This window comes from Carex rostrata, chromosome 7 (assembly GCF_964058835.1).
Source record: "Carex rostrata chromosome 7, lpCarRost1.2, whole genome shotgun sequence".
Lineage (NCBI taxonomy): Eukaryota > Viridiplantae > Streptophyta > Magnoliopsida > Poales > Cyperaceae > Carex > Carex rostrata.
In genome coordinates this window covers 9371310-9443398 of record NC_135924.1, presented here as the reverse complement: position 1 = coordinate 9443398, position 72089 = coordinate 9371310, and the positions used below count along the sequence as shown (strand labels likewise).

General features: G+C 33.7%; 5 protein-coding genes and 1 long non-coding RNA gene across 7 annotated transcripts; 5 read left to right on the top strand and 1 right to left on the bottom strand.

Annotated features, from left to right (window-relative positions):
- The first annotated feature begins 3309 nt into the window (after positions 1 to 3309).
- Positions 3310 to 10524, top strand: LOC144557276 (SPX domain-containing membrane protein OsI_21475-like). Its single transcript, XM_078305829.1, has 11 exons — positions 3310 to 3496; positions 4794 to 4862; positions 5079 to 5199; positions 5869 to 6180; positions 6432 to 6536; positions 6877 to 7334; positions 7874 to 8172; positions 8644 to 8831; positions 9598 to 9788; positions 9890 to 10023; positions 10111 to 10524. Exons 2-11 carry the CDS (start codon positions 4810 to 4812, stop codon positions 10347 to 10349), a joined length of 2100 nt encoding a protein of 699 aa, XP_078161955.1. The 5' UTR covers positions 3310 to 3496; positions 4794 to 4809; the 3' UTR covers positions 10350 to 10524.
- A 1254-nt stretch (positions 10525 to 11778) lies between these two features.
- Positions 11779 to 15313, bottom strand: NUDX14 (nudix hydrolase homolog 14). The gene is made up of 7 exons (XM_078305802.1): positions 14997 to 15313; positions 13743 to 13848; positions 13392 to 13469; positions 12891 to 12983; positions 12719 to 12811; positions 12301 to 12399; positions 11779 to 12127 (listed from the first exon to the last, which is right to left on the bottom strand). The coding sequence occupies exons 1-7, from the start codon at positions 15236 to 15238 to the stop codon at positions 11903 to 11905; spliced, it is 936 nt and encodes a 311-aa protein (XP_078161928.1). The 5' UTR covers positions 15239 to 15313; the 3' UTR covers positions 11779 to 11902.
- Positions 15314 to 16503: 1190 nt separating this feature from the next.
- On the top strand, positions 16504 to 19061 carry LOC144557417 (coiled-coil protein). Its single transcript, XM_078305984.1, has 5 exons — positions 16504 to 16722; positions 16840 to 16910; positions 17365 to 17567; positions 17880 to 18009; positions 18731 to 19061. Exons 1-5 carry the CDS (start codon positions 16560 to 16562, stop codon positions 18860 to 18862), a joined length of 699 nt encoding a protein of 232 aa, XP_078162110.1. The 5' UTR covers positions 16504 to 16559; the 3' UTR covers positions 18863 to 19061.
- Positions 19062 to 21641: 2580 nt separating this feature from the next.
- On the top strand, positions 21642 to 26245 carry LOC144557274 (AAA-type ATPase family protein). 2 transcript variants are annotated; one of them, XM_078305827.1, is made up of 13 exons: positions 21642 to 22086; positions 22398 to 22477; positions 22580 to 22596; positions 23126 to 23378; positions 23646 to 23741; positions 23859 to 23974; positions 24055 to 24135; positions 24376 to 24499; positions 24713 to 24762; positions 25034 to 25124; positions 25235 to 25270; positions 25701 to 25801; positions 26042 to 26245. In XM_078305827.1, exons 1-13 carry the CDS (start codon positions 21779 to 21781, stop codon positions 26156 to 26158), a joined length of 1470 nt encoding a protein of 489 aa, XP_078161953.1. In that variant the 5' UTR covers positions 21642 to 21778; the 3' UTR covers positions 26159 to 26245. The 2 variants fall into 2 exon arrangements, with proteins under 2 accessions (XP_078161953.1, XP_078161952.1); XM_078305826.1 differs by having other exon boundaries at positions 22398 to 22489.
- A 5972-nt stretch (positions 26246 to 32217) lies between these two features.
- On the top strand, positions 32218 to 33598 carry LOC144557275 (Nucleotide-sugar transporter family protein). Its single transcript, XM_078305828.1, has one exon. The coding sequence runs from the start codon at positions 32356 to 32358 to the stop codon at positions 33412 to 33414; it is 1059 nt and encodes a 352-aa protein (XP_078161954.1). The 5' UTR covers positions 32218 to 32355; the 3' UTR covers positions 33415 to 33598.
- Positions 33599 to 44835: 11237 nt separating this feature from the next.
- Positions 44836 to 46021, top strand: LOC144557334 (uncharacterized). Its single transcript, XR_013512612.1, has 2 exons — positions 44836 to 44966; positions 45521 to 46021. It is a non-coding gene; the product is annotated as an uncharacterized LOC144557334 (long non-coding RNA).
- The last annotated feature ends 26068 nt before the right edge of the window (positions 46022 to 72089 follow it).

Here is a 72089-nt window from a genome sequence, read left to right as displayed (position 1 = left end):
TAATTATTTTATTTTCAGATCTTGAAATACTTTTACTCATAAATTAAGAGTTATTTATTCATAATTAAAACAGTCAACAATGAGCTTCTTATTTTATAAATTAAACTTTAATTCACATGTTAATACAGAACATCCACAAAATAATTACTTTTGTAAGAACTACAAGACGTTATAATTTTTGAACGCTTGTTCATCGCTTTGAAGTCTTTTATTTTTCAAGTCAACTTTCATATATCTAGAGTTGCGTATAAACAATAACAAAATTTCAGAGAATTTTTCATAGAGCAAGAGGTGTTTATATCGATTCTCATCTATGCTTTCTGTAATATTTTTGGATTTTGGAATGAAAAATTTGAAAATGAAACACACTGAATTAACGTATTAAAATCATAGAAAAATATGAACATTCGACTTTGCAAACTCCAGACAATATTTTTGAGAAATCGAATGTAGATTCTAAATTATGGTACAACTATTGAACTATAGTTTAGTGTTGTAAATAATGGTATGCGGTTGTCGAACGGACTGAGTACCAGCAAGCAAATAATCGGTATGTGACTGATGAATTGAAATTATATGAACGATTAATTGTTTTCATTAAAATTGTGTATATATTCATAATTTATTAAAAATGATTTATTTAACTAATCAAACTTATCAAATAAACTTATTTTAACTTAATTCTATTATTATAACATGATATGACTCTTATTTCTTATTAATAACACATACACACTTTGCATGTGTAAGTACACATTTATTTAATGCAAAAATAAATTTGAGAATTAAGTTTTTTTAAATACTAATAAAATATTATTTGAAATAAATGAAGTATTCCAATATAAAATTACTAAATTAATTTATGATAACAACTTAATTTCACATATGAACACGGTGTACTAATTGAAAAAATTACATCGGTAAGTAAGAAAAATAAATGTTATATAATAATAGAAGAATTAATCAATTTCAAAATAAGTAAAATGAAAAAAAAAATATTGGATGCATATCTAAGCACAAATAAAACTATAGTATAGAATTTATAAAACTTACTGTCATACACAGTCACAGAAAAAAAAGGAACGATTAAACGGGAATAAACGGAATTATCGAGACTAATCGGCCAATTAATCGGAAAAATCCGTAAACAGATCTCCAATTAGTGTATTTGTAACGGCCAATTAAACGGGAATAAACGGAATAAACGGAAAAATCCGTTAACAATCAAACGGACGTTTAATCAGCCGTTATGACTATTTTTTACAACATTGCTATAGTCATTGTGATTCTTCAATTTTTTTTCTTTTCGGTTCTCAAATGTAAATTTCCATCGAGCGAGTTTTTAAGTTTTTATTTCCAAACACAGATATTTTTTAAGGTTTTTATGCTATACCATCTCACTCATGTTTTCCTGTTCAATTTTTTTTGTTGCTAAAATAAAGATAAACCGGCAAATTATTGCCTTTTCTTCAAAAAAAATAAAAAAATAAAGATAAAAGATCAACCTTTTAAACTTCAATATTCATAATAATTTCTATCCGTAATTTGAAAAATGTGAAGACGATATTAATTTTTTACCGTTAAATCCAAGGTTAGTAGTCCCAAAACTTTTGAAAGAAAAAAAGAAAGAAAACGGAAAGTTTCTACTTCAAGTCAAGCATTTATTGCTATAGGAGTTTTGAGCGATTTGACTTAGCTGAAAACTGCCGTTCAAAACTACAAGTTAACCATTTATTATTGTGCACGGAACTCTTGGCTTGTCAGTCTTAAATGCTCCTCTTAGTATCCTCAAAAAAAAAAATGCTCCTCTTAGGAATTTCAATCCTCCGAGATATCTCAACTTTTGCGTGTTTTTTAGGAAAATCTTAACCGTTTAAATACGTTCTGCACGAATCACAGAGCACAATAATATGCCCCCCACGCGCTATCCCCGAATAGGCACCGTACACGTTGGTCACGTAAAGGTTAAGATATCTCAGAGGATAGTAGATACGCACTCGGAATTTAGTTTCTGGTACCGCCAATCCGCCATACATTGGACTGTCCGACCACTGGCCCTGTCTTCCTCTCCAGTTAATAATAATGGATGCATCCCTTCCTTTCCTTTGGTCGCCATAATTTGTGTATTCCTTAAAAAACCACTAATTCATTGTATATTGTAAAATAGCACGTGTAATTTCGAACTTTTTTAGTTAATATTTAAAAAAAATACAAAATTGTCATATTTTTTTGAAAAACTTTATTCTTATTCAGTACACAACTATTATTCACACACCGTTAAGAGATGTCATAAAAATATTATATGCACATATCAAATAGTATAACGAATTGTACCAAGTTTTTATCAATTGATTGCACAGATAATACTTGCGTACTAGATAAAAATAAATTTTTTAAAAAGATATGATAATTCGGCATATACTTTTGGAAAAAAATCTTAAAAATAGTATTAATAGATAATTTCCACATCTCGAAAAGAGTGAATCTGTTAGAAAATATATATTTTTTCGTTTTTTTACAAAGGAAGAATCTGATGATATAGCTTCCAGTAGTATTAGATATCATTAAATCTCAATTATCTGCTCAAAATTGGATTCATAGTTAGATTTACTTGCCATCTATTTTCCTTCCTCTCTTATCAAATATTTTATCTGTGATCAAGACTAAAGTTTTCGGTATCTCACGAAACATTGGATGTGTCCTTCCAATCATTAGATTTTATTATTAACTATTTTATTGTTCTCGAGTCTCGACATTATTTTTTAATTGTTAGCACTCTTAAGTTTTAACCAAACAATCAAATTTTTTTTCTTAATATTTATAAATAATTTATATGAAAAACAGATACACTTTAATAGGAAGCTCTTAAAATATATTTCAAAGGGTTATAACTTAAGGTCCCCACGAAATATAATTCAAAGGGTTGTAACTTGTAACTTAAAAAGTGCATTTCAAACAGATACACTTAAATAAGGTCCACACGAAATGCTGACGTGGCTGTTCTGGTAAAAGGGATAAATCCAGTGAATTCGTATCCCCTCAGGTTACCTGACTGAGTATAATTGAATCGGACGGTCCGAAAATGGGTTGGCACGCATCTCAAAGCAAAAATAATCCTACCCCTCTGTCATCTCGAATCCCGACCGGCTGAGAGTAAATCTAAGCCGCCCGTTTCAATTGTGTTGAGTGAGGTACCTGGGAGGATGCGGATCCAAATCCAGTCATAGACTGGAGAGGATAGAAATAACAGGCTGGCATTGCTCTGCCACAAAAGCTTGCTTATAAATAGAGTAGCCTCGAGACTACCGCTACTTCTTTGGCTCCATGTTTCTCTCGCGGTTGCTCGAATTGCGTCTCATTCCCTAATCCCCAGCCGCCTTTTGTCATTTTTCTCTTTGAATTCAGAGCATCACTTCTCAGATTCTCTGGTCAGATAAATAAATCCGTACTGGTACTGCCAGGTCCAGGTCCCTTTTCAGCTCAAAGGAATTTGCTGGTAATCTCTCTCCTTCTAGATTAGGAATACAACTAAGATTTAATTTCGATTGCTATTTATAGTTTCTTGAATTTTTCGCGAATTGCGCATTTGCATAATACTCTTAACGAAAGCCTGATCATAAGTTTTTACGAAACTAGTCTTGCAATTTGTTCTCTCTTTACTTCGGTTTATTATTCGGTAAATCTCATGGGATGTCTCTGAATTGTAATGCCGCTTTAGTTCCTCATTGAAAACCTTATAAACTTCAATTTTGCCAATTTTACTCACTGTATGTCATTTCAATAAAAGTGTATAATTAATATATAAAATAGTAATTCGTTAGATTTTTCTTCTCAATTTCTCCATTTCATCCCTCCTCTTTCTCCTGCATTTCCATTCCCAACTCACAAATTTCAGAAACCTTAGACTTGTCGAACCTTTCTTTTTCAGAAGCTAAGTATTCTTAGTTTTTAAGATTTGGCAAAACTATTCTTGTGTCACTGATTGCATGTGGCGAGAACTGTGCATGACTACATGCGAGTTGATCTTCCTGGTCTCTGCTGATACAAAGGTTGGTTGCATGCAGCCAAGACAAACTGTGGCTGCATTCAATCAGAGATCCGTGCAGTTTTACCAGCTCTTAAGGACTGGAGATATTGATGTATTTTTTTTTTCCCAATAAGGAGTGGCATGCATATTAGAATTTCCTATTATCAGTTGATTGGGGGGGGGGGGGGGGGGGGGGTGTTGAATTGAGAAACAGAGAAAATTTGAAAAGTTAAGGATAGCAAAATAAACTGGGCTTGATCAGAACAAGATGGAAGTGTGGTGGTTCCGAAAAGACAATTTTTAGTGATTAATTGGTGGCACGAATTTAGTAACCCCCCATGGGAATTACCATTAATTTTTTAAAACAATATATGCAAAGATAGATGAGAATAGAAAATGCTGCTTGAGTTTGTTATATGGCATTATTGAAAGCTCTTAAAGCTGAAGTTCGATCACTGATACTGTAGTGGAAAGTGGAAACTGATGATAAAAGAATGAACCTTTTGACAGACTTTTACCTCTTCAAAATAAAAAAAAGAACAGCCTAGTTACCAATTACCTGTACCTGTTTTCAATATAAAGGGGCAGAATAGTTTTTTGTCCAGAAGGGTGAAAAAAATAAGAAATTTTTCTTTTTTCACCCTCCACAACTAGCAATTATGACAAGTTTCCACAGCAATTCAGAACCAGGCTTTACTCAATCTGACAAAATGATTGCCGTAAAGTTCAAAGTTGTCTGAACTTTTTAACTTATTTCATATTTCAGATATCAGCAAGTCAAGATGGTTAACTTTGGGAAGAAATTGATGGCCGACCAAGTTGAAGAGTGGGAAAGGTATGCTTTTCTTCAAGTTTTTACTTCTTATTCCATGCTTTATTTGAAATTTTATATAATTTACTTTGATACATGTCGCATTTAAGAACTCAGATCTTCTCTTCATTTGCTACTTTCTAAAAAGAATGAGAAATAGATGGATCTTGATATACTTTTTGGAGTTAGAGAATAGCTTGAATGTGGTTCATGTATTCTTTTATTATTTCTTATTTCCAGCTATTACATTAACTACAAGTTAATGAAAAAAAAAGTGAACCAATATGTGCATCAACTTCATCAAGGGGGTAAAGATCGTCGCCAGATTGTCAAAGATTTCTCTAAGATGCTCGATGATCAGGTAACTACTTGAGGCATTGTAGAGTAGCGCACATGACCACTCATTATGCATTCACTAACACTGAATTCTCTGACACATTGCAAAATTTATTGGCTATCTAATATTTTTGTTACTTCTTCAATCTTCATTTTTTTAAAATAAAATATTTCTTGAATCTCCTCTCTTTTCGGAGCAGTCATACCCATAATCCCTGCTGATCATTAGATAATTACACACAGTAATGAAATTATGCATTTGCTAGGGTAGCTGTACTTTGATAATACCTGCTATGTGGTCTTAATGGGACTAATCTTTCATAATAAAAAATTAGTACCTTAGTCAGTTCTTAAGGAATGCCTATTAACTTGAATTTTTGTTAACATACCTGAAACCTTACTTTCACATGCCACTGGTGTGGGTACTTCCCTGTTTATATTGAACCAAACTTTTTGTTTGAATTGCTAAAGCATAATAAATAGCCCTTAATTTGAAGTTTCGCAGAAATAGATTGCGCTCCTACATAGGAAGCCTTAACTGCTCATGTTGGTTTAATAATATAATAAGGAAGGTTGTTAATTATGTTATGTGTTTTGTTTAACCCCAATGCATCTATTAGTTGCAAAAGGTGTCTTGCTTTCTACATATTTATTTCTTTTGCAAAATTGACCTTTGGTTTGTAAATAACCTCAGATTGAAAAAATTGTTCTTTTCGTACTGGAGAAACAAGGCGAACTAGCAGGCAGAATAGAAAAATTAGGCAAACAGCGTGCCATTCTCTTAGAACAACCTGACATTTCTCGAGTAGCAGAGCTTCAGGATGCCTATAGGCAGGTGGGGTTGGATCTGATAAAGCTTCTCAAATTTGTTGATCTGAATGCCACTGGGATTCGAAAGATCTTGAAGAAGTTTGATAAGCGGTTCGGGTATAGGTTCACTGATTACTATCTGACGAGTAGGTCGGACCATCCTTACTCCCAGATCAAACAAGTCTTCAAGCATGTGGTACTAATTGAATATTTTATTTTTATATTATTTTATATTCATAGTTTCATCATGTCTTGTTTTTGTGGCTTTTCTCTGATTGATTTTGGATTATGTTTGCTCCTATTTATCTTATTGATTCCTTATCTCAGGGCATATTGCCTGGATCCACCAACAAGCAACTATAAGTTTACTTCTTATTTGATGCTTATAGTTTGACACAATATTCATAAGTCTAAATGGTAGACGTTTTTTCTTTCCTTCCCAAACAGGGAATTAAGGCTGTTGTGGGTGCACTAACTCGCAATTTTGCTGATCTCCAAGAGCGCCATGGTAGTTATTTATCAATCTATGACCATCCTTCAGCCATCCCCAAGGTTCTCTCGATACTAATATTTCTAATCTCTTGATAGTAAAAATTGCTTCTTATTATGTCATATAAAATAAACACCTCACACAAAACAGGTCCTAATGCATGCCACAAAGAAACTTTAATACTGCGTTAAAAGATGAAAAATGTCATCTTGTTCCCTTTGCTTCTCCATTTTCTATTTGGAACCAAGAGAAGAGGCATTTTGGATTTTCTTTTGGAAAAATAAAGTAGGACAGTTGGGAATATGTGATATTTTGCTGTTCTGTAAGGCGCTTGAAATGCATCTTATAATTTGTTTTTGTCTTTGTTTTTCTATTTAACCTTGTACTTTTGTGGTATGCCAGGACCCTATTATTGATCAAATAAATGCAACAGTCGATAAGCTGACTCACTCGGCAAACTTTCTTCAATTTTTGGGCCAACGTGCTCTTATAATTGAAGAGGAAGGGCCAAGCGAGGCAGTTGAAGAAAAAATTGAAGAAGAGAGATACCATTTCATATCCCTTGTCCTAAATCTGGTCAACACATTTCTCTACATGGTCAACACCTACATAGTTGTGCCGACAGCTGACAACTACTCAGTGAGCCTTGGCGCAGCTGCCACAGTATGTGGCATCGTTATTGGTTCCATGGCCATTGCACAAATTTTCTCGTCAGTTTATCTAAGTCGATGGTCCAACAAATCATACTTCAGGCCACTTGTATTTAGCAGTTTGGTGCTTTGCCTGGGAAATTTAATGTATGCAGCAGCTTATGACATGAACTCCCTGTGGCTCTTACTCCTCGGTCGTCTAATGTGTGGGTACGCTTTTATGCATTTACTTCTTAACAGAAAATTAAAATAAAATTTATTGGTTACAAAGTAGTAATCAAATAATGTTAAAGCCAACATTTCTTCTTTTTGTGGTAAATACCAGTCACACCATAGAGTTATCGGGATGCTTCTCATACTATACCCAACATGTAGAACGATGTGATAAATGAAACCATATTCTTTGAATGTTGGTTATTTTGCCCCCAATTTCCCCAATTCTAATGAGCACTGTTGTCATGAACTACTTCTGGAAATGTTTTCTTGTGCCATTGAAGAATTTTAGCAACAGGAATATTATTTTCTTGGAGCAAGCAAGAGTTTAATGGTTGGTTTTACATGCAAACACTAAAATATGGCGGGCATTGCAAAAAGTAAAAAAGACAGATCTTGTTTCAAAATAGGATTGTATATTACATAACATGTAAGTTACTTGTATATGGGCATTTCTTCGTGGAAAGCATGAAATCAGACCTTGTTCATTTCACTAACTTTTCATATTCTCATCCACTGAAAACTCTTTAATGCAGGATGGGATCAGCAAGAGCAGTAAACCGACGGTACATCAGTGACTGTGTCCCATCTAAGATTAGAATGAAAGCCTCTGCAGCTTTTGTCAGTGCAAGTGCTCTAGGCATGGCATGTGGGCCCGCTTTGGCAGGGTTGCTCCAGTGGAACTTCAAGCTTTCTTACGTGACCTTTAATGAAGATACTTTGCCTGGTTGGGTCATGGCATTTGCTTGGCTTGTTTATCTAGCCTGGCTTTGGATTGCCTTTAAAGAGCCTTTTTTTAGTGTTGACCCTGCGCCTGCACAAGATTCTTCTTCAGGTTTTCATCTGACAATTATTATAGTTATTATATTGAAATTCGTTTCTATATTATTTTCTCCATTGGTTAAAATTGTTTAAGATATAGGTAACATGCTGCAGACATGGATGTGCGTGCACACATAGGCACGCATTAACAGTAAATAGTAACAGGCATTATATTAGCCTATGCTTGTCTTTAATGACATTCTATTATGTATGAATTGTATAATTGGAATATTTAAACATGCTGCATAAGGCATGAAATAATGAGATTTTTATTCAAACGAAACATATCATATTACCTTTGTTCTATGATCAGTAAAGTAACAGACCGAGATTAAAGCTGTTTGTTTGAACTTTGATAGTTAAAATAAGCATCCTAGATACAATTTATTCAAAGATCTACTTAAAATTGTATTAGCCACTAACAAAAATCAACACAAATAAAATACAACTTTACCTTATTTAATCAATTACTTTCTGGGAACAGGGCATCAAACAGCTGTTGACCAATTGGAAAGTGGGCTTGCACAGCCTTTGCTATTGCATGAAGAAAATAAGGAAATTTCAGAAGAGGGGGAAGATGGGGATGACAGTGAAGATGCCACCTCTGAGGATTCACACAAGCCTGCTAATAGCTTCGGATCAGCCTATAGATTGCTTACACCGTCAGTTAAGGTTTGTTACTTATTCTGCTTTATAGTCCTTTTTTCCTTTTGTGTTTGTGGGAGGGATTTTATGCATACCCTGCAAAAATGTCGAACATCCTAATGCAGCCATATCATGTGATTTCTCATTATAGTGTCTCTTGTTTTCTTTTGGTCTGTATACTGGTATTTAAACTACAAGCCAAGTAGTACAATGCTACTGTGTATTTACATTTTTATTCCAAAAAACAAAAAACAATGCTATATTAGTTTTGATTCCTTCAGTTTCAGTTCAATATTTTGGCGAGCACGTCATTATTCAGGATATCATATATTGCTTCTAACTGTCTACAAATCATAAGAAATATCATATCAACCTCTACAAAGAACATAAAATTATCTCTGTACTCGTGATCTTCCTCATTTCTTTAAAAGAGAACTGGGCATATTCCTTCTTTGCATACTATCTCTGCATAAATGAGTTTGAAAGGGGACTAATCCCAGTTTCAAAATAAACTGGGTACACTCCTTCGCATACTACTGCATAAATGAGTTTGAAAGGGGGACTAATTCCATTACAGGTGTATTTTACCTATATTTCTTATTTTTCAAAATATTTTCAAAATGAAGTATCTATTCCTTTTCCAATGTGGTAATTATATTTGACATTCTATAATGGCACTCTTGATAATATTCCTTCTTTGTATAATTTTGTTTCACTTGTATGGAAGTGCAAGTAAATTATAATCTTGTCTTGACTGACTGTTACACTGTTCTCCGGGAAAAAAAAAATACAGGTGCAACTATTAATATACTTCATGCTCAAATACGCCATGGAGATATTACTAGCCGAGTCAAGTGTCGTTACCACCTACTATTTCAATTGGGATACAAGTATAGTGGCAATATTCCTTGCTATTCTTGGCATTACGGTGCTTCCGGTTAATGCTGCTATTGGTTCCTATATCAGCAATATGTTTGAAGACAGGTATGTAAAGTTTCTGTTATCCTGTGTTAAAAAAAAAAAAGGTTTTCTCATGTCAGCAATTTCAATTGTGTACATATATACATTTTTTTTTAATTATGCAGGCAAATATTGCTAGGTTCAGAGATTATGGTCCTCATAGGAATTATATTGAGCTTTCATGTGACCAGCACATACACAGTACCGCAATATGTCACATCAGCTCTAATAACATTTGTATCTGCTGAAGTACTTGAAGGTAATATATATCTAAAAAAGGAAAAAAAAAAACTCTTATATATAAAAAAAAAGATTGCGAAAATGAACTGCTATTTTGTAATTGCAGGCGTCAACCTCGCTCTCTTATCTAATGTGATGTCATCGAGACTGGCACGTGGAACCTACAATGGAGGTTTGCTTTCAACTGAGGCTGGAACCATAGCTCGTGTGGTGGCAGATGGCACAATCACATTGGCTGGTTACTTGGGAGAAGATAAACTCCTGAATGTGACATTGATCCCTTCTCTTGTTACATGCATTGCTTCAATTGTGGGAACTGTTATGACATACAATTCGCTTTTCTAAAGTTCTTCCTTTTCAGTATCAAGTCCATATAGATCATTTTTGTTTTCCAGTTTTGATGTTCTGATTAAGAGTGGGTAATCCTATGCAATTGGCAGGATTAGCTTGTTTAAATATTGAGTTGTTGGGAAAATACTGCAATCATTATCCGCTCAAAAGAAATTTTCTGAACTTGCAATTCCAATTTTCTATCTTGTGATTATTATATTGGCAATAATAGCCTGTTTAAATATTTTAGTTGTTGGAAAACGCTGCATTATATGTTGAACTTAAATTCTCTTCCTAAGAAAATTTTCATCTGTGTTGGTTCCATGACATACTCGATGAAAATAAGAATTGGAACGCAATAGTAAACGTGCATTTTGCAAGCTGCTATTGTTTAGGCGACTGAAGAGCCAACTGTAAGATCAACGTCACGGTCATGCTTGGGGAATATGAATATCATACAAAGGTGGTATGCTGCTATTGTTTAGGCGACTGAAGAGCCAACTGTAAGACCAACGTCAAGGTCATGCTTGGGGAATATGAATATCATACAAAGGTGGTATGCTTTTTAGATAAGGGTTTGTTTATGATTTAGGGTGTGCTCCAGAAGTTTAAGTAGAGGGGTGGGGGAGGGGAGGGAAAGTGAAATTTTTAGAGGACTTACTTGCTCCAGAATGATACACTAAGAAAGGGGAGAGGCTGGGTCCATTTTTCAATTCAATTTTTATTTTATCTAAAATGACTAATATACCCTCATATTTTATTTGAGAGAAGAAGGCAGGAAAAAGGATAAAATTAGTCAATTTCGTTGGTGGGTCCATTTTTCCCTTGGCTACCCTCCGAATTGGGGGTGACAATTTTGGATTCCGTAGGGTGAACCATCCACCTGCTCAGCCTTCCCTTCCCTTCCGAAATATACTTGTGGAGCAGGTGAAGTTTAAATATCTCCTCACCCTACCCTGGCTCCCCTCCGTTAACCCTTATTGGAGCACACCCTTAGGAAGCTACGACTAGAAACATAGAGAAGTATATCCAATGGTACATCCCATTCTCGGAAGTGGCATAAATGGCTTATGCCATTTACCAATTTTGGTTTATTCTGATTCTGGCTCAAAAGGTGGCGCTATAAAATGCTGCTACTTGTGAGAAGTGAGCATCCGGTTTTAGTTAAGCAAAACAGTCTTACGGTTTCTCTCCCTTGGCAGGTGAATGCACAGAACTATGGAAAAAGGGGTAGGGTGATCACAGTGACCTGCCAAAGGAGAGTTGCCTTGTGACTGTTTTCTGCTTTCGAGGTTATTTGGATTGTAGTGAGCTTACAGTAGAGTGTATAGTCATTCTTATATGAAATACATTGATGCCTCAGAATTATTATCTACAAAATGAAGTTAGCAGTTCGATGCTTCTGGTAAGCATATTAAGCTCTTGTGGAAATGAGCATTTAAGCTGTTGGATCCATGCTGATTGAGCCAAAATCATAGTTGTACATATCTAGATATACATTCCAATCAACAGAAAACTTTTCTATGCAAATAAATATACTGTACGCCGTGTACCTGTAGGTTTAGGTACTACAATAGTAGGCCATCCTTCTTTGCCATCTCATACAAAGCAATGGCACATAGCACTTTTGCATCGGAGGTGGTATGCCAAAGTTTATCGTAAGGTACGACATGTACTTTTATCAACTCACCATGGTCCCTCAGTCCAGTTTCCTTTCCCTGAAGCATTTTGAGTGTCTCTTCATCTACTTTCCCTTTATACAAGAAAAATCTCAAATCTTCATCACAGCCGCCCTAACAAGCACCAGAAATAATTAAAAAATTGTAGAGCGATGAGAACAAATTAAAGGATTAATTGAAAGTATTAACCTGGTGAAGTCTTCTTCCAGTTTATAATTTGGTAGCAGTAAGATATCTATTCACTAGCTTTAATTGCAAAAATAAGAAAGAGAAATAGGTAAATTTACCGGTGATGGGAAAACTCCCTGCCCTGTTGTAGGGTCGAGGAATGATGTAAGATTAATCATATCCTCTAACTTCAACTTCAGACCTGTTTCCTCTTCTACCTGTGAAGTTAATTAGACCACTCAGTACAAACATACAAAGAGGAGGTACAATTACTCTTAAAGCAAATTTAATTGGCAATGCTCTGGTACATGCAGTTGATTCATTAAAATGGAGGTGGTGTTGTATTTTTGTACAAAATTGCTAATTGGCATTTTGCAGCTTCTTTGGCAACTTACCGATGTTATATTTTTCAATAGGAAAGGTAGAGGATACAAATTTCAAGATAACGATCATCCCACAACAAATAGCATTGCATGCAGTCAACAGACCCTGCAGATGAATTAGAATTTCTCCCAATCTTAATTTGACAACAAATACCTCACGAACTGCAGTGCCAACAAAATCACCTTGGTCATCATCTAACATGCCAGCTGGCAGCTCCAATATGAACTTCCCAACTGGTACTCTTACCTTGCATATATTCAACATAACTCAAAATCAAGATGCTACCATTACCTATTGTAGTTTTATCTCATATAGAGAAATTTACCTGTTCAGTAAGAACTGCATAAGTTTGGCTTCCTGACTCAAGAAGAATTAGCATAGCAACAGCCGGTCCCCTTGAAAATACAATTCCTGGAATCTATCAAATGTACTAAATGAGCATGTTGTTATAACAATGCTGTTCAATAACCAGAATGCTCATAATATATATATTCATATTTTAAGTGAAGACTAATAGCCTGGCTTTCATTTGATGTGCAATTTTAAGTTCATGAGGGGTGAACCTAGTGAAAATGGAGATTCAGAGAAAATTTAATGAATAATAAAAAAAAAATCCACAGGCCCATCCTTTAAAAACTAAAAATATTAGTTGCAAGCATACTTTGGTCATTGAAGGATATATTTTTGTAGGTTTTAGAGTGAAGAAAGAATGTGATATTTTTTGTATTAAGGTTGATTCCCACAATATTTCCCATATGAAATTATAAATCCTTCAAAAATTGGTAAAACTAAAAATAATCAGCACATATATGGATAGATTTATCACCCTGGCTCCTGTTTCTTCGTCAATTATGTCAGCCTTGAACTTTAGAAACCCAACTCGACTTCCAAACATATCAACACCCTGTTTATATACATATCTGTCACATTCCATAACTTGAATTCATGCATAGGGAAAAACACAAAAAAAGAACTCTATAGCATGAAAAATCCATGCCATCTTAGTTTATCTTTATTGATAAAACTAAACTGCCAGTTTGAATTCTCGTTCACCAGTACTGATTATCAACAAAACCAACTTCAATTGAAAGTATCAGAACCAACCTGAATTTGAAAATATGCACCTCAATCTGGTCTTACAAAGGAGAAAAGTATACGGGCTAAGAAAAGAGGCTACCTGAATTTGCACTTGTCTCAAGCTGATCCTTTCATGGGCTAATATGCCCTTTTCACCTTGCATGTTTTTCAGCCATTGCTTGAACAGAGAGCAATCAATAGCATTACTGCAATAAAAAAAGTATAATTGTTAAAAATCTCTTTATTTAAGATTAAACCTAGAGAAAAAGGCCCGTTAGAAATGTAAATATCAAAATATTTTTCACCTAAATTTATCTATTTATGTCAGAATTCTATGGATTATAATATCAAATTTACATCAAAATGCAATATTGAAAAACCATGACAAATTCAGCATAGTGGAATCAGTTTATTGTAAACAGTTAAAAAATCTCAGCTTCCCATGATCACCAAGAGACAAAACTACAGAAGGCCCTAAAATAATTGCATAAAATTGAGATCCTTAGACAATGAAAATCCCCTCTTCCCAAGTTCCAACACAATCTGATAAATCGTACCCAACCATCCCTATAATTTCTCCATTTCTATCTCGTCACTGCACAAAACTTGAAGGAACTAAATTCTAGGTTTCTAGTAATGGGTCATTGTCACATGATCCACCTGACTGGACTTGCCTCTTTCTTTTTCAAGTCTCAACTATCAATAAACTGAACTGCTTTCTTTTCCCCTTTATCAAATGGAATAAAGGAGCGCTCACTGGGTATTTAAGAAGTGAGAATGAAATCACCAATCTGACAATTAGTATTCCTTAATCTCCTTTGTCCTTAAAAAAGAAGAAACTATAAACACAGAACTATGAAAAATTCGAAAAAGAAAAATTAGAGGTGCTGTTTGTGTGTCAAGTCTGAGTCCTCAATTGTATTTACTTCAAGGTGTTCCCATGTGGCAATTGTATTTAAATTCAAGGAATGCTTGTTTTCAGTGTTTAGATTTAGGCCCCTCAGTTTAGTGAGATAACAATACACATTCTACTCCAATGCATAGGATAATATGATAGGACAAATGGCTGCTTTATAGTTCTTGACAGTATGTCCCTCTTGCAATCTTCTTAATTAATATCAATATGAAACAAATGACAGTCATCAACTAATTTGCATCAATGCTATCAGAATTACTTGAAAAAAATAGTAATTCAATTCTGCATTCAATTTGGTCCACTATAAAGCTGCCTCTACATGATACATTGGCATTTTGTTAACTGCAGAAAACAAGAAATCTTCACATATTGCAAGAGTACTTACAAAATAACCCTTAAAATAATGGTATATACAGATCACGATTGCAAAATGTTGACCTGAAATCCGGCTCAGAGAGGCCCGGACCCGCCACAATCTGAACTGGCGCGAAACCAGTTAGAGCAACACTACGAGTCAGCGTAGGAGTGGCAGACTGGCTCGACGCCATTCTTACAGAGAAAATCTTACACCCGCGAGGAGTGGTGATAGCTGAGTAGTTTGTGGTTGCTCTGTTCAGGCGGGTCGATAAGCGGGTACTGAGAGCAGGGAAGAAGACGAGCGAGCGTGCACCAGCTGCCATTTCTAGACCAAAGTCAGAGCTCTAGATACGGGCTCTTGAAGTTCTTCTACTGGACATTTTGGGCCTTATATGGGCCATGATACAAGACTCTACATCTGGCTGCGATTTAAGTGATCCCTTCTTGGGTCACAATGTACCTAACCCGTCTGATGAAAATTGGACCTTCAGATTAAATACTGTTCCAATAGGCCTACTGCAATGGAAAGAGGTCCGATGCCATTGATCAAAAACTGCACCCATACATGGACCTTGTGCAAATCACACAGCTGTTGCTATCACACCGGTGCTGTTCGACAAGGGCTTCTTAGGACGTGCTCCACAAAACCTCCGCGTAGAGGGAAGAAACAGGAGGAGAAGGAAGGGATCAGCCGTCATTTATTCTGTCTACATTCCGATTCGGAGGTGACAAATTTCGGAGCTTTTTTACAACGAGTTCTCCCTTTCTTCCCTCCACTTCGTCTCTGATTTTTCTCTTCTTGAGCAAGGTAATGACTTCGGTCAAATTCGGTCTGCTGGTCTTTCCCCTCCTCTCCCGTTTCTCCTCTTTAATGAGCCATATTTCCCTTCAACTGAAGCACAACCTTAAGTTAAAGGAATCTTATTTAGCTTCCTTAGTCTTTTAATTCTACTGACACCGGTTCTTTAGCGCAGATTAAGACAATCTCTTTTAACCTCCTTTTACCTGGATCTTAATCATCTGCCTCCTTCTTTAAGGCATCTCTCCTCCTTCTTTAGTTTTCTTTAACTATCTTAATCACCTGCATTTTTCTTTAGCTTACTGAACAGTCTCTCCTTAGCGCGAATTAATATATTTAATATCTCATATGTTGCCGAACAGTCCCACCCTGATTACAGGCCCATGAATTGGCTAATATAGCTCGAATAATCCACTTCAGTTACACTGGCTAGTGGATTTACCCTATGATAAGAATAATATTTTGACGAGAATTCACTCGCATAGAGTTCAATGAAATAGCTTTTAATTCACTCGAATAGACGAGCATAGTCGGATCCTAGTTCAATATCCTCCCAGGTACCTGACTCAACACAATTGAAATGGACGGATCAGATTTAATTTCAACCGGTGGGTGATTGGAATGGCAGTACGGGCAGTATTATTTGTGCTTTAAGATGCGTGCCAAGTTAAAAATTCTATTTTTGGACCGTCCGATTCAATTATACTCAGGTAACCTGAGGGGATACGAATTCCAGATATCTTCGATCGGTAAGACACCGAATTCGTTAATTTTCATCCTGTCGGTCCATACTCCATAATTCATTTCCAGGCGCGTGCGCTTAGAGCTTATTAACTCTTTAACACATGGGAGGGAAGGGAAGGCGGCGGAGGGAGAAGAACTACGTTGCGTCGCATGGAGGCCAAGCGCGCCTACCTCCGCCTCCGAAAGTTAGAGAACTGGAGGCGCTCCCCTCCAAGCTCCGCCTCCTTATGAAATTCAAAAACGCCTCTTCCGATAAAATACCAGGTCGATTTTCCTTCTTTTTATTGTTATTTATTATGTGCAATTTTCGCTGAGTTTCATCTAAATTTGGGGGTTTTCGTTTTATCCTGGTTCTTGCTCTCCGGTGTTTTGTGTAATCAGGCGGTCAAGAGAGGGAGAGAGATGAGAGAAGCGAGAAGAAGAAACAGAAAGCTGCAGTTGGTAATGTGAAGGTAAAATCACCGACGCATTGATTTTTTTCCTTTTTACTATAGTTTGTTTTCTTTGTTTATGAAATATTAGCAATGGGTTGTCCACTTCATTACCTTAGCTTTTGCAATCTACTTTTATGTCAAAATATTCATACATATTCTCTAGTACATAACTACAAATTTTCAAATAGTAAACAACTAAAAATACAGTGTAATAATCAGCTTGTACTGAGAGAGCTCATCTTCTTGTAACATGATAAACCATAATTTTAAACTCAAAAAACGTATAAACCATAATTGATGCTAAAAGTTCCGGTGTTTATGTTACATTTTCTCTATGCATGTATGCCAGCTTTTGTTTTGTCAATTGACTCAATTCGATCCTCTTCGTAGTATGTTATTCCTTGAGATTTTCCAGATTCTGTGCAACGGAAACAAGAATCTATTTGAGTTTTTAAGTTGATTTAAAATGTAGGAAAATAATCCCAAGAAAACGGGACTGAAGACAGGTGCAATTGAAAAATCCAAATTAAGTAAAGAAGAAATTTCGGATGCAAACATAAATTCAGATTCAGATGATGTTAGAGAAAAGAAAAAGAAGCGCAAGGCTCCTAAGGACCTCCGATTTGAGAATTTAGCTGCTGCAGCTACCAACACTAGAAAGAAAAAGCGGAAGGAGTAAGTTTTTTGGTAACTTCTGATTGTAATTGTTTTATGATTTTAGAAGCAATTCTTCTTTTATATGTAGAATAAAACATAAAATGTTCTGTGCTTCCCACTATCTTTTAGTTTAAAGAATGAATGTAAGCATATCATCTCTCATATGGCAGTGGAGTTTGATTGTGAATTATGACCGGTTATAAAGAGTTAGTCGGGAATTAAATGCTGGGTTTGGATTACATGAACCTAGTCTCTTGTTGTGTGTTTTTCTTCTGTAACTAGCTTTTGTTGCCAAAGGATTAAAAGCTTTATCTGTGACTTTGGTTTAAGGTATCTTGATGCAAAAAAGAAGAAACACAAAAAAGAAGAAGATGAGGAGGATATTCTAAATTTCCCTGGCCGTGAACAAATTAAATTTGGTGATGTTGTTCAGGCTCCACCTAAGCTAACGGTACCAAAGGTATCTCTCTCTCTCTCTTAATTAGATTTTTATGAAATCATGTGCCAATTTGCAATAATTGTGAAATATTCTTATACTCTAAAGCCCTTATCGGAAGATACAAGTGCTTCCAGTGTATATAATGTGCTGCACTATTCCTGTACTTTAAAGACATTTGTTTGGGCCAACTCAAGCTCAGGAAAATAAACTTACATTGATTATACATCAACAAATCTGTTCCTAACTAGATTAAGGTTCTTTTTTCCTGAGCTCGAGTTGAACCATAATCAAAGTAAGTTACAGAGAGATTTTGTTTTAGTTAAGGATTAATGTCAGGATCAATTCAGTAACTTTTACTTAGCATAAGCTTGGTCTGACTGTTGAATTTTATCTGTGAATATACCCAAATAATTATTTATTTATGGAAAACACAAGAACTTTGGTCATTATTTGCAGGGGCGGACCCACTAATAGAGTATGGGGGTCAATTGAGCCCAATTTATTTTCAATTTTTTTGTTTTTTATACATAGTTTTCTATATAGTTGAGCAAAATGCTACAAGTACCGTAAAATTGACCCCCATTCGGAGCATGAAAATTTTATATGATTGACCCCCCCATTCAAATTTGACCCCCAAATATTATTTGCAAATACAGTAAATTGTGGGAGTTCACACAATAGAAGCCACTCTTTTGATTTAATGTCAATTAACATTGCTATTTTTTGTGTTTGGTTTCTGAAGATGCCAAAGAGTTGGATGGATGCATCAAAAGAGAGACTCAGATTACAAGCGATAGACGAATACAGAAACCGCAAGAGTTGGGCCTCCAGGCCTGGAATCCAGCTGCCTACCCCAGATGCCCCTACTCTATAACAATACACAAAGCATTGTGGTACCAGCTGGTATGGTATTGGTACAGTTCAGTGCCACTTGGATTTTGATACCATCAAATTATTATACCATGTTGGTTAGTGTACTAGGATCGTGGAATGTTAGTTTTGGTCTTCTGTATTCTTGTTTATCGGATTCATGTTATGTTGTTTTTAGTCAAGTAGCAATTTTGACCAGTTTACTGTATTAATTTGTATCTTATTTGCTTTTATTATGAACACATATTTATAACAGTTCCATGCTCGTCCTAAAACCTTAACTGATACGACGCCGTTTCAATCATGCGTGTATGACATTTTCTCATGTTTCGAAGTGGTATTCTTTTTTTCTAAGAATTTCTATATCAGTTATTCGACATATAAAAATAGGTAACATTAATTATTGTTATTTTTATGAATGACCATTTATTTATAATAATAGTATATTCTAAAGTAAAATTTAAATTAAAAATAGTTTTGAAAATTGTTAGAACTTCCAAGTTAACTAATAATGAATTCCTGTTTCTTAACAATATACTTGTCCTGATGCAAAAATTAAGAAATTCAACCGGATTTCGTTATAACATTCTATAGTGAATAAGATAAATGAATGCCTCCTGCATCTCAAATGCTCTGTTTCTTGCAAAGCATCAAATTTAAAATAAGCAAAATTCAACAGAGAAGAGCGGCACAAGCTGCATAAACCGCCCACTGATAATTTGAACCAATATGCATGTTAATTAAACAAAAATATAATAATTTATTAAATCAGCATGTAAATAAAAAAAAAAACAATTTTATTGAATTCACATTAAATCTTATATAGCTCCGAATTCAAAATTTGTTAAAAAATTGAAATAGTAATTTTACTGTAATATGCTAAATATGTTCGAGATTTTTCAAAGCTATATATATCAAGTATAGTCAAATAAATTAAAATAAAATTACTCATATAAATTAATTTTGTAAAACAAAATATATTTCGATGTAGGGCAATGCTAAGGAGTTTGCTAATCATCTCCTTTTCTAATTTGCTAATAAGAGTATCCAATTTGCTAAATTTGAAGAGTAATGCGGAGAGAGGAGGGAAAAAAATAAAATTCGCATCCTCGGAGATATTTCACATTTTGCGGGATTTTTTGAACAATCATAACCGTTCAAAGATATTATGTACGAATCTCAAAGCTCAACTAATACAATAATACTGGCCCTTGCGCTATCCCCGAATAGGCACCGGACACGTCGGCCATGCAAAATATGAGATATTCCAGAGGATTGGCACTCAAGAAAATATTTTGTCAAACTTTTTGAAAAAAAAAAGTATTTTGTTTAGTTTTTTCACAAGGTAGGGTTAGCTTGTAAAATTTCCCGACCAGTTCCGTACTTTGGACTCCAAGAGCCTGAATTCGAGCCGCATCCGTATCCTCCCAGGTACCTGACTCAACACAATTCAAACGCACGGTTCAGATTTACTATCAGAAGGTCGGGATTCGGGATAACAGGGGGCGGGATTATTTGTGCTTTGAGATGCGTGTAAATCCATTTTTGGACCGTCCGATTCAATTCTGTTCAGTCTGGTAACCTGAGGGGATACGAATTCGAGCCTGTTTAGGCCCAATCAGACATGCATGAGCCCTCCATCCTTCGGTGATTGGAGAGGATCGTCATTTGTTAAGACCAAGTTCGAACCGGAGCATCTTTCTTCGCCTACACTTTTCTTTGGGGGAATTTCATGTATACCCCTCAAAAACTTCAATATTACGTATTTCCCTCTCTAAATTTTAAAATTACGTATTTCCCCCTCTAAACTTCAAAAACTCACATATTTACCCATTTTACTGTCTTTTATATTAAAACTAAGGCAAATGCTTCTGTGCATACAAGGACCTATTTGTAAAATGAACATATTTTTATTTTCAAAGTTCAAACAGTCGATCCGAACCGTTCATCTTGTTCTCCATATTAATATGTGCTTGGAGACCAAATTTTACATTTTTCTGAATTTTTTTACTATTTATTAAGATGGGTACAAAATTCAATGGTCTGAATTTGATATTTTTTGTACTCATCTTAATAAATAGTAAAAAATTTCAGAAAAATGTAAAATTTGGTCTCCAAGCACATATTAATATGGAGAACAAGATGAACGGTTCGGATCGACTGTTTGAACTTTGAAAATAAAAATATGTTCATTTTACAAATAGGTCCTTGTATGCACAGAAGCATCACTCTAAAACTAATTCTAAATTTATAAAATACCTACTTTACCCTTCATTAAAAATATCAAATGCCCCATTAAACTCAAATTTGAATATGAAGGATTCCTATACTGTCCGATCCGAGCGCATCGCAATAAGATTATTGCGTGTTCGCTTCAAGATTCGTGCTAATCTAGTTTGCACGGATCTCAAAGCAATTTTGATCCGCATGCAACACATTAAAATCTATGAACATTGCTTCAATTTCCGTGTGTGTTCGCTTCAAGATTCGTGTTGATGTAGCGCACACAGATCTTAAAGCAATTCAGACGGTAGAGGAACCTTCAGATTCAAATTGGAGTCAGATGGGCGTATTATGTTTTTTTAATAAAAGGGTAAAATAGATATTTTATAAATTTAGAATGTGTTTTAATATAAAATACAATAAAATGGGTAAATATGTTAGTTTTTGGAGTTTAGAGGGGGAAATATGTAATTTTAAAATTTAGAGGGGGAAATACGTAATATTGAAGTTTTTGAGGGGTATACGTGAAATTCCCCCCTTTTCTTTCTCCCGTTTTCCGATCCAATTGAAGTCTCAACTCTCAAGACCCCTTTCTTAATTAAGCCATCAAAACAACTCTCTGGAAAATCAATATACCGTGTGTTGATTAATTCCATGAATCCAACTCAGTCCCTTTCATTTTATCCCATTCCAATTGATGAGCTACTTTAAAACCTTCTTTGATTCATTGTCATCCATCTTCTCCAGTTCTCCTTCCGCTTCCTATCCAGTTCCTCCTCTTTCCAATAGGTCTATGGATGTCCCTCCAGCGGCATCGGCGGTGGTGAGCGAGAGAGTTGCGCTAAAACTAAAAGGATACTTCGAATTGGCGAAGGAGCAGATCAACAAAGCTGTGAGGTGCGAGGAGTGGGGCATACCCGACGATGCAATCACGTACTATCAGAATGCTCAGAAAATTCTGCTAGAGGCCAAGGCAGCTCGGGTCCCTGATGTGATTTCGTCTGGGTTAGCGTTTGATTGTATCTTTTGTTAGTTTAGTTAAATTTTGTTTGATTGGAGTTGGGCTGAGCTTATTCTTCAATCAGATATTAGTACATTTGATTAGTCTACACGGCATCAATATTTGGTTCCATTATTCCATGAATTCATCAAAGTGGGGCTTATCACAAGAGCTACTAATAAAGAGTAGTATAGGCAGTTGGTAGTTTTGGATTTCTAAATTACAATTTTAGAGTCATCAATTTCTCATGACATGATAAGGTGTATTTGTTGAATAGGTTTTATTTATTTGATGCTAATTGGAGATCAAATTACAGTGATAGGGATCAAGTCAAGACATATCAGCAAAAAATATCAAAATGGCAAGCTCATGTTGAAGAGAGGTTGAAGGTTCTAGGTCAGAGAACTGGTACTTCTTTCTTAATTTTATAAGTAGTAAGGAGAACTTCTGAAAATTTGAGCTGGCTTTGTTAATCGACTGTTTATTTTTTTTTTGCAGCAAGTTCAACACAGAATGTGAGTTTTTTTTATGTTATATGCATTTTACTTTTTGTCTTTAATTTCTGATATTAAATTTATTCATGTGTGAGATTATAGGAGCAGAGTTAAGTTATTATTATTTTTTTTGTAATAATAGAATCAATAGACTTGTCATATGTTTATAATTTCTTCAGCGCACGATGAAGAAAATGAAACCTTAGTTCAATTATAGGCTCGGAGGTAATAATCTTAGCAAATTCTTTTTAAGGATTTTCATAAATAAAGTAAGTTAAAATAGTAAAAATGATAGTAACAGAAATTTGGAGGCAAATTTCTTGTCGTGGTACCAGAATGGATTTTTCCTATGTCAGATTTCTTACCTTATTATGAAATGAGAATAAAAGCTGATTTGTCTTCATCGATTTACATACCCATTAATTCATCTAAACAAAATAATCTCGAAAGGAGACTAATAAAAAAAAAAAAACAATAGAAGCAAGTCCATGAGTTACAATTGAAGCCAATATCAGATCTCTAGTATAATATCTATGTTCTTGTCTTACAGCCCTCTACAGGCCATCCATCAGTTGCTAGAACAGAAGTACCAACCACATCTGGGTCACGAAAACCGAAAACTCAGACATTGCCTTCTCCAAGAGTACGTGCAAACAATCGCATAAATCACAATGGAGGTATCTCAACTCCATCCCCTCCAATTAGGACGGTCCCCAAATCCAGTTCGGGTGAAGACCCGCTAATTGAAATGATCAATACAACAATTGTTGACAGAAGCCCTGGTGTCAATTGGGATGACGTTGGTAAGAATTTTTGTAGCTCAAATTATTCTGATTTAGAAATAGTAATTTTGCAACTCAACTAAATGAAAGATTTCTTAATTCTTACAGTAGTGAGATTTTTTTAGAATTTATATTTAATTATTGGGAGCTGCATTCTCAGGCATTAGTGTAAATCCCACTTATTTAGTTTGGTCTGCCAAGTGTAGACATAGAAAAATTGCCCCTACAATTTATTCCAAATCAACGTACCTTAATTCTCATATATTAGAATATCATTTTTAAGTGCAGCCGGTCTTGATAAGGCAAAACAGGCACTAATGGAAATGGTTATCTTGCCAACTAAACGAAGGGACCTGTTTACCGGCCTTAGGAGGCCCGCTCGAGGTACATTTCTCCCTCTTTTAGTTATATTTGTTCTCCCCTTCATTTCTTTTGAATTTCCACTGCTTACAAAAAAAAAAAAAAAAAAAAAAAACTAAAATTATAACTGTTTGGGTTTAGGTTTATTACTCTTTGGCCCTCCTGGGAATGGGAAAACAATGCTTGCGAAAGCTGTTGCTTCTGAATCCGATGCCACATTCTTTAATGTTTCTGCTTCTTCTTTAACTTCAAAATGGGTATGCCTTCAAATATTTTAGTCTTAATATATGAGTAAATGGACCTTTTTCTGATTCCCTTTTTAATAATTGCTGAATAGGTTGGGGAGGCAGAAAAGCTTGTCAGGACACTCTTTCAAGTTGCTGTTGATAGACAGCCTTCTGTGATTTTTATGGATGAGGTCATCATTTAGCTCACTACTATATCCTTACATATGTTTTCATATGCTGTCTTTATCCCAGACTATTCTTAAGGATATTCATTGTTATGCGGACCAAAATTTGAATGTCTCCCAAACTGGAAAGTTACCAGTCTCTATTAATCCCGAGATTATTCATACAACTCAAGTATCTCGAACTACGATTATATATCTCTTTATTACTTTATTTGTATGCTTATTTTCTTTTTGGAATTTTCACAGATTGATAGTGTAATGTCCTCAAGGCAAGCCAATGAGCATGATGCAAGTAGACGATTAAAATCAGAATTTCTTATCCAGTTTGATGGTGTCACTTCTGATCAAGATGCCCTTGTTATTGTTATTGGTTCGTACTTGTAGTATTTGATTATTTCTATTGCTTAAAGTGCACCTGCCAGTTACCATTAATGTTTCTCTCAACAACTTGGGTTCTCTTCCTTGGTACGTAGAGGATATGTACTGAATGGTATTCCCAAACAATGGCTTTCATTGCTAACCAGCTCAAACAGCAGTTCTCTTATACTAATTGATTTTTAATACTACTATGTGATATTTTTAGGTGCTACTAATAAACCACAAGAGTTGGATGATGCTGTTCTTAGAAGATTGGTAGGTTCCATTTTGAATCACCCAATGACACAAATTTTATTACTCCCATGTAAAATATAACGGTCAATAACTTTGTACTGATATTCATATCCATATAACCAATTGGATTTCCAGTTTATATTTTAATATGAGGTTGGTTGGTTGAATTTCTCATTCACATGCATATTGCAAAAGTTTGCAACGTCTACTATAATACATTGTCATGTCTTTTCTAGCTAGCTCATCTACGAAAACAAGCTTCAAACTCAAATGTATAAAATCTCCTATACAGGTTAAGAGGATATATGTTCCTTTACCGGATGCAACTCTTCGCAAAATACTTTTCCAAAGTCAACTCAAAGGACAATCAAATTCCTTGTCTGGTAATTGAAATCCCCCCTCCCACACAAATGCACTAAGTTACATTAAAACTCTTAATTCATTTATTTTGAAAGAATTTCTATTCTGATATTTGCATGCTAATTTTGGGCAGGTAGCGATATGGATAGACTTGTGGCAGAAACTGATGGTAAATTTTTTTTCCTGATACTACAGTATTCTTATCTCTTTAGCTATATAGTAGAATATGTTGCAAATGCTCCCTGCAATATGCTCTGTTCTCACCTGCTCCTGGAGCATTTTGACTTGCGGCATTTAGGTCCCCAAAATACCCTACCCGGTGCTGAACTGCTGACATGGGATGCATGATTCTCGTGATATCTTTTAGTAATCAAGATACTCACGATGTGCCAGCATTCTGTAGTATTTCTATCCATTTTTGTACTAAAAGATTACAATAGGATTAAGATGGTATAACTATAGGTTATGGACCAGCATGGGGAATTTTCAGATTTTGAAAGATCATTTGGGATAAATGTTGATACTTCCAGTAACCTGTGTAATTTACTAAAATAACATTATCAGATCTTTGTATTAAAAAAAAAAAATGTGAACTGTAGGATATTCCGGAAGTGATTTACGTGCCTTGTGTGAGGAAGCTGCCATGATGCCTCTTAGGGAGTTGGGCGCACACAACATTCTGAAAATTAAAGCAAATCAGGTAGTAATTGTGAAACAAATTCAATTTTTATTTGTTGTGTTGCAGTTGGTGCCTAAACTTTTGATTGGTTTTGGGCAAGAGAAACCCAAAACTGTATTGGCATTTGCATAAAACACATGGGTAATTGTAGTGTGAGAGTGATGTTTGAACAAATCTGCTTGTGAAGACCTACATGGTCAGAACTTGTAAAGAAACTATAAAATCAATCGTAGTATATTAGTTTCCCCTTCATGTGTGCAGTTACGACCTTTGAAGTATGAAGACTTTAAGAAGGCTATGCTAGTGATCAGACCAAGCTTGCAGAAGAGCAGGTGGGAAGAGCTGGAGAAATGGAATGAAGAATTTGGCTCGAACTGACTTCTCATAACCAGATATTAACACTTCAAAATGTAAAGCTGTTATTTCAAAAAATTTAAGTGTTTGATTGAATTTGTTGCACGGGAAGATCTACTGTATAGAAAGATTAAAAAAAGGGTCCTGAAAATACCTAGGCTTTGATGAAAAGTGGTAGTCCTGTTGATCATCATGCCGGGTTTGGTTGAGCCAGCCGGGCTAAAATTGCCATCGCTTTATGTTTCAACGGAGAAGACTCGGGAAGCAGTCACTGGTCTAATTGCTTTGATATTGACGTTATAATATTATGTTTTATGATAACTTTTATATTTTGTGGATCTGCCAATGAAACAACCGTTGTTTCTCTGGTTTTGGCTGAGAAGCAATCAAATCTTCTATTGTACATATGAGATGGTGCAAGTGTCGGCCCGGTATTTGTTGTGGCGACACTTGTGCATCCAATTGTATAGGCGCTAAAAAAACGAAAAAAAAAAGAGAAGTAGGGTAACCCAACTCAGGAAACAAAAAAAAAAGTAGGACGTCATGGGATAACTCAACACAGAAAAAAGTGGAACACCATGAGATAATTCAATTCAGGAAATAAAAAATTCTTCTCTCAATTTTGGGAACTTGTTTCATTTTTTTTCTTTTTTTTTAATTGAATTGTCCTATGGTGTTCCACTTTTGAATTTGTTTTTTGTTTTTTGTTTTTTTAAGGAGTTGAGATGTGTCATGGGAACGCCATGATTTGTTACCGTCTTTTCATTTTTAAAATTTCCACAAGAGATTTCTTATTTTTAATATTTTTATTTTTTATTAAAATTTTTATTAAAATTTTGGCTCTCCTCAAGTTTGAGGATGTCAAACAAATAAATAAAAGTGTTTCATGAATTTGTGTTGGACTTTCTATATTATGTGGAGATGACTGATCATGTTGGTCATTATTAGATGCACAAAGTTCATTATTAGTTAATGAATTAGTTGTTTTCAATAAAGATTAAATTCGAACTTTTGTATTTTTTATTTTAAATCTTGGAAATAATTATAAACTCCAATAAACTTGTAGCCCTATATAAATGAGATCAAACATATGTGATATGTGCAACATTATTTCTTATAAACTAACTAATAAGTTGAATAATAGATTTTGACAGAATCAAAATAGTAAATTCTAAAATCCCATAATTGTCTAATTCTTAAATCTATAATTTATGACGCATTGTTGATAGACAAACACTGGATGACTGGACACAGCCAGTTTTGATTCAACCGGACAATGCGATGCCTCTTCTTCAACAGAATGCAACAGATAGCAGGAAAATATACCCTGCGATATTCTCTGGCTCCAACAGCTCACTCTGGTTAATCACCCCTGTAAACCATAGTTAGGTTAAATTACATGTATTAGACTTCTCTATGAATAAACAACTGCTGCACATGTAAACAATCAATCAAGCAATGAATATATGAATCAATACAATCATCTCTTTAGCTCAACTTTCAATTGTACATATTATTAAATCCAACAATCACAAATGTGCCCCATGGGTTAGAATGAGTCCCAGCCGAGCAAAACAAAATTAGGGCCTATTTAAAATATAGGATGCCCACTTTAAGATTCGTGCAAGCTCGCATTAAACGGTTCAGATCAGATCTTTAAGCGCATGTAGTTGCCTCAACAATCCTTGAAAATCACTATGCTTCAAACAATGCCTCGTGCATTCACTATCAAAGAACAGCATGTGATACACAAATTGATTCTAAAAAAAAAAGGCATGGGATACACAATACATTTAAACTATTCCCCACAGAGATTTGTACCAGCATTCATGAGCTAGTACATCCCAAATTGATTCTCATTATTCGGTATGTTCATGTCTTTGCTTGCAATGAGGTTGTATACGGTTAAATTCTCACTTGCCTCAGTTAAGTAACACAATTTCAAAGACGTGTCACAGATCACTGATATTATATCGCTAGTAGTAGTATCGAGATAACTTTTTTATGTCTGTTTTCTAGTGAAAATGCATATAATCTTCTATTGACTATTGTGATATGCTACCTCTTCATTGAAACTACAAGGCACTTCGATGATTTTGGTGCACTTCCTGCCAGTTTACTGAGAGATTCTTTGTCCTTGGACATAAACACTGCGTCGATTCCTTTTTCCGACATGGTTAGGTTTTGGTTACAGCAAAGGTGCCAGTAAAAAAGGCAAGCAACCCTCATTTCTGAAAGGAAGGGGACTTGAAATACAGTTAATGGATTGAGAAGCTGCTGTGACATTGAAGAATTCAAGGTGCATGGAAGCACAAACCTTCTTGACTTTTGATTTTTGGTTACGGTATTATGCTAAACTGTAGAGGCAATTTTTGGTTACTGTATTATACTTCAATCATACAAAATCTTTATCACTGTATTATGCTAAACTGTAGAGGCAATTTATCTGAGATCCCTCTAGGTCCAGGGACTGAGAAGAATTTTACTGAATTAGATTATTATAAAGTGTAGTTTGTAACATCTTTTTGTAGATGATTTCCTGTAACTATTTTCCAAATGAGTACCGAATCAAAATGTTATTTTATACACTCGGCCTTCAAGTTGGTCTTTTTGCGCTCCGTTTTGATAACGATAGTGTATTCGGGCCGAGATGTAGAGAAGGAAGCCCAGGCCCGCTTGAATTGTTTTCCAAACGGCCCGTTCCGTGCTGACGTGGATCGTCCATCCAATCAATGGTCTACAGTTGGCATGATCTGTACATATGTCCGAATGAAGTGCGTATCCTCTGAGATATCTAAACTTTTGTGTGACCGACGTGTCCGGTGCCTATTCGGGGGTGATGTAGGGGGTCATTATTATGTTTGCTTTGAGATTCGTGCATAACGTATTTAAACGGTTGAGATTTTCCATAAAGTCACGCAAAGTTTGAGATATCTCAGAGATACGAATTCGTCTGAATGATGACTACATTTGTCAACAAGGACTCGTCCTTTGAATTTTCCATCGGTTGGTGAAGTTTAATTACTTCTTCCCTCCATTGAAATATTAAATCCATCATCTCTTGCTTCTACCAAGTATTTCAAAAAGAAAAGAAATTTAAATCCATCCTGCAGATCAGCAGATGTGTTTTTTAATAAAAAGGATTTTAATTTGAAGACATAACTGCGAGTGTATCTCTACAATGCGTATATAGTTTTTCTTTTCTAGGTCAATTGTTCTTACAAAAAGTGCTTGATTTAAGGATAAATTTTCAGGATAAATCGTGAGAATTTTCACCCATAAGATAAAAAATACTGAGAATTTACAGTAAACAAAAAATATAAATTATGCTAATTAGAATTAGATTCACAATCCGTGTTCGATGTTCTTTGGCTGTCCTTTTTTCTCTAAAAACGGAATAACGGAAAGATCAATTTGGTAAGAAGCTGATGAAAAAAATAAATTATATCAGGTATAAATAAGGTTAGATTCAAGCCATTAAAAATGTAAATTTGCATGAAATTTACCTCTGTATTTCAAATTGATCCAAATTTTTTGACTAGCTGACAAGCTCCATGAAGGCGTCCACACTTGATAACTGGAGATATCGTGGAGTTTTAAACTGGAGAAATTGCACAGCCAGAGGTGTCCGACCGACACAAGCTCACATCTTTCCTCTCAAGTCTCAATGCCTTTTAATCAAACAAAAAAAAAAAAGTCTCAATGCCTTCGCAGTGCGCTTTGGATTCCGCTCAAATCCAAATATCCAAATTAATATGCTCTTATTACCACATTCTCTCATCGTGCGATTAGATCTCTGATCTCGTCCCCTCCATTCCCCTCCAACCGTTTGACCTGTTTATGACACTACATCTTTGAGGCGCATTGTGTAGCAGGTCATTCTCTAGCAAGCCCCACTGAACCAATACTTGTTTATTTTTGGAGAATGCTCGTGTGTTATATTGACAATATCTGTAAATATGATTGTCATTCATGGATTTTAAAGCATGTCAAGTTATCAAACATTTATAATTAATAGATAGATTATTTAAGTATTGTCAAATTTAATCGGGAGCGGAATCAGACTTTCAAGTTATAGGGATCAAACATAAATAGAGACCAGTCATATAATTTTTTTTTTCTGTGAATGAGAATCAATATTATCGTATCTACAACATTTTACCCTATCTTATATAGAAAATCGTGTATAAGTACAAAAATAATTCAAAATAAATGGGAGTTAAATACTGTCCCTCATTCCTTGAATGTAGCTCCGTCTCTAAATTTAATCATGTGGCTAGCAATTTTTTTAAATAATAAATATTCACAAGTGTGATATATAAAATTAATTACTCTATTATGTGATCAATTATAAGAGATTTTATATATTTTATAGTATTCATTTAATTTTAATATTAATTTGCATTTTATTTTGGGAATGATGCCCGAATAATTTTAATAGTTCACTAAAAAAAATGTTTTTTTTTTCTAGCTAAGAATATATTACAGAAATTGCCACTTTTTTTTCTAAATCATATAATGCATTAAAAATTATGTTATATGCGAATATTAAAATATACAATTCCATACTAATAGAAATTTTATCTAAGAAAATATTTAAAAGATATTATTCTATGTGCAATTTTGAAACTATTACACAAATAATTATTCTGTCGGATTTAAGTTTGTAATTCAGGAAAAAATATAGATAAAAACCACATCTCTATAATGCACTATTTAGATAACATACAAATTTATGATAGGAACTATTTCAGTTTGTTAGAAAAATTGACTTGTTTGAGTAAGAACGAATGCTTAAATTATGATACAAGTTTTAACAAATTATTATAAATAATAAATATGAAATTTTTGGTCTGTACAAATTACACACGTGTTCATATTGACATTCTATAGAAGGGATAAACTTATGCTGATCGAAATTATCTTCCTTCATGTGTTTTCTTTTTGATAAATTTAGCAGCAACAAAATAATGTTTCTGATTCAAATTAAAAAGAGCAAATATATTTCTACTCTAATAGGGTTAATCTGTGGTAAAATAAGAAAAAAAAAATGTACTGAGCCAATAATAAATTTATGTAAAAATAGCGATAAATTTAAAAATTTGAAAGATATTTGTGTACACATGCGCGAGTAAATAGATAAATATGCAAACAAAATATAAGTGATCAGAATTTCTATCATTGTTATTTAGAGATATATCTATAATTTGCTTGAGGTAAATCTAAATGTAAGGGTTAACAGATAATAAATCATCAAAAAGGAAAAAAAAAAAAAAAAGAATGTTTTTTTTTTAATTGAAAGTTAATAGATTTAATGTACTATGTACATCTACGAGTATTGTAGTTTTCGTTTGAGTTGGTTCAAACAAACTTAATAAAAAAAAAGTAGGTCAATAATATTAAATTTAGTATAGTTCAAAGTAGCGACACTTATGATAATGTATTTAGCTCCAACTCATATTTATCATATTTATGTTGAAAAGAAATAACACGATTTAAGTTTTGCCTCCTTTTTAGCAATATGATTTCTATAAAACCATTAAAAAAGATTTAAATTATTTTTGTCCAATCAAACGATCCTCATCAACCTTCACAAATTATGAACAAAATAATCAGTTAAAAACAAACACAGTCAAAATAAATTTAAACCGATTTAAAACAGATTTTTCAATAAAATCTGTACAATAGAGGAGAGGAGAGGAGATTAATTCTCCGGTTTAACAAAATAATCAGTTAACCTTAACAGTCACTGTTAAGATTTTCAAAAAACAAACACACTGTTAAAATTAATTTACACCGTTTTAAAACAGATTTTTCAATAAAAATCGGAGGACAGGAGATCAACTGATCAACGCCCTGGTTGAACCCTAGCACTCAAACCCGCTAAATAGCTGTTCACAACATGGAGAGATGCACTAGACTCGTGACTCCTTTTCGCTATCCATCCAAGGATTCCAGACCCATTACTACTGAGAAGAAAGAACCCTTTTACCTCACCTCTCTCTACCTCCTCCCTCCTTTCCTCTTTCCCCCTTCCCCCTCACAAAATCCTTTTTCCCAATCCAACCCCAGGCGCAAATGCGCGCCTGCTCTTACTCGCCTCTACCACTGGCACTCTTCCTCAAATTCTCGCAGCCATAGATCCTTAGAAATCACCAATTCCTAGTGATATTTATTTCAAAAGGAAAAGGAAACAAAGAGGAACAAATTCAAGTAAATCGATGGGGGAAGGTCACGCGCTGAGGCGGGTCAGCAACCCTCGACCCGACCCGTCCGATCCAATCATCGACATCCCTTCAACTCCTCCAGCCAAGCAACAACCCCTCCTCCAATCGAATGGTACTTCGACCTCCAGCTCAGCAGCCACCACCGCCGGCTTCATCCTATCCTGGTATTTTTCCAACATAGGCGTGCTCCTTCTAAACAAGTATCTCCTCTCCATTTACGGCTACCGCTTCCCGATTTTTCTCACCGCAATGCACATGCTCTCTTGCTCTTTCTACTCCTTTGCGGCGGTGCGGTGGCTGAGGCTTGTTCAGCCCCAGTGCATCTCTTCCCAGAAGCAATTTATGAAGATTGCGTTTCTCAGTTTGATTTTTTGCTTGTCAGTTGTATGTGGGAACACTTCTCTTAGGTACATTCCTGTTTCCTTCAATCAAGCTATTGGTGCCACCACCCCGTTTTTTACCGCGGCATTTGCACTTTTAATTACGTTCCGACCCGAACCAGCCATGGTTTACATGTCATTATTACCGGTGGTTCTAGGTATAGTGGTGTCTTCAAATAGCGAGCCGTTATTCCACCCATTTGGATTCATGGTCTGTCTGGCATCCACTGCCGGCCGGGCGCTCAAGTCAGTGGTACAAGGGATTCTTCTAACATCTGAGGCAGAAAAACTCAATTCAATGAATCTTTTAATGTACATGGCACCAATTGCGGCCGCAATTCTATTTCCCTTGTCCCTTTGGTACGAACCAGGAGTCTTGAATGTAACACTGGCAAATATGCGGGGTGACCCAAAATTCGCATTGCTGATTCTGGCTAATGCGACAGTTGCATATCTGGTGAATCTGACGAATTTCTTGGTGACCAGGCATACCAGCGCACTGACGCTACAGGTGTTAGGAAATGCAAAAGCAGCAGTGGCAGCATTTGTATCAGTATTGATTTTCAAAAACCCGGTAACAACTAGTGGGATTGTTGGGTTTGGGATAACAGTTGGCGGGGTGGGGCTTTATAGCGAAGCCAAAAAGCGGTCTAAGGCTGCTTCATCGTCTTGATTTATTTTTGGTTGATTTACATTATTTTTTCCGGACTTTCAATTGTGTCCCCAATATTTTCGAGATTTTTGTGAGCCTTAATTGTGAGAAATGCTGATTTTGTTGGTTGTTAACTTGTTCTTGAGCCGAGAATTGGCCATATTAAAAAAACAATTGATAAGAATTAAGAAATGATGCAATTTTTACTGGGTTATTAGCTTTAGAATAAATACACTGCATTTTTTTTTTATTTTATCTTTTTTTTTTAGTTATGATTGGACATTGCAGCTAAAATAGAAAACATTATTACAGCAGTCAACTGTCAATTTTTTTCTGAGCGTTGAGTGAGATCTAAACTATTTTGAGGCCAAACTGAGTCTGACTGCTGTTGTCTGTATTAAAGCACATCACTCTCAATTGTTTATTCTATTCATATTGTTATAATTGTGTGAGAGTTCATAGCTCTGATTTTTATCCCTTAATAGCCAGATCGGCAACTGGAAAAGAACATCATCTTTTAAGTGCTCGTGTATCTTTCCAGATAACTAGAGCCTTCTTGTCTAATATACCTTATCTAGAACTCTAGAAAGTGACCGAGGACCATCCCTTCTTTCCTTTTTCTCTAATATTTTCTCAAAAGTTGAATCGATTAGCTTTGTTTTCATATATATTTCAAGTGGAGCAAGGGATAGAGTCATAGAGAGGTATACAAGGAATTAAACCTTTTTGGTGCTCTAGATATTTTGTGTATTAGAACTTATTGTGATCTAATAAACAATACAAAACATTTTGTACTAAGAATTTGGAAGTTTGCTAAGTGCATGTCGCCTTATTCTCTGCTTTTCGGTGGACCCACTGATTGGGCCTGTTTCTAGATTAATTTAATAATGGTGGATGGTTAATTAAATGTTAATTCTGTTCTTTTCTATCTGGTTCTGACTTGGATCTGGTTGAAGAGAAAGGTGTAGGTCTGATGTCCATCGGACCTAGTTTGGTTCCGATGGATAGATATACCGTCTAATTTGCTTCAGGATTTGTGTGCACGAATATTAAAGCAGACGGGAAAGTTCTGATGCAAATCCTAAACCAATCCGACGGTGATTGAACCCGTTGAAATCAAAGTAGGTCCGATGCCCATCGGACCTACTCTGTTTCCCTGGTTGAACCACCGATGGCCGGGAATATTTTTTATAAATGGAAACTTTGGAATCTTTGTCTACTCGGGGTATATTAAACAACAGCATTTTATGATAAATTGGGAAATACTGGTATTATTAGAAATGGTGACAGTTAATAAAACGATTATCAAAATTGAAAACTTGAAAATATAGATATATTACAGTAATTTGATCACTTGTCAAATTTTGTATAGATTGAACATCTGTTTGCATTCATTGAGTGATAGAAAATATTTAGCAGTTTATATTTATTTATTCATCATTTGATTGTTGAACCAATGATTCTTAAATTGCACCAAATTTAATACAAGACTTGTTTAACTAATATAAAACACACTCACATAATTTTATTACTCTTATTTGACCCCCCAAAAAAGGATAATATGGATTGTGATGTTTGTCAAATACAATTATTGTCAATATATTATTTCTCTTTTGCAATACTGGCATCTTCTTCAATCGGAACAAGCCAAGGGGTAGGGGTGTAAACAGATCGGATATTATCCGAATTCGGAAAATTATTTAAATTATCCGATCCGTATCCGAAAAATTATTAAATTACATATTCGTACCAATTATTTATTAAGCTGCATGTAAATATATATTTTGATAAATAATATAACACTATGACATAATTAGTGACTATTATTTTGATATGTTTTGTAATCAACAAGTTTATTATGAAAATATTATATCTAATATCTATATCCATCCAATATCTGATCCGTATCCGTAGCATTTAATATCCGATCTGTATCCGTATCTGTATTTGTATCCAAGAAATTATAATGGATAAGGATACAGTTTGACCACTATTCAATCTGTATCCGACCGTTTACACCCCTACAACGGGGTACATTTCTGTACATAATATCTCGGCGAAATTTAAGAAGTAAAGAATACATTGCTGCAAAAGAATCATGACCATTAATATCAGATGCTTTTTAATACATCCATCTTATAATACTGACACCGTTCTATTTCTTCTCTAGCTGTTAACATCATGCGCAGTGCATATTCATCCATCAAAAATTAACAGCACTCGCAACTTGCAACTTGCAAGCGTCGGTCAAGTGATAAGATGCATTGAATATGTGAAGCCCACCCGATTCCTAATCAGTAGACATAATTGAATGTGTGTTGCATGTTGATGCGCTCATGGACCACGATTGAACCAGTAAATAGTCCAATAATTTTCCTCTCTGTTAGATGTATGTATATGAAAGGACAAAGGTGGAGCGCGCCATTCCTACTGTCCAGTTAATCAATTAATTATCTCTTTTACTGATAACATCAATTACATATATGCTAAAAAACAACACAATTGTTAATTAACAAATTGAATTAAATGCATAATTTATGTATATTATATAACTTTTTTATCATTATTATTTATTAATTATATATTTCACTTAACAATTAAGTTATTATTATTATTATTAACAAATAATAGGTGAACAATAAAGTAAACATCCGTATGATAGTTCTTGAACTCCGTACAAATTAGATGACCAAAAGTGATAAGCACGTTGGTTGACACCGACCTATTCTTTGTATAATTCAAAACATCAAGTTGGAAGGCCCAATTAAACCCAATTTGATTTATCTGGAATTCTAATCCAGTCCATACTAAAATTCAACCCAAATGGCCCAATACAACGCCAACTCTGTATTTGATGGACGTTAGTTATGGCAAAAAAGATACAATTTTAGATGGACTGGAAAGGATCGAGGTTGATCTTAGAGATGCATGCATGTAAAATTGGATCTAAATATGCTTCTTCTTTTTTTCAACAGTAACCCTATTATTTCTATTTTTTCAAATTCAGTCATTGAATTGTTTCGACATGCGTGAACATAAAAGTTATGAAAAAAGTTGCTTTCAGATTCGTTCCCGAAAAAAAATTGAACGGTTGGATTCAGAAAAGCAGAGATAGCCTTGTTACTTTTTAAAAAAGAGAATAACAACATATTTGAATCCTGTAAAATTGTTGATGTTGGTATATATGTTTTTGAGCAGTTAAGAAGGTTTGGTGGTCATAATGTAGGGCTGGGCAAAAAAACTCGAACTCGTAACTCGTTCATTTACAGCTCGTTTAACTCGACTCATTTTCAACTTGAGTTGGCCAACTCGTTTAATAAATGAGCTGAGTTCAAGTTGGCCCCAACTCGCTCATTTATAACTCGAGTTATATAAAGTTACATAGTATTGGTCACAATAAATTCCAAAATAATAAAAACCCGAATATCTAGACTGTTATTTGGGCTTTGAGATTCGTGCAAAATATGTTTGAACTTGTGTTGTAATACTATCACTGGTTAAACGAGTTGTGAGCTAACTCGAGTTGATAACGGGCTGAGTTCGAGTTGGCTCTACAACTCGTTATTATCAATTCAACTCGAGTTGGCTCTCTCGTTTATTAAACGAGTCGAGTTCGAGTTGGGAGTAACTCGCTCAAACTCGGCTCATTTACAGCCCTATCATAATGTACATAATATAATGAATTTGATGATACGGAGTTTCTTTTCAAATGTAGAGTTTTGTTTTTTTTTCAAAAATGGCTAATTTTGTAAGATAGGGATAAGGTTTATGCCATTTTTGTAATTTTCTTATTAATAAGAGGGATGAAACCCTTTTTCTTTCTGCCTAATTCTATTTTTATAAGATAGCTGAAATTAAAAAAATGTAGTCCGATTTTGCTCATTGTTTTATTGTTTCTTTGAAGAATGTAGTCCGACTTTATCAATACGAGGGGTGAAGAAAAAGGGTAAAATAGTAATATGTGAAAAATCCTTGTTTCTCCCTAAAATTCTAATTTTATAGGATAACTCAAGATTTAGAAATAAAAAAGGTAAACTATTTTTATGGGTAAATTTTGTTACTAAATTTTGTCATTTATCATGAATTGGTCACTCAAGTTTAATTTGTTTTCTTTTAGTCACTCAATTGTGTATTGGTCCCAATTAAGCCACTCTATATTTTTTCGTTCAAAATGATAACAGGATATGCTCATTATGTTAGTATTTTGGACGGAATATGCTCATTCCATTAGTATTTTGGATGAAATGAGTATATTATGTTAATATTTTTAATGTAATGAGAATAGTCCGTTAAGATTTTAGATAGAAAAGTATAAAGTAATTTGATTGAAACAATTGACAAAGTTGAGTAACTAAAAAGAGACAAATAAAATTTAACTGATAAATTTGTGACAAATGACAAAAATTAGTGACCTCCAGCCACCCTATTTTTATATTACCTCAAATTACACACCCTAATTTGAAGTTTCACATGTTTATATAACTTTCTCACAAAAGCAAAGTTTTTATCCTTCAAACTTGGTCACACATCCTTTTCTGCTTTTCTGAAAACACATTAATTGAGGACATCGTTGTGCCTGGTTTCACATCGGATTGCATCTTTTTTTTTTCTTCTAAACGGTGAGTTTCCTCCAACCTTATCTTTCTATATTTCTATCTTAATTTTTGTTGTTTAAATTTCAGGGTTTTGTGTTAATTTTTTTTAATTAGGTTTACCGTCAAAAATCGAGTATACTGTTAGCAAAATATACCAATACTGAATTTGACAGTATTATTATTACCGCGAAATTTTCTTTATTCTACTTTTTTTTTATTTTGTCTCTGATTGAATAAATTTCAATCTAACTGTTTAATATTGTGAAGCAATTGTTAGTCGCTTCTATGATTGTGTTTAAGAAACGACAATTCTAAATTATTTTGACTGTAGTTCCATCTTGCACGATGGAGACAGAATACGCTTAAAAACTGTCTCGACGCGATTTAAATAATATTGTTTGAACTTTTTTGTTTTATATATTAATTAATTTAACTATTCGGATTTCTAAAAATTTACTCCAAAAATCTTAAGCATAACAATCTTTTATTCGAATATTTATTTTTATTTTGATTTAACATCTAACAATTTTAAATGTATTATGTCTCTATCATGCAAGATGAAACTGTAACTAAGATAATCAAATATTATCGCTCCTTAAACACGACCATATAGTAACTGACGATTACTTTACAATATTCAATTGATTTAAATTTAATCAAATAAAATAGACTTATTTATGTGGGATCAGATAAAAGATCGAAAAAAAATTATGGAGACGGCTCAGATCAAAGCCCTTTGTTATTTCTTTTTCTCTCGCGCGGATACCAACAGAAACAGGAGACGACTCAGAATAAATGATATAGACTTGCGTAGATGAACATATAATTTGTAGAGTGAGTCCATGGTACTATGCATATTACGATTTGGCACCGTACTACGGCTCTATATTTGAGTTTTCAAATTCTAACGGTCGATCCGAACCGTTCATCTTGTTATCTATATTAATATGTGTTTGGAGACCAAATTTTACATTTTTTTTAAAATTTTTACTATTTTTTTAAATTTATTGAAAATTACTGTTTTTGGATAGTCCAGAATTTTCAGATCAAGTGATTTTCTAAATATCTAAAAAAATAGTAAACTTTTTTTTTAAAATGTAAAATTTGGTCTCCAAACACATTAATATGGAGAACAAGATGAACGGTTCGGATCGACCGTTAGGATTTGAAAATTCGAATATAGAGCTGTAGCACGATGCCAAATTGTAATATGCATAGTACCATAGACTCACTCTAATTTGTATTATAATTTTAAAGTTCGGTGAGCAATTTTGTTTAAAATTGCAGACCACTGTTGATTTCTTTTTATCATATCTTTTCACTGAAAAATTCAATTAAGATGAAATTAAATTCGTTGAAATCGAGACAGAAAATCCAACGACATTTATGTTTTTATTTTTTGAATTTTCTAAAATTCAGAACATATTAATCAGATAAGTAGACTTTTGAAGACAATAAAATTATATTATTATCTCAAGTGATAAATCAATTAAATTAAATTAAGACATGTTAACAATAAGTTCAACCTAGTCCATAACTCCAAACAAAACTCTAGCTTCGCCTCTATATAAACCCCTCCCATACCCTATTCATCACATCTCTCTTTCTAGCCGACAACCCCCCTCTCACTCTAACCGTCTACATAAATTTTAACGCTCTCTCTCTCTCCTTTGGACCCATAGACAGTAACATGTGAATAGTAAATAGGTGAACGGTTTCACGATCCCCCTTCTCCAATAGCCAAACCCCAATCGCCCCCCTCCCAATCGAAGACATTAAGGAAGAGGTCGGCCACAAGGAAGAGGAGATGAAGAAAACACATTCAATATATAAAATGCTACTTTCATAAAAAAAAATTAGCACCGACCAATATGTGTAGATGTCTTGCATCAATTGGGAGGGGGGAAGAGGAGGGGGTAGTGATTTTTTTACCAACTTTAGTAATACAATCTTCTGCCTACCTCTGATTTACCTTCGGACTCCCTCTGTTTTAGCCCACAAAGCAGCCTATTACAAAAAACAACCCAATTCTTATTATTTTGCTATGGGAGCAACAACAGCGTATTTGGAAAAAATCACAACGATTATACTTGCTCGCTGATTTTTTGCCTCTGTTGAATTGTTCTGCCCACTCCTGACTCAGATCCGAGCCACTGCCAGAGGAGAGTAGAAAGAGGGAGTGAAGGTTAGAATTTCTGTGGGCGGCTAAGGTGAGAGGAGAGTTGTTGGCCAGAGAGAGAAATGAGGCGGCTAGGGTGTGAAGAGGAGGAGTTTATATAGAGAAGAAGTCAGAGTTTTGATTGAAGTTATGGGCTACATTGAACTTATTATTAACATGTTTTAATTTAATTGATTTATTACTTGGGCTAATAATAAAATTTTATTTTGTCTTAAAAATTCTACATATGTGGATTTATATGTTCCGAATTTGAAAAAAAGAAGTAAAAACATAAAAGTAGTAGGATTTTTTTATCACGATTTCAATGTATTTGATTTTACCTTAATTAAATTTCCTAGTAAAAATATATGACAAAAAAGGTCAATAGAGCAGTTTACAACAGATTTGCTCACCCAACTTTAAAATTCTAGTGGAAATTATATGTTTAGAATTTGAGAAAATTAAGACACAGTTGTAGGTATTGTAGGTATGAGAAAGGCTACTATGCTTTACAAATTAAAGTGAGTGTTTTAATTTGCGCTCATATTTCTAGTTTTAAAGTTTAAATAATCAATCTGAACTCTCAAGATGTTCTTCATATTGAAATGTGCTTGGAGACCAAATTTTACATTTTTAAAAAAAATTTACTATTTTTTTTAGAATTTTAGTGTTTTCCATTAAATAAAAAAAATACTGATTTTGAAAAATTCTAAAAAAAATAGTAAAAAAATTTCAAAAAATGTAAAATTTGGTCTCCAAGAACATTTCAATATGAAGAATATGTTGAGAAGTTCAGATTGACTATTTGAACTTTAAAACTAGAGATATGAGCGCAAATTAAAATACCCACTTTAATTTGCGAAGCATGGTAGTCTTACTCTTGAAGGTAATATATGTATCTCGAGGAGGGATCAAGTTACAACAAATATTTTTTACATTTTTGAAAGTTCAAATCATCGATCCAAACCGTTAGATGTGATCTCCACAATAAAATGTGCTTTCAAATCAAATTTTACATTTTTTGAAATTTTTTTACTATTTATTAAGATGGGTACAAAATTCAATGGTCTGAATTTGACTAGTTTTTGCACCCATCTTAACAAATAGTAAAAAAATTTCAAAAAATATAAAATTTGGTATCCAAGCATATTTTATTGTAGAGATGACATCTAACGGTTTGAATCGATGATTTAGACTTTAAAAATGAAAAAAATTGTTGTTGTAATTTGTTGTAACTCAAAAATTATTGTAACTTGATCCCTTCTCATGTATCTCATATATTAAAATTGGAGTTACGATGATAAAATTATAATTAAGATACTAACAGTTGCGCGTTGTTAATTCTGTGAATCCTTTTGAGTAATTATTTCCTGATTTTCCGAAAAGTGTGGATCTTCAAGTTAGTTACTAATAATTATTTATTTGTTGACATCTGAGTTGTTATATATGGAAAGGATACGATAGTTATGATAATTGGTGCCTAACTTATTCCTCCAGCTTTGTTTCAATACGCATCTTTTAATTATTTACTTGCTTAATAAAATCACCTTGACGGGTGACAGCCGTCAAGTTTTAATATATATATAGTAAGGCTACGCTACTTCGCGAATTAAACGGGTTATTTTAATTCGCGCTCATATTTCTAGTTTCGAAGTCCAAATAGCCGATTCAAACCGTTACATGTTTAATCTATATTAAAATGTGCTTGGAGATCAATTTTTATATTTTTTTTGAATTTTTTTTACTATTTATTAAGATGGTTTGAAAATCGCTGTTTTTTAATGGTGCAGAATTTTAATAAAAACAGTGATTTTCAAACCATCTTAATAAATAGTAAAACAATTTCAAAAAATGTAAAATTTGGTCTCCAAACACATTTTAAGGAATGATGTGCCTTCAAAAAGTCCTTCCTATACTCTTCCACCTCTTTCATGTTCACCGGAACTTCCACCGCTTTGGTCAGGTCTGAGTTGTCCACTGACATGGCTTGAAGTTAATCTGATAGGTCCTTAATATCAGAAGGAAGAATGAGACCCAAATTTAAATAAGAATCATTATTTTTAGACGTACACCAAAAAGAAGTTAAGGCAATAATACAAGATTCTAATGTTTTTGCAGTGACAGGATTAGTCCCATTAAAACAGACTTGATTTCTTTCTAAAAGGCGATCTTTAAAGGGTATAAGTGCATCAATAATTCATAAATCCTTAATGGATGTATAAGTAAAAGACAAACCATTATAATTAGAAATCCACTCCCAAAGTTCTTTAACATAACTACATTGAATAAATAAGTGGTTTGTACTTTCAAGTAGCCCACAGAAAAGGCAGTCGACTGGACCATGCCAATCTCTCTTAATTAAATTAACTCAAGTAAAAAAATATTTTTCCTAAGTAACCATAGAAAAATCTTAATCTTTAAGGGTATCTTAGACTACCATATGGTATTATAAACCTTATTAGAGTTAGAGATGTCATCATATTCTAGCCATTTGTAGAAAAATGGACAGTAAAGATATGTTTATTGGACATCTCCACAAAAGTCTGTCCTCTAAAGAATCATGTAAAGTGAAATGTCTAAATTTAAGTAAGAGACCATTGCATTTCTGGAAATAAACTGCAGTCAATTGTCTTGTAAAAGTCAATTGTAATGGAGTAGAAGAAGCTGCTAGGTTGTTTGCATTAGCGAAGTGCACAAAACAAATCTATTCTCAGCAATAGACAATAAATGGGGATAATGATGTTGTAAAGGAGATTCATCTAGCCATTTGTCATGCCAGAAAGCCGGCAATACAACGTTGATTTAGAGAAGATGGGAACATTAAAAAAAACACAATACTAACAGGGGCAGATCCAAGATTTTCGTTAGGGGAGGGTAAAAAAATACCGAATCAGATTTAAATATCTCATCGGATTTAAATCCATTAACTAATTGGGTACTCGATAAAAAAAAATAATACTTTAACTTATATTTTCTAATGCTTTGACTTGTAATTTATGATGTTTTAACTTATAATTATAATTACCAATCATAATTCAAGAAATTTATTTTGATTTTAATACTAAATTTAACCCGAATTAAAAATCAAAAATCTAGAGAGGGGCAAAAAAAATTTCAGGGAGAGACAAAGTCGATCAGTACTGATAGATCACCACTAAAACTCAAAATCCCGAGGGAGCGGCTGCCCCCCTCCCCCGGTATACACTGGGTCCACCCTAAATACTAATATGAAGAAGTTGCCTTAGGAGAGAAAAAGATCCAACGAACAAAGACATTTGAGTGATGGTATGATATCTTGGAGCTAATTAAAATATTTTGATGGAAGTGATAGGTCTTTAAGATGAATCAATTAAGTTGATGCTTATTTACTTGATCTTTCAAAGTTATTTGTTCTCTCACTAATTAAGCTTAATTTGTTTGTTCTCTCAAAATTGTCGTGTTATTATTTTGATTTATTTGACTTTCAAAGCTGTAGCGATATACACTGGTTATAAATGGACACATTATGTGCAGTATGTTCCCAGTTGGCAGCAGATTTTAGTTGCTATTGGTACAGTATTTGTGACAGTATGGTCGGTCTCATTCACTGCCAATCTAATGTACTCTATGTTGGTAATACTTTAAATAGCACCATCCGTTAGTACTCAGTCACGAGACAATTTGATACAGAGTCATCCGTTAGTACTTGTCATCTTGAAAGCAAGACAACCGTACTAGCCATGGTGACTGTGGAGACTAGATGTCGCTAATTTCATTCTAATTTTACCAATGCGGATTCTCTTAGGAACAAAATTTTAATAATTATTATTTATAAAAAAATTGTATGGATCTGTACTAAAATGTAAAAAAAAAAAATGTTGTCAACTTTTTAGCCATGAAGTCGGCTCCATTTTATCAAAAAAAAAAAACCAAAAAACAAAGAAACTACTTTTTGTGTGGTTTGCGTCGGTTTAGGACACCGAGGACGCAGTCCAACAAATGTGTTATTAATATTATCAAGAGAGATGATCAAATGATGAACATGATCCACTAATCAACATGATCGAATAGGGTTGATAAAAAAAGATTGTGGTTCGTGGCTCGATCGTGATTCGCAGCTGACTCGTTTGCTAACAGTTTGTTTGATACTGCACTGAACTAGAACCTAGCTCGCTTGCCACTTGTTCGGTTCAAAATTAACGAGTTTAAGTTGGGGCCTAGCTCGCTCGTCAGTTCGCGAGTTGGCTCGGCTAGGCATCAATTTGTGAATTTGTATGAATTTGTGTGTATTTTATATTGTCTAGTTCGGATTAGCTCGGTCCAAAAAATTTGTAGAATTTATTTTCTTCTTAAAATAAGATTCAGCCAGACCTAGTGAGTTAGCTCGACAGTTCGCGAGCTAGCTCGATCCAACTCGTGACAATTTCAGGCTGAGATTCCAGTTCAAACCTCTAAAGTTAACCCACTCGTGATTCAAACAAGCCAGCTCGTGACGAGTTTGAACTGTCTTATAATGAGCCAACTCGTTGCCAACCTATGATCGAATGACCAACAATATATCAAGTATTTTAATTCTTAAATTAATAATTAATTATTATTTATCAATGTTTATGCCTAATTCAGCATACGAAACTAGTTTGTACAACGCTAATTCGAAACGGGCCCATAATACGGAAACTAGTTTGCACAAAACTTCGAAACGGGCCTAAATTAAAATTCAACTGCAAAGGCTAGGCCTGATTCCTCTTTCAAGTTGTAAATAAATTCTCATTTCGATCTCTCATGTTGCAGGAGACACCACCGGGTAAATAGGAGCATCGTCTGGGGAACAAGATCCTCTGGTACGCGTAATTAGTGATCCAATTCAGACTTTGTGTCGTCTGAAACAAAGTCCTTTTTATTTCTGTAGTTTGCTAACTATTGGGATGTATTGTTTGAGGTGTTCAGATCCCAATTTTGAGATTTTCTCATAAAATTTGGCAAATATTGTTAATTATTTAAATCTCCTGTGGAATTCGTTGATTGGCAATAGTAGTTTCAGAACAATTATGCCATGCTGAACTCCGAATTAGCTTTCTTGCTTTGACGATTTAAAGTATACAGCTACCGTCTGTGGCTGTTTGTGTTAGATTATTGTTTATTGGTTTTTACTATAATCATAATTTATGTGGTGGTTGCACCAATTTTGCATAAAATGGCCTTGTACACAAACTCGTTCGATATGTGTACAATTGTACACCCACGCTTTTGTTTATTTTTAGGGTTAAACTGCTGTTTCTGTTGATCGTTCGATAGGTGTGGTTTGGAGTTTAGTAGTGATACAGTGATACTGATACCAGCAAGCAGCCGTAAAATGTTTTGAATAACATGCACTTACTTTTTAATTTATATTCAGGTATCATACCGAAATAGTTCACATTAGAAGGCCACATCAAATTCTACTCTTATCAACATAAATGGAAATGAATTGGGGTGAACTAAATGCTGACGTACTCCGCCACATTGCCAGAAGAGTTGGAGACATGGGCAACTTCATTCGGCTCCGTGCCGTGTGCAAGCACTGGCGCTCCTCCGTGCATTTTTCTGACCTGCCCCCGCGACCTCGTTTGATATGGCCTCGTCCCACAGAGTTTGGCGGTACATAGTTGTGCCTAGTCTTTGTTAGATTGATTGGTGAACTGTCTGACCATGTTTAAGTTTTTAAGACTTGTAATTTGTTAAGAAGAGTTTGTGTGAGTAGGAACTATGGAGATTCTAAGAAACAACGACTACATGATGCTGTCACCTTGATAGCCTCTGTGCAATATCTTTACTCTCTTTAATTTTCCATACACTGATCCTCCTTTTTGATGTATTTGCTATTTTACAGTACAACTTGAGAGTTTAATTCGCTTCATAGATTCAGTACGTATAAGGTTAAACTGTCATGATGTAGTTGCCCTTGTTCTGAAAGATTGTTTGTGTGTCTAGGTTTAATATATAAGGGACTGTTGTTTCTCTTTAACGTAGTTAATGCGGTTCATTATCTGCAGATTGTTAGTTCAACAAAAATTAAGTATCTGAGCAAGTTGAAATTAGGCCCCTTCTTATTTTGCAATAATTTATTTTACATTTTTCAAAGATTTGTTGAGATTTACTCATTTACCTTAGTGTAGACCTCAAAATTGACTCTGATTTCATAACTGGTACGTTACTGTTGGTACCATATAATCTAGCAAAGAAAACTTTTTTTGGTACACCACCCTTGACCCTTATTTACATCTACAAAAGCATTAACTGAAACATGATGTGCTTTGAAGCCTTTTAAGGTCAGACATCAACACCACTGTGATTATGCATCCATTAGCATTGGTACCAGTGGTACCACCATCTCTACATCTTCAAGAATCTCCACTGGGCTGAAGCATTGAAATTCTCTAATCTCGCATCCAGATTGTAATCTCAATAGAAAATTATGGTCACCGTGTTTTTCCAACCAGATAATTCCAATCAAATATTCCAGATTGTAATTCACACAGGCAGTAAAAATTCTTTGCAGAAACCAACTGGTATCTGTGATGGTACCATATAGCCATTTATGAGTCTATTGTAGTATTGAAGTTCGTTCACTTGTAGCGGAGCTTTATTTTCCTTTTTTTTTGGGTAGCTCTGGAGTTTCTTTTCATTTGAAAACTTACATGAATTATGATATTGTTGCCACTAGTATATATTCTATATTATTTTCAAGTTTGTAGTTTAAATGAATCATGTATTTTTTTTGCTTTCATTTGATTTGATGGTAAGTTGGTGCCTTGACCTCTTATTTTAAAAAGAAACCAATTGAATTGAATTAAATCTATCCCTGAAATATACCACCCAACTGCACTGAAAATCTGGCATATTCATATCAGATTGGAATTAAAATTAAAAAAAAATCTGTATATCATTTTCAATATATACTGGCCGTTAACATACTTCTGGTACACTGCAAATCTTATTATCAACTAATATGTAGACATTTCACCAGTATTAAGTAAAAAAAAAATGCTAAAAGCATAGCTTACTTGGTTCATCTTCCTGACTTCCCTTTTTAACTTTACAGCATATCTGAGGCTTTAGTTTCATTTTTATGCAAAAAGAAAAAGAAAGGAGGAGGAGCAAGAAGAAAATAATTCAGGGCTATGCACATGTTTGCATAATGCTTGCATGTCAGTATTGTGTTCACATCAACTATTATTTTTAGAGAAAAAATAGTTACCTACATCTCTATCGTACAATCTAATCAGTGGTTCAGATATGTCATCTTGCGCTAACCAAAACATCCACTTTGGAAATTATTGACAAGACCTTCTACCAGCGATACAAAAATTAAAATTCAAAGAGAAATCATTTTTGCATTTGTTGGAAATTTAAAGGAGAAAAGATTGAAAAGACGTCTCTTTTAAGGGAGAGAATCTCGAGTACTGTATTGTCTGGCGTACAGAGCTACTCCACTAACAGAAATATTGTTAGAAGTTACAACGAGAATGATAATAAATAAGCACCTTGTTATTTTTATTATGATTTTTTTATATAAGAATGCATATTTTATTCGAATAAAATAAGTGATACTTATCTGTTTTTCTCAAAAAAGTGATACTTATCTGTATTCTACAAAATTATAATATATTTTTTTAAATATTTATACTTAATGATTAAAGTGTTTAAGAAAAAATATCGGAAAACTAAATATAACCAGTCACACATTTTTTATAACGAATCTTATAATTTGAATTGTGATAATTGAGATATTATCAGAATCTTTGTTTAACACTTAATAGAATGAGAAAAATAGTAAATGTATGCTATTTAGTCATGCTTAATTCTCACTGTATATCTTGATAGATATAATCATCCGATTAAATCAATAATAACAGTTCATTTTCTTTTACCTAAGACCCAGTACCCTTTTTCTGAAACGTGACAAGTGAAAACAAAACAAAAAATCTTTCTCTTCTTTTCTTACGTTGATGTGGTTAAATAAAATTAAAGAGGCTACATCAGTAAATTAGGGGCATAAGTAAATTAATATAACAGAAAAATAGGAGGCTCTTTATAAATGAATAAAAATTATTTGTTGCAAATTAATTCGATGGATTAAGTTATAAATCCATGCGTTTATATAATTTTAACCAGCATGCCAATTTCTCTAAAATAAATTTGAAGTAAAGAGACAACTGTAAAATTTAAGAAGTATTTCTTTAAAGATAGAATCAAATCAGTTTTTTTTTTTTTGTCAAATATTAAGTTACCATTAATCTACATGGCAGGTTGTAGATTGGTTGCTGCATCAGCACATGCTCTTGATTTTGACTTCTTTGTTCCATTATTATTTGTGCAATAAGGTGATTCAAAAGAGGCACATATAACTGAGTCAGTGTCCCCCCGGTACCTGAGGTCCAATTTTAGAAATCTAAAATGGACGGCCCAGATTAATTCAGTTGGTCCAAACTCAATTCGGAACCAGTTGAAACTTTAGGGGTCTGCTTTGAGATTCGTGCAATATGAAAAGAACTGTCCAGATTTATAGCTTGCCCCTCAGTTATCTGGGGTGATAAGGATTCCATATTACTGTGGTTTTTTTATGTGAGTAAAATACCTAAAGGCATTTGTCTCTGTATTTTGAAAATTAAAGCAATTGGTTACTGCAATTGGTTACTTTTATTTTGAGCGTTAAATGAGTCCATTCATTGCCACATTTAAATACACTTCTCTTTTACTTCTTTTTTATAAGGTGAATTTCATGTATACCCCTAAAAAAATATCAAACTTACATATTTTCTCCTCTAAAATTCATAATATCATATTTATCCTTCTAAATTTAAAAAAAAAAACTCACAAATTTACCCATTTTATTGTTTACTCTGCTGAAACTCATATAATATGTATAGAGTGTCCACTTTATCATTTACCAAAATATATATGTGTGTGTGTGTGTGTGTGTGTGTGTAGCATGCTTCGGTAAAATACCAATCATCTAATTGGTAGGTTTTTTAGGGCAAATGTGTCATTTCTCTACTTCTAGCGCTTACAACAAGTATATACCTAAATGTCGATGGGTATGCGTAAAAAGTAGAGAAATATTTCATTTGTCCTCGAAAACTAACATTTTTCTTAAATATGCTACATATTTTTTATTTTCTTAATAAAAGATAAATTGGTACTTTATAAATTTAAAATGATTTTTTTTTAATAGAAAAGATAATGAAACGGTTAAATTTGTGAATTTTTTAAATTTTGAAAGGAAAATACGATATTATGAATTTTGGAGGGGGAATGCGTAATTTCGAAATTTTTGAGGGAAATACATGAAATTCCCCCCTTTTCTAATAGCCAGATTGGAACAGTACGAGTTAGAAAAAAAGCACCCACAAAGAATCCAAAACCGATTTTCGTATCTCCTCTCCTTAAATTTTTTGTATTATAAGAATTATAAAAGCTGAACATGAGCATCCGCTATCCTGTAGATCAGTAGATGTAGACGTACATCACATCACGTGTAGATGAACAGTATCATTAAACAGTGATCTGGGTGCATCCACACCGTCCGATTCGTTTTCAGTTAAGGCTTCAAATTCCCTTTTATGAATTGCCATCATGTTGCCATTCTGCGTTCACGTGGTGGTGGTATTACCGTATTACTGTACTGTAACAGTAATAATTTCTTGATCCATGGAACGATAAAAGGAAGTAAAAGCCAAGGAAAAACAATAAAACATACAACGGAATTACTATGCAGATATATAAAATCATTTTGTTAGTCATCATTACATTACAGAGTTGCAGAATTGGAAATCGTTCCCTGATTTCCATCTTTCCATCATGTCTTCATTGAAGAGAAAGAGATAATGCCATTATGAAGGAATGGAGAAGCCAACATGGATCCCATGATATGTTCAATCAATCCATCCATCTTCATGGCCATCTACTGCCATCCCAAAATTATTGCATCATTTATTCTCCGCTGCCGACAAAATGGACATCTCCAGTTCCCAGTTTTGTTGTTTTGGCACAATGGAGAAGATTTTTAAGATCTGTCAAATAACATTAGTGCAAAACCTGATTCATTTGTGAGATATATGAAAGCCTTTTTCAAAATATTTATGAAAATGTATTGAAACAAATTTTACCTATCTTGTCTTCAAAAAAAAAAAAAAAAAAAAAAATTACCTATGGACCACATATCATTTTGACGGTTCTAATGTGAGATATATAGGAGAGAAATGTCGGCCACCAAACAAAGGGAATTTAAACGGTCCTGTCTTCTAAATATTTATCGTATATACCCGGTTCGTAAAATTAATGACAGGATGTCGGATCACAATAACAACAGTACAACACCATAAACAATGGATCACACTTCATAAAAATGGGTACATAAATCTTCAATATGGACCATGTTCTTTCAAGAAATTTATGAGAAGAGACGGGGTCCACCGGCCATGTGACCCCAGTACCATCACTTCACATCCTCTGAGATACCGCATATTTTTCGTGACATTTTGGTATATCTCAACTGTTCAGATACGTTCGGCACGAATCTGAAAGCAAAAATAATACTGGCTCCGTGAGCTATCCCCGAATAGGCAACGAACACGTCGGTCACGCAAAATATGAGATATCTCAGAGGATACGCACTCCAGTACCATCTCTCCTGGCTTTGCTATTTTATCGTGAATAGCCATATGTACCGCACATGTACCCGTTTCTCTTGCAGACTCGCACGTTATATTTTGACCCGCTACAAATCAGCATATACCAAACCTATAAAAATATCCAATTTGCTGACTTACAGACATTTAATTCCTGTTGCTCTTATTATTCTGGGCTGATTCCTGTGCAAACAATCGTGTTGCCTTTTCATCATCTCTCATTCCATATAGTTCATTAAATTTTACCAGCTAGACAGAGTGCCGCAGAGTTCAAAGTCACTGAAATTCAGTAATGGCTCTGTTCATTCTTAGTGCAATTCATGGGAAAGTTAATTGCTGCAATTTAAGACGACATTAACATAATCACAAGCCTCATGTTTGGTTGTGGAGTAAAGTTAATCATATTAATTTTCTTACTCCAAGCTAAGATAGATTAAAATAATCATGTTTGATTGGAGTTTGGTAGAGTAAGCTTATGAAGAGAAAGAAAATTATAACATGGTGTTACTCTAACTGCGGGACCCACATGTAGAGTAAGTTAACTTAATCCGGATTAACTCAAATGTTACTCCATCTTACTTCTTCAAATTTACTCCCCATTTGGCTCTTTAAAGATGGAGTAGAGGGTTTACTCCACAACCAAACATGACCAAGATTCGCGAATTAAACCCGAATAATTTGTTTTTTGGTGATGTCGAATCGAAAGACGAATTATTCGGTTAACCGAACTTTGATCAAATTAAATCCAAACAATTAGCGAATTTTACGAATTTTTCTCGAATTTTACAAATTATTCACGAATTTTTCCCAAATTTTTCCTAAAACTTTTTTTTTTTTTTTTTGCTCTCTTGCAAGACTGAGATCTCTTGTCTGGATAATTTTGAATTATATCCGAATTATTAATCACGAATTTTTGATCTCGCCGAACCGAACCAATCCCAAATAATTCAATTGTCACTATGGACATTAACACTGTGCAAGACTAAAATAACTCACTGAAATTCCGAAAAGGAAAGGACGGTAGGGGAAAAGAAGCAGGCAACCATGAATTCGTATCCTCTCAATTAACTCAAAAGGGAATCTTTTAAGTCAATGAATGTTGACCATTCAATATGTTTCAAGATTCGTGTTGACTAGATCCGCACTAATATTAAAGGGCACCCTATATCATAACCGGAACCGGATTGATTCCATTTAACATCAGATGGTTGAAATTCATTAACTCAAAAGATTTCCTTTTGAGTTACTGTAGAGGATGCGCATTCGGCAACCATCACCTCTTTATACATACCTCAAATTTAAGTGATTATCCGCTAAAAAGAATAACTAAAATCAAATGTTAGGAAATTTAAGAAAATATTTACAATGTTATTTTTTTAGTTTGAACCGTATTTTAAAAAAATATCAAATACATTTACTATAAAAAAGACTTATTCTAGAATAATCTATCAGACGAACAATAGTAGTTTCTTATAATAAAATTCTTCAACTTTACATCACCTACGTTAACCATAATTCGTTAAGCTTCTATATATCTAAAATAAGTATATATTGACAACATTGTTTTAGCTTCATACAATCAGAAGCGAAGGCATGTTAAAGTTATGGGGATCAATTGACCCATATTTATTTTAAAAATTTTGTATTTATACATGATTTTCTATATAGTTTTGAGTAGAATGTTATAGATACTTTAAAATTGACTCTCATTCACAGAAAATTTTATATAATTGACGTTATTCACGTTTGACACCCATAACTAGAAAGTCTAGCTCCGCCCTTGCATACAACACACAAATTATATATATTCTTTTTTTATTTTGACCATATTATTTGCATGAAACTAAAACTACTTTGCCCAAGTGGCCTTATTTTTACTCCTAAAAAGAAAGAACATGATGAGGTTCTTATCTCCAATGATCTCTTCTTTCTTTTGGATGCATTTACAAATGGAAAGTCATTTGTTTCCCCTTTCTTTCCAAAAGGGTGCATATGTACTTATGGAGTGAGACTTTACCCATGGTGGGACGCTGTTTTGCAACGAATTACATATTTTTAGTGAAACTTGGGATTAGCTCTCAAGAGAAGAAGCAACCTACGTCTACCTAAACTTGTGTCTGCTAGCTCTGGCATCTGTTCTGATTTGTTTTGCCTTTTCTTTCACTGTTTAAATTTTGAAACACTCGTCTTTTATTTGCAATTTATGCAAAATCATTTGTATACAACGAAATCCTTCGGACACTTGATTCAAACAAAATGCATATATGTATACAGCCAAAGAGTGCATCCGCACTCGGGGTGTTTTTAACCCTGAAACTCAAATCACTCTTTCTCTCTCTTCCCACAGCCCATTTTTCTTGTGTATTCAGCCAAAGAGAGAGAGAGCTCCAAGTCACTCTGAATCGCACTAAAGCTCGGGAAATCGAAGGTGGAGCCAAGAAATTGGCCATAGATCTCTCCTAGCCCTTCTATTCGGTATTCCTTTCTCCTTCTCTCTCTCTCTCTCGAAACCTCGAATTTTCTCAATTTCTCGTGTTTTCATTTTAAACCCGAGATTTGTGTTCGAATTGCTTATATACTAGCTCCTTGAGCTTCTTTGATTGTTTATTTGTCGATTCTTTCCCGATTTTATCTCGATTTTAGATATAGATTTCTAAGGTTTTGTGCCAAAATTGAAATTGGGCATAATTGTGAATTGATTAGTTTAATCCAACCGATTAGACTTGTAATCGGTAGGGTTACCTCTTGATCTTGAATTTCTAGAACAATTAACGGCTAATTTGAGGTTTTGACCAAATTAGGGTTTAACCAATCGGTAAATCGAATTGTTACGAGAACCAATGTTAAACCAACTATATGTGCAATATAGGCGTAGGCTCGGTTGAACAAGACCTTGCGGGACATTTTGAGACGTCTGATCCATAAATACGTGATACGCTCGTCGTAATCAGGTGCGGGATTCTTGGACTTGTTTGATATTTCATTTTCAGGAATTAAATTGTTATTCGTTTGTCATGTTGAATGTCTGATTGTTGCATCATTGAATTGCATAAATCATTTGCATAGCCCAATCAAATTAAACTCGAATTATTGTGAATGAAATGATTTGCATGCTTGTATGGTTGTCATTTGTGTCGATCTATTATGATCTGATTTTGATTGAAAGTCACCACGGACTATGTATGTGAGCGGATTTACGAAGTTGAGCTGTATAGCTGACTTGGATCCGACGAATTTGCAAGGTTGAGCTGTATAGCTGACCTTGAGCCCTGGATCCTTACAGCGCTTTAGGTGAACGGCCCTCAATTTTCTCAGTACCGGTTGGGACGAGGGGTGAGTGATTGTATTGATGTGTGATTTGGAGTCGTGGGTGACATGTGAACGTCTGTGGCTCGGTGGCATTCTCCTACGTGTTAATGCATTTGGATGGTCAATTGAATGTTACGAACATTGGAATGATTCCAAAGAGGATTTTTTTTATATGACTTGAACCAGACCTTAATAAAAGGTTAAGCCAAGCGATTACAGATGGGTGTCAGATAAAGGGTCCAGCTCGGTGGAACGTCTGTAGGTGTCAGTAACCCTACATACGAGGGTTTGATAAAGGGTCCAGCTCGAAAGAATATCTGTAGTTGTTACAAGCCCTAATGAGTGGAGTTAAGCCAAATATGTGTTGTGTTTGAAATTCATCTTGGAAATTCCGTTAATTGTGATTCATCTGGTTGAATTGTTGTCGAGCATATGCATTCTTTTATTTATGAATATATATCTGTTTGAATTGCTGTTGTATGGATTTCATTTCTGAATTTGGAGCTTGATTGCAAGTCCAATAATCTAACTGTGGCAAATTCGCACTGAGAATTTATTCTCACCCCAACCCTTCGGGTTACCTTACAGGTTCTGGTGCGTCCGTTTCCGGGGAGGCAAACGAGTAGCAGGCCGTTGGTAGTTTACCTTATATGACCCTAGAGATAGTTTGTTGTATAATTCTAGGTTTAGCCTTTTGGTTGGTATCCGGATGAGATACTTTGTTGTATTATACTCTGACCAGACTGTGTACTCTGATTATATTTAGAAACTTGTTTTATATTGCTTATTGTTTTGATTGAATTGTTAATTGCCTTGTAAGTATACACGGTATTGTATGCTTACGGCGGGGTACTGTTACGACCCGTGGCCGCGGGGTGTGACAAAACTACCGACGGAAAAGATTTAGAAATTAAACAATTGACTCCTACATCGGTACAATCAATCAAATTTCTTTACATGTCTCCTGCAGAAAGAGAGAGAGCGAGAGCATGAGATTTTAACCAATAAGAATTAAACATTTGGCCAACTCATCTTTAAAAAAAGATTTCTTATTAAGTAATTCTTCCTAACAATTGATGTACAACTCAGCAATTAAATTAGAAAGTCCCACGTATAATTTAGCAATCCGAAAAAGACAACCGATGTAGATGCTCTCAATGCATGCTCGCAACTATTTATAGCTTGTACATCCCTGTTTTTTGTTTTTCTTAAATAATTTGTAAGCATGCATTTCTCTGTGAAGAAATTAAAATCTCACACGTCCTTGATGCTAAGCACCCACAATTACTGATATTTAACTATTTAAGTATGTTCGATCAAGGAAGAAATTGAAATTTCACACACGTTTCTGATGGTAAACAGATACAAGTGGAGATACATGTGCTTGTTCTTTTCTTTTACATGGAAAATTCTAGATTATATTCAACTTTTACTGTACATCCAATTATGATGCATAATTTAAAAATTATTATTCAAATTAATATATAACACTGTAATAAATTGTGAATGGTGAAATTTAGAATTTGGATCCTCCCGGTACCCTAAAAGGGAATTTTTAGAATTAGTGTATTTGGATCGTTCTTTTAACTTTACACGAATCTCAAAGCACAAATAATACTGTCTCCCTGCGCCATCCCGAACAGGTATTGGCTGAGAGTAAATCTTAAACCGTAAAGTGAAAAGAATATTTTACACATACCGAAGAGGATACTCGTTCGCAATTTTAGGGTCAATTTCATGTATATCTCTCAAAAGTTTTAATATTACGTCTTTATCCCTCCAAAATCAATAATTACATATCTATCCTTAAAAATCACACAAACTCACATATTTATCCAATCTCACTCTATAACATATAAAATATCTCCAAAACTTATTGAATAATATTTTTTAAACTTAAAAAAAAATTTACAGTATTAATTAAAAAATATATTGACTATTATGCTCTTCGTTTTTGTCTCTTTAGTCCGTCTAAGTTCTCTTCTCTCTAAGGTGTCAAACCTCCTGCCTCTCTCTCCAAACAAAAATGAAAAATTAAAGCAGCGAGGGGCGGCATAAATATGTAAAAGGGGAGGCGACTAGGAAAAGCAGAGAGAAATCTGTGATTTGGCGCATTTGGAGAGAGAGGCGGGGGATGTTTAGCGTATTACATAGAAGAGAACTCAGATAGACTAAAGAAATCGAAGGGCATAATAGTCAATATATTATTAATTAATATTGTAAAATAAATTTTTAAAAAATATTATTTAATTATTTTTCGAGATATTTGATATGTTATAGAGTTAGATTGGACAAATATGTGAGTTTGTACAATTTTCAAGGATAAATATGTAATTATTGATTTTGGAGGGATAAATACGTAATATTAGAACTTTTGAGGGATATATATGAAATTCCCTCGAAATTTTAATAGTCTTATGGTGAATGATTAATCAAATTTCAAATCAACTAAAATTTTTGATACACGTCCTATCTAAAAAAATAAAAACACATCTATAATTTTAATTTTTGAATTTGAATGATACTTTAAAATATAATAATCATTCAGACATGCATTCGTTAGGTGTAGGTTTACTGTTTTTGTGAAACAGGGATATTATTCTAAAATGTTAGTTTTTGAGTAAAGTTAAAAATGAAGTCATCTAACTATTTAATATTTATATATAAAAAAAAATATGCTCGAATTTTGTACCTGCGACTTTTCACACAAAAAACATTTCTTTACGGCTAGATCAAATACTAGTTCTCTCCAAAAATATTAATTGATTTTGGGTTTTGCTTGATGACTTCTTTTAAGAAAAACTTGAGTTGTTCATGTTTCCACTTCATTGTTCATCTACAACTTTTACAATTGAGTTATGTGTCTGGACGAGAGGCAGATTTTTAACTTTGAGAGAGGGGATGTCAAACACATAATGAAAGTCAATAATATATTTTTTTTAGAAAAAGTACAGGGGTTAATTTTACAATGATCATAATATGTTATTATAACTTATACGGCAAAATAATGTCAGAGCACGTATCTTTTAAATGATTATAGTTTTAGTCTTATATATCGGATCCACCCCTAGTTGTGTGATAACTCGCTCAATATTAGTCACAAGTAGTTATATATCAAATCAGGTTAGTTGATCATAATACATCAATAATGATAATTTTAAAATTATACAAGCAGACAAATTATGCTGTTAATGTACAGTTTTTATTTTTCACGTGATATATTTTGAAAATAAGTACAGGAATTTCTAATTTGATCTGCAAAGTTGTAATGTGACTGGGCATAGCTAGGTGTTTGTCTCGTTTCGGCCAGCATCGGTTGCCTAGCAACGCAGCATGCTTTTCTGTAAAAGTGCCTTTTTCCCCTTCTCGAATCTTTTGTGCGTCTTAGCTGACAAACATAGAAGTGGAAAATAGAAAATTTTAGAAGCACGAGAATAATCGGATTTAACTAGTTTAGTAACACCGGATTACCAAAATACAATAACAACATATCTCTTATAGTGGAAAAAAACGTATCGTGCTGTGCTGTGTCGTGACTAACACGCTATGATTTCAGTCTCGTGCTATGTCTTGCCATGATCAAGTTAGTTTTCACGTGCCGTTACGGCACGCAAAAGATCACGCCATGTGAGTTATGTTATGCCATACTCAAACGTGCTGTGACTAAATTTGACTTGCGTGATCAAACGTGCCTCATGTAAATTATGACTCGCATGACTCATGTGGTCATTTAATCATAATTTTAAGTTAGTTTATTCAAGATTCATCATTAAATCAAAATTTAACGGTTCTAATTACACGTGACTACATTTTGTACTGTGCTGTGCTGTGACTAGATCTCACACATGACTCTAATTACGGACTTACTGATTAGTGCAGAAATTGTATCCACTGCTTTTATTAAAAAAAAATAAACAATAAGATTCGATTATTTTTATTATAAATTATATTATTTCAATTCTTAATGTTAAAAAACTAATATATTGGATAACAAGGGAAAAATACCAGCAGTTAATAGAATCTCTCTATTGAGTAAGCATAACTGTAAGTGTCTAAAATCTCTTTCTTTATTCGGTGAGCATGTTCAGTTGTTTTAAAGAAGCAATAGGGTATTGAAAAAGAAATATGGTTTTTCAAAATCAATTGGTATTTATTTCTCTTTTCTTTTTCTTTTTTCTTTGTTTGATCCCTATTTTTTTATTCTTCATTACATATTTATTATCGTTATCGTTTCTTTCATCTATCGAGTCTTTTCGGGTAGGCATGAATTCTCCCAATTTGTGACCTTTGATAGAATCTGTTATATAAATAGGTATATGTTCATTTCCATTATGAATACCGATTGTATGGCCAACCATTGAGGGTATAATAATTGATGCCCAAGACCAAGTGACTATTATTTCTCTCTCTTTCTCCTTTTTGATTTTTTCAAATGTTTCTGATAAATACTTAGCTACAAATTTTTTCTTTACTACAATCCTTATTTTTTCACCTATCACAGCTGATTACTTCTTTTTTTGCATTGAAAATATTGATTGTCATTCTATGTCCAATAGATGATCTAAGTATCAAGGTCAGAATCCATACAATAATTTAGAATGGAAAAAAAGACAAAATACTTTCTTTAGCTAGATAAGGGGCGAATGTAGCCAAGTGGATCAAGGCAGTGGATTGTGGCTCCACCATGCCCGGGTTCAATTCCCGTCGTTCGCCCATCCCATTATTTCGAATACCAAAAATTCGATTTGGAATATTTCTATTTACGGCAACAAAGAATTAAGCTATCACTATATTTTCTCTTTTTTCTATTTCTTTTTCCAAGCGTAGGATAACCCCAAGGAGTTGTGGGTTTTTTTCTACCAATTGGGGCTTTTCCTTCACCGCCCCTGTGTGGATGGTCCATAGGGTTCATAACTACTCTTACCACAGGACTCTTACCTAGCCAACACTTCGATCCAGCTCTACCCAAACTCTTGAGCTTCACCCCAACATTACCCACTTGTCCGATTGTTGCTAAGCAGTTTTGAAATATCAAACGAACCTCCCGAGATGATAATCTTAATGTGGCTAATTTATCCTCTTTTGCAATCAGTCTCGCTACAGCACCTGCTGCTCTAGCTAATTGTCTGCCTTTTCCATGTGTGAATTCTACGTTAAGTATGGCCATGCCTAAAGACATATCGGTTGAAGTAGATTATTTCTTTTTATCAAAAAACTCCTTCCCAAATTGTACAAGCTTCTTACAAAGCATACGGCTTTCTGTATATGATGATATAGAAAAAATAGATCTTTTCATCGTATAATGAAGTATCACATGAGTGGATATAGAGGAATACGAATTTGATGAATCATTCATGTTATCATCTTCTACATCCTAGATCTCTCCGTTCCGCCATCTGACTTATGTTTCTCATGTAGCATTCAGACCAAATGACTCTATCAAATTACGTCGATACTTCCACAATATATTGGATAAGGAATTGATTTGCAACAACAAGAACAAAAAAAAATTGATCCACTTTAAAATGCAAGGTGCAGTTTTATATAAATCAGATTCGTCATTTTAATTGTATGGTCAGATTTATGAAATTCTCCCTTTTATAAATCAGATTCGTCATTTTAATTGTATGGTCAGATTCATCATGTTCGTCATTTTGATTGTATGGTCAGATTTATGAAATTCTCCCTTTTATAAATCAGATTCGTCGTTTTAATTGTATGGTCAGATTTATAAATCAGATTCGTCATTTGAGTAGTACCAACGCGTTAGTCCGTAGCTCTTCCTTACCACTCAAGGCAAATAGAAAAAAAATGAAATTAAAATAATTAAAAAAGAGTAATTCTTTTTTAATTTCAATATTCATCTTAATATATATGAAATATAGCGTGCACTATGTTCACTAAGAAAATATAGTAATCATAACTCCAAAATTTATTGAATCGATTTCAAACAATGAATCAAGACCGTTGAAACCGATCTACTCTGCGATTGAAGCAAGTACATGTAAAATTTTCAAATTTTCAAATTTGTTTAGTATAAAGTCAAGAGGTAAAAAAATGAATATTTATGAGTTAATACATTTAATTTTCATTATATTATTTTACCACTTGACTTTGTACCAAATGAATTTGAAAATTTTGCATGTACACATATCACTCTTGGAGTAGATTGGTTTCAACGGTTTGAATTGACCTCAAACAACAGATCTAAACTGTTGAAACCGATCTACTTCACGAGTGATGCATGTACATACAAAATTTTAAAATTTCTAATTCATTTAGTAGAAAGTCAAGCAGTCAAAAAACAATGAAAAATGACTGTATTAAAATGAATTGTAAAACCTTTTTTTTTTTTGCCGTTTTACTTTGTACTAAATTTGCGCGTACACACATCACTTGTAAAATAGAATGGTTTCAACGGTTTGAATTTCTCATTTCAAATCAATCCGATAAACTTTAGAGTTATGCTCACCAATATCTTTTGATGAACATACCACACACTAGCTTTAATGATCACATATTTACTGAGACTGGTGGTAATATGCATAGCGTATATTGGTCGATATTATGATCAATTTCTTTATTTTCAAACTCCAAACAATTAATTCAAATCATTTAACACGATCACCATTTTTAAAAATGTACTTACACACTAAAATAATTGTTATTTAATCTTCTTTATACATAGAAAATACTTACTTTGATATTATGAAAAACTATGTTTCTGTCCTTGAATAATTCCCGGTTATTATTCTTTGTGCATGTCAAGACAAGATGTATATAAAAATTAAAATTTTTGGCATGAATGTTTGAGTCCTCGATATTAATGGTGAAGCATTATAAGCATTTGATAGTTTTTGGAAACGTTGGACTTTTTAATGGTGAAGCATTATATATAGAGATGGGCTACATGAGATCATCAAGAGATCATCAAGAGATGGTTTAAATCTACATGAGATCATCAAGAGATTGCAATTATTCAAGGGAAGCAGAACACCTAAGACAGGCTTCATTTTGTAGTATTATCAATAAAATTAGCCTCATAAAGTTCATAAATGATCAATTTTGATCCATCTCAGGTGACCCCCAAAATAGTTGAGCATCATACTACTACTCCCCGCAAAATCCCCAGCAAGAAACAAATCTTCACTATACCACGTTACTAGAGAGTCCTCCTTTGATGGAAGTGGCCAGTGGTGGAGTTTCTCAGTAGTTGGTTAGTTTACCAAGTTTGCCCAAATTTTGATAATTATTGAGATGTGCCAGTGCATTATGTTATTTTATTTGTCCGTCACTGGCTATAGTCCTTGTGGTCGGTTAGCTTCCCCTTCTTCTTTTTTCTGAGATAGACAAGCGAAACCAATCAATCAAATTACTTATATCAGGTCGGTTGAGGGCCGGAGAAATCTTGGAACTATCTGAGAAGTTCCTTGACAGGTGAAGAAAAGGAATGGGCTCCGGCTACCATAGTTATTAAGTGCCTTTCTTTTTGCTGAAGTTGACTCCAAACACCATAGTTACTCTTCTTTCTACAATATATGGTTCACTCCTGGTAAAAAAAAACCATTAAGTTTGTCCAGATTACCTTATAAAACGAAACAATTTTTGAAAAGTAATTAAAATAAGAAAAGACCAACGTAACCCATCAATCAAAAATCAAAATCATACTAAACCAAATATTTGTTAATTGTCAGGAATTGAAATCTCGATATACTCGAAGAGCCAAAAGTTTACATATGAAAATTCATTAATTATTTTTTGTACTATTTGATACATTTGTTTTGAAAGTGCTTGACCCGTCAAAAATATTAAAATCGTTCAAAACTAATTCAATGGTCTTTCAAGTTCAAATGACAAAGCTTCACTCCTTTTACATCTGTATTTACGGAAAAGAATGGGAAAGTCTATTTGTTTGTTTTTTTTTTTTTTCTGTTTTTTTTCAATAGGAAGTTGAACGCTGAGGTACATTTATTATCATCTCCCATATTTGATTTCTATTACGGGTAAAAAAAAAAAATCACATATATTGGCACCAATAAGAGCAGCCCAATTAAGATTTGGACTTGCATTGAGGAGCCCAACATACAATTAGTGATTAACTAACAAAACAAGAACGGCGCCACAGCCCCCCTCACAGAGTCACAGGCACAAGTGCACAACATAGAACCACCTCAACTTAATTTAACTCCATTTTTTTACACAAAGACGTCCCTGCAATTCCCCAATTACTTCTCAATTTATGAATTTATTCTCCGTGCTCTTACCAAATGGAGAGGAGAAGAACGGTATTGTAAAATTACTGGCATTTAAAGGCGTGCTCAAGAGCTTCCTGAGAGCTTGTGAGTGGTCCCCACTCCGATTCGTTCCCCTTCGTATTTCGTACTGCATCCCTACCTTCTTTTACAGAATCCGGATTCACCACACCTGTGTAGCTGTGCGGAAATAGTATAATGTATAGCATTTTATTAACATATGGACCCCACTCCACAAGCATTGCGGAATAGGTTCATGTCAGAAACTTGCTACACTAAATAATGTTTCCTAGCCGACGCCGAGAATTAACTGAGTTTCTCTCACCTTCGGAAATTTTTTATATATAAAAATTATTAAAGTCACACTTACGAAATAGAAGGAGTACCTGATTCTCAATAAATTTAAAAAAATCTGGCTCAATAAGTCCGATTCAAATATATGGATCGGTCTCAATGATCAAGATCCATAAATATATATATATATATATATAGAGAGAGAGAGAGAGAGAGATGGGCTATGGTGCATTGCAATGCATGGAGGGGTTTGTGCATCGGACCATAAATCTAAAATTTAAAATCCAAATGACCGATCCAAACCGTTCATCTTGTTCTCCATATTAATATGTGCTTGGAGACCAAATTTTACATTTTTATGAATTTGTTTACTATTTATTAAGTATTTTACAAAATTGTTGATCCAACGGTGGCTTAACAAAACAGTAAAATCAGCAGCCACCGTTTGATCAACAATTTTGTAAAATATTTAATAAATAGTAAAAAAATTCAGAAAAATGTAAAATTTGGTCTCCAAGCACATATTAATATGGAGAACAAGATGAACGGTTTGGATCGGCCATTTGAATTTTGAATTTTAGATTTATGGTCCAATGCACAAACCCCTCCATGCATTGCAATGCACCATAGCCCATCTATATATATATATATTTAACGGTTAAAAAGGAGAAATTTGTATATAAAAATTATTAAAGTCACACTTACGAAATAGAAAGAGTACCTGATTTTCAATAAATTTAGAAAAATCTGGCTCAATAAGTCCGATTCAAATATATAGATCAGTCTCAATGGTCAAGATCCATATATATATATATATATATATATATATATATATATATATATATATATATATATATATATATATATATATATATAATGGCTAATATCAAAACGTTTGCAACACGCCTCCCGTGCAACCGATTCATTTTCTGATTTTTAAAGTCCAAATGATAAATCTAAACCGTTAGATGTGTTCTCCATATTAAAATGTGCTTGGAGACCAAATTTTACATTTTTTGGAAATTTTTTTACTATTTATTAAGCCACTTTGAAAATTGTTGATCCAACGGTGGCTGTTTGGAACAGTAAAATCAGAATCCACCGTTGGATCAGTGATTTTCAAAGTGGCTTAATAAATAGTAAAAATTCCAAAAAATGTAAAATTTGGTCTCCAAGCACATTTTAATATGGAGAACACATCTAACGGTTTAGATTATCATTTGGACTTTAAAAATCGGAAAATGAATCGGTTGCATGGGAGGCGTGTTGCAAACGTTTTGATATTAGTCATTCTCTCTCTCTCTCTATATATATATATATATAGAGAGAGAGAGAGATGGGCTATGGTGCATTGCAATGCATGGAGGGGTTTGTGTATTGGACCATAAATCTAAAATTCAAAATTCAAATGACCGATTCAAACTGTTCATCTTGTTCTCCATATTAATATGTGCTTGGAGACCAAATTTTATATTTTTCTGAATTTTTTTACTATTTATTAAGTATTTTACAAAATTGTTGATCCAACGGTGGCTTAACAAAACAGTAAAATCAGCAGCCACCGTTGGATCAACAATTTTGTAAAATACTTAATAAATAGTAAAAAAATTCAGAAAAATGTAAAATTTGGTCTCCAAGCACATATTAATATGGAGAACAAGATGAACGGTTTGGATCGGCCATTTGAATTTTGAATTTTAGATTTATGGTCCAATGCACAAACCCCTCCATGCATTGCAATGCACCATAGCCCATCTATATATATATATTTAACGGTTAAAAAGGAGAAATTTGTATATAAAAACTATTAAAGTCACACTTACGAAATAGAAAGAGTACCTGATTTTCAATAAATTTAGAAAAATCTGGCTCAATAAGTCCGATTCAAATATATGGATCAGTCTCAATGGTCAAGATCCATATATATATATATATATAATGGCTAATATCAAAACGTTTGCAACACGCCTCCCGTGCAACCGATTCATTTTCTGATTTTTAAAGTCCAAATGATAAATCTAAACCGTTAGATGTGTTCTCCATATTAAAATGTGCTTGGAGACCAAATTTTACATTTTTTGGAAATTTTTTTACTATTTATTAAGCCACTTTGAAAATTGTTGATCCAACGGTGGCTGTTTGGAACAGTAAAATCAGAATCCACCGTTGGATCAGTGATTTTCAAAGTGGCTTAATAAATAGTAAAAAAATTCCAAAAAATGTAAAATTTGGTCTCCAAGCACATTTTAATATGGAGAACACATCTAACGGTTTAGATTATCATTTGGACTTTAAAAATCGGAAAATGAATCGGTTGCATGGGAGGCGTGTTGCAAACGTTTTGATATTAGTCATTCTCTCTCTCTCTCTCTCTCTATATATATAGAGAGAGAGAGAGAGATGGGCTATGGTGCATTGCAATGCATGGAGGGGTTTGTGTATTGGACCATAAATCTAAAATTCAAAATTCAAATGACCGATTCAAACTGTTCATCTTGTTCTCCATATTAATATGTGCTTGGAGACCAAATTTTATATTTTTCTGAATTTTTTTACTATTTATTAAGTATTTTACAAAATTGTTGATCCAACGGTGGCTTAACAAAACAGTAAAATCAGCAGCCACCGTTGGATCAACAATTTTGTAAAATACTTAATAAATAGTAAAAAAATTCAGAAAAATGTAAAATTTGGTCTCCAAGCACATATTAATATGGAGAACAAGATGAACAGTTTGGATCGGCCATTTGGATTTTGAATTTTAGATTTATGGTCCAATGCACAAACCCCTCCATGCATTGCAATGCACCATAGCCCATCTATATATATATATATATAGGATTTGGCTAATATGCTATGGGTAGCTAAGAGGCCTCCCGTGCTACGGCTCAATATTTGACTTTTCAAAATCCTAACGGTCGATCCGAACCGTTAATCTTGTTCTCCATATTAATATGTGTTTGGAGACCAAATTTTACATTTTTTTTAGATTTATTGAATATCGCTGTTTTTTATGGTCCAGATTTGTCTGAAAAACAGCGATTTTCAATAAATCTAAAAAAATAGTAAAAAATTTACAAAAAAATGTAAAATTTGGTCTCCAAGCACATATTAATATGGAGAACAAGATGAACGGTTCGGACCGATCGTTAGAATTTTGAAAAGTTGAATATTGAGCCGTAGCACGGGAGACCTCTTAGCTACCCATAGCACCGTAGCCAAGTCCTATATATATATATATATTTAACGGTTAAAAAGGAGAAATTTGTATGGCACATTTTGTTTGATACTAAGTGGATCTGACTCAATTAATCAGATGTAAATTTTATTTTTAATTCGATAGAGACTGATCTTTCTATTTATTTTTTTAAAAATAAACTAACTTGGATCTTCATCATTGAGGCTGATTCACTTCTTATCTGATTTTTTGTGGCATCTTTATTTCAAATTTTTCCATGAACGTCTATTTTTTTTAAATAAAATATATCTATGAATCTGAACCATTGAGACCGATCCATATATTTGAATCGGACTCATTGAGTCAATTATTTCTAAATTTATTAAAATTCAAGTACTCTTTCAGTTTTTGTATGTGTGATTTTAATAATTTATATAGATAAAAAATTTCCCTTACATTCCCTCCTCCTAGACCCAGAGTCCTAGAGTGCTGCTTTTTAGTGTTAACCGCTGGAGGCTGGAGCAGTGGAGCTCATTCTTTTCCTTTATCTTTTTGGGAGCAAATAGCAAAGAGAGTAAAATGGAGAGAGAGCACAGGAGGCTACTGAATAGGGGTGGAGACTGAGTGCGTATCCTCTGAGATATCTCAATGTTTGCGTGACCTACGTGTCCGGTGCCTATTCGGGGTGATGTAGGTGGTCAGTATTATGTGTGCTTTGAGATTCGTGCAGAACGTATTTAAACGGTTGGGATATCCCATAAAGACGCGCAAAGTTTGAGATATCTCAGAGGATACGAATTGCGTCAGAGATCCAGGCGTAGGCGCTACTGTTTCCCTGGAGGTAATAATGCGACGTTATTGAATGTACATTGTGTGTGTATACTGTATAGCTGTTCGATACGATACCATTTATTGTCCCATAATATAAATAACAGGATTCTACTTTGCCTACTTTAATCTTGCATCAAAATTCCATATGTTGTTTGACGCAATTAAAGCTCCAGAGTATAGCTAGGGTTGTAGTGTAGTGACAACTATCACAGGTCCATAGCAAACTGTAAAATTAAGAAAATGGTTCCGTATGCCCGGTGTATCATGGTTCCATGGACCGTTTGACAGTACAAGTTTACTGGTCCCAGCTACATTTGTCGTGGCCGATAATAGACTGATCCTAAGTTGTGGATAAAGACAATGGATTTTTTTTTTTTTGATTTGAACGACAATGGATTTTATGTATTGCGGTCGTAGCAAACTCTCCATTTTACAGATTTCTCCCCTAAAAATATTCTAATTGCGTTAGAGTTGTTTATTTTATTGTAAATATATTTAAAATTTCTATGTTTGAGGTTGAGGAGCAAAGGAAATAGAAGATAATCTTTGTCGGATGTCATTTTACTTTACGCCAGATGTATATTTATTCTCCGATTTTCTTATCTCTCACCAAACTCCGAAGCCATTAAACTTGTATGGTATCCACATATTAATTACTCTTTTGCATATTCATCAAATATACAAACGAAATATGTCTCGGAGAATGGTGTCGACCCATCTTTTTATTTTGCCGTGTACATATTTTTCATTCCATCAATCCAATTATGTATTAGATGAAAACGGTGACCGGGTGATCAAATGTAAATAAAATATAAAATTAGCTATTCTGGAAAACTAAACGGCAGTTCAAAACTATCCAAAAGGAAGTAACTACTTTTTTTTTTAGATTAAAGCCTGAATAAGTACACTAAATTTCTTGCTTTGTATCTCTAGCATTTTTTTTTAAAATTGATTGTTTTGTTCAATTCTAATCCCTTTTTTTTGGATAAAAGTGGTATAAAACCACCTGTTTCATTAGAAACATGTTTGTCTATACAAAATAAATGCAGTTAAGCAGTAGTTCAATTATTACAACAGATCAGATCTCTAGTTGTGAAACAACTCAGAGATATCTAAATCAGCAAGCCATAAGCTAAGAGTTTGCTAAGGGAACAAGATACAAAATATTAAATATTTGATCACATACGCTATTGAAAGATCTAAGGTGCTGCAGAGGAACTAGCATGTGAAGAGCTGGACTGGGCAATAGGGACTGGAGCAAAATAATCAGCATCAATCTCATCATGCTATGTCCTGTCTCATTATTTTGATAATTCATGCTCGTTAGTTTCTATTGATAATTAAGTAGAATGATGCGTGGTCCGGATACATTATTTTGGATAACTCCGTACTTTAAATTATTCAATTGTTAAGATGGAAGAGTATCATCTTTAGAAGCAAAGCTATGGTACTATGCATATTACGATTTGGTCCGTAATGGGATCAATATTTTCATTTTTTAAATTTTATTGGACGATCTGAACCGTTCAATATGATTTTCATAAAAATATGTATTTGCAAATAAAATTTTATATTTTTTAAGATACGTAGAAAATCACTGTTTTTGGATGGTCCAGAATTTTCAGACCAAGTGATTTTCCACCTATCTTAAAAAATAGTAAAAAATTTATAAAAAATATAAAATTTGGTTGGCAAGTACATATTCATATGGGGAATATGTTGAACGGTTCGGATTGACCGTTATGATTTTTAAAATAAAAATATTAATATGTATCCAACCCGTGATATACATAGGATATATAAACTTAAAGTCGGTATGAGTTCACCGTCAGATGCATAAAATCATGGAAAAATTTCTAGCGAGCTCGTGTAAACATTTGAAATAGCCAATTTTTTCAACAACAATAAAATCATAGTATTCATTATTTCCATAAAACTTGACATTTTGTTTTCTATCCCCTTTTACTTATTTAACATTTATACAAGAGGAGGGTTCAAATGCCTCCATCTCTCTCCATCATTTTTAAAATTCAAACAGTCGATCCGAACCGCTCAACCTAACTTCCATACTAAAATATGTTTGGAGACCAAATTTTATATTTTTAGAAATTTTTTTACTATTTTTTTAGATAGGTACAAAATCAGTAAATCTGAACCATCTAAAAACAGTATTTTTGTACCTATCTAAAAAAATAGTAAAAAAATTCCTAAAAATATAAAATTTGGTCTCCAAACATATTTTAGTATGGAAGTTAGGTTGAGCGGTTCGGATCGACTGTTTGAACTTTAAAAATGATGGAGAGAGATGGAGGCATGATGGAGGCACAAAAACATGGAGGCATTTGAACCCTCCTCTTTATACAATTATTATTTATTATAAAAATTAAATTGAAAACTATATCTTTCAATTAGAATATCCAATGTCTTATCGATTCACTTTTCCTGCACAACCCGTCTAAAAATGTTACATGTAATGGCATCAGGCTCATGCCCTTTAGAAATTAACAACGGTCGCTGATCCGGTTTAATGATCCCCGCAAAGCCTAGGAACAATTTGAATTATAATAGCATTATTTTTTTTTCTAAAACTTCACACAAGTTGCGAGGTCGTAAGAAAGGCTCGAATTCTCAATATATATCTGAATAACAACAGTTTTAGAATTTTTTTTCTCCTAAACAACTGTGCTACCGTCCAATCTCTATAACAGGAGTTTTACTGATTCAAATTGCTAATGGCATCAAACTCGCGTGTGCTCCACCAATTATGAACCTAATAGATTGATTGTAATAAATTTCTATTATAAATCATTAAATGCAGATCATAGCCAATTTTTTTTTTTTGAGTGAAACAGAGGTCTGGCCTCTATTTGATTGAAGAATGAGATGTTACATGAGTAGTGTTACATAGATCATAGCCAATTTTGTTTGTCGTTGAAATCGGGAGTTCTCTCTCTAGTTGACTAGTAACGCTTCCTTTCTGGTTATGTCAGGGTTATCATATGTCAGTGTTTGTTTCATGATCCCCTTAAAGCTCAGGAGTAATTCGAATTATCCAGTAATTTTTTTTTTTGATATGGGTTGTGCAAGAAAAGTGAACTGAGAAAGACATTGATTTTTTTTAAGATTCTATATAGTGCCCTATAGCACCGCTATAGTGTTTTTGGATCATAAAAGTTATGGCGCTATCGGCGCTATTTCATGCTATAGCAGCGCTATATGAGCAGTGTTCTTTTTTTAACCATTCCGCTATAATGTGATGAATGCTATTTAAATCTTTGATTTTTTTTTTTAAATGAAATAGTATTCTTGTAAATTTAATTTTTAAAATATTAGATAAATAAAATGAAAAGAAAAAGAATGTTAATGGTAAATGAAAGAGTATTTTATGAAATTCGTGATGAATTGTTTTTTTTTAATAATGGTAAATTTTAAAATTTCAGTATAAGATGTTGTAATTATGAAATGTTCTAAGTGAATTCCTACTCTCTGTTTTTTTTTTTTTCTTAACGAGTTTACATGGCGACGCTACAAACTTTTACCTAAACCATACATTTAGCTGTGATTTTCTTGAAAATTAAGCATTATTCTCTGATTTTTTTTAAATGGTCTAAACAAACTCAAAAAGTTTTTGAATCGTGAAACGCAAACACATGTGAGGGTGATCAAAATTTAAGGCTTGAGTTTAACATTAAAAATCAATCGAATATTTGTGTAATCAATTCAAGATGGCAAATTCATACCAGCCTTACTAAAAAATGATATACGTTCAAAAAAATTATAAAATAAAATATTAAAACATATTTTCAAAATGATATATATACGTTCTTTTAGTTTTTTTTAAGTCCGAAATAGGGGTAGCAATTAATCAAACCAAATCGAACTTATTCTAGTTTGAGTTTGATTTGAATAAGATTCGAACAAACTTGGTTTGATTTGTTTCGAATCAAACTAATTTCGAATTGAATTAATTGCGAATTATACATTTTTCGAATCGAAGTCAAATTGAATTACAAACTAAATTTTTGTTTAGCAGCCGTAGTTATACCGGTAGTTTATACATTAATTTTCTTCTCGCGGGACAAAATTCACACGGCTTCCTTTTACAGATATGCAATGATTGCTTTTAAGTTAAAAAATTGTTCATGAAAAAATACATCACAACAAATAATTGTAAAAAGAGGATTAAGTACAAGAACTGGAATATGCAGTAAAATAAGTAATCGTACCTCGAGTGCTCACTCGATCAAACCTTCGATCGGACCATCTAATGAAGTGAGAATCCAAAAGGTAGAGAAGGCGAAGGAGAGACAGCCGAAGAGAGAGGAAAGACAGCCATCTAGGCCGGAGAGACGGCCAGTCGCCGAGAGCGTCGGCTAGACTTCAGAGCGAGTTAGGGAGAGACGGAGAGAGAACTAGGTTATTGAGATTTGAGAGCGAGTGAGCGTTGGCTAAGTTAAATTATGACTCTTTATCTTAGATTTTAATTTCATTAGGTAAATAAACGGCCGATGCTATTATGAGATTTGAACCATAAAAGTTCGAGAATTCATTTCGATCGAACCAGATTCTTATTGAATTTGGTTTGAATTAATTTTGAATCGAACCTGATTTGATTCGTTTCAATTCGAACTAATTTCGAATCAAATTAACTCGAATTAATTCGAATCAAACCCGAATCAAACTCGAATCAAATCAGAATTTTTTTGCCAGCCCTAGTCCGAAATACTTTTAAAAATGATGACAAGTTGTAAGGCCATAAGGCCCATAACTATTTGTAAGAGAAATCTTAGGTTAATTAATGAAATTGTTGTGCGTTGGATAGAAGCGTAAAATCAGCATGTGAGATCTGCTATCCTTCTATGAAAAAAATCTAAATTTTTTTTAAATACAAAAGATATTTGTAGTTCAAAATAAATATCCTAGTTCCGTCCGGACTTCGAGAATTTCTAGCTACTGAAGCATGCTACTTCGAGATGGATCAAAGGTTTCATATACACGAGTTCATTTTTCATAATTATTAATTATAATTAATTCACCACAAAAGAAAATGTTATTACTCGAAGAGTTTTTGTCAAAGACATTAAATAGTGAGTGGTATAACATATACTTCTATTGTTATAATGATCGGATGCATTAAAAATAACACTTATTTTTAGCTATTTATAATTGTTCGAAAGCAGAGACTGTTAAGCTAATTTAACCAAATTAACTATGAAATAACAAAATTAGCAAAACAATTTTATGTTGTTCGAAATATTTCGAACTAACTATTAAACTTTTGGAGCATAACCTTATTTTTTTCGTAAGTATGAACCGTTAAATTAGTTGAATTTATGTCGAAGTTCAATGGCACTGCTATTTCTTATGTAGTTGTTGATCTGAAAGGAATATTTATAAATTTACCACTTCAATCAAATTATGAAAATACCA

Excerpts from the sequence above, each read along its gene's own strand:
- LOC144557417 (XM_078305984.1), top strand. The coding sequence starts at position 16,560 with ATGGGAGGGAAGGGAAGGCGGCGGAGGGAGAAGAACTACGTTGCGTCG. Across the intron at positions 16,723-16,839 it reads CTCTTCCGATAAAATACCAG|GCGGTCAAGAGAGGGAGAGA; the intron begins GTCGATTTTCCT and ends TTGTGTAATCAG. Across the intron at positions 16,911-17,364 it reads CTGCAGTTGGTAATGTGAAG|GAAAATAATCCCAAGAAAAC; the intron begins GTAAAATCACCG and ends TTTAAAATGTAG.
- LOC144557274 (XM_078305826.1), top strand. The coding sequence starts at position 21,779 with ATGAGCTACTTTAAAACCTTCTTTGATTCATTGTCATCCATCTTCTCC. Across the intron at positions 22,087-22,397 it reads CCTGATGTGATTTCGTCTGG|TGATAGGGATCAAGTCAAGA; the intron begins GTTAGCGTTTGA and ends ATCAAATTACAG. Across the intron at positions 23,742-23,858 it reads CCTTAGGAGGCCCGCTCGAG|GTTTATTACTCTTTGGCCCT; the intron begins GTACATTTCTCC and ends GTTTGGGTTTAG.
- LOC144557276 (XM_078305829.1), top strand. The coding sequence starts at position 4,810 with ATGGTTAACTTTGGGAAGAAATTGATGGCCGACCAAGTTGAAGAGTGG. Across the intron at positions 6,181-6,431 it reads AACAAGTCTTCAAGCATGTG|GGAATTAAGGCTGTTGTGGG; the intron begins GTACTAATTGAA and ends CTTCCCAAACAG. Across the intron at positions 6,537-6,876 it reads ATCCTTCAGCCATCCCCAAG|GACCCTATTATTGATCAAAT; the intron begins GTTCTCTCGATA and ends GTGGTATGCCAG.
- NUDX14 (XM_078305802.1), bottom strand. The coding sequence starts at position 15,238 with ATGGCAGCTGGTGCACGCTCGCTCGTCTTCTTCCCTGCTCTCAGTACC. Across the intron at positions 13,470-13,742 it reads TGAGACAAGTGCAAATTCAG|GGTGTTGATATGTTTGGAAG; the intron begins GTAGCCTCTTTT and ends GTATATAAACAG. Across the intron at positions 12,984-13,391 it reads ACGAAGAAACAGGAGCCAGG|ATTCCAGGAATTGTATTTTC; the intron begins GTGATAAATCTA and ends TACATTTGATAG.
- LOC144557275 (XM_078305828.1), top strand. The coding sequence starts at position 32,356 with ATGGGGGAAGGTCACGCGCTGAGGCGGGTCAGCAACCCTCGACCCGAC.